The following is a 72,089-nucleotide window of genomic DNA, read 5'->3' on the forward strand; positions in this document are numbered from 1 at the left end:
ATTCTGAAACCGGCACACCCCTACTTTGTTTGTTATTGTTTGAACTGCTCGTCTGTTCACTACCATGTCAACAGCGGGTACCGCCTGTGGGCATGACCGCATTAAAGAAAATGAAGTTAGCCAGGAAAAACGGTACTCTCTTTACTTCAATGCAGATTATATAAACAGGAAATATGTGTTTTTGATTATAATTAGCTTGTTTAAAAGCAGACATTTCAGGCTTTCTTTGGATATGTGTATCATGTTTGTGTGGCGAGTATTTGCGGAGTTTCAACTGATTGTTGTAACGTGTTTTGAGAGGCAGCTGGCGGAGACAGAAATGTCTGGAAGGCACCCTGTTTATTTTCTTTATTTGACAAAAACACAAAGATCTGTTGTTATTGTGAATGTACACATATTAAAGACCCTTTACAGTTTCAAATGATGTAAATCACGCAAGTGTATGATTATTAATGATGGAGTATTTTAAGTTGATTATGCCATGATAAGGACTCTGAGAAAATGCGTCAAAACGCGGCTCCGCGTTTTTGGACCCCAGGGGGTTACTGTTAATCAAACAAGACAAAGACAAAATCACTTTGTAGCTCTAAAATTTAATTATTTAATTCATACAATAAAGACAGTGTTATCATTCACTATTCGTGCAAAAAAGCTGGCTGGTAAAAAGTCACTGTGGCAGGTGGTCAAAAAAGTTAACTTCAGGCCCTGATGGGAGCATAGAGCAGCAGCAGAGAACCCTCTGCAAACTGAATACACACTCATCTTGAATGCGGAAGTGACTAAAGGCCAATTCTCACTGAGTCTGTTGGGTCAGTGTGAAACCTCTGTTGGCAGTTGTTGGATCAAAGTAAATGAGACTTTGGAATGTTGGTTTCTTTTGAAGTCTGTTGGTATCTGTTGGGGTTGGTAGTTGTTGGTCCAGTGTGAATTGGCCTTAATATGGCGGCATTACCGGAAGCTAGTTATTTTGGTTTTAAAGTTAAAATATGGAAGCTTTTTGTTTCTTGGACCACTTCTGATAGGTAATGACCACTGCACACCAGTCAGTACCTATCAAAAATGGTCCAAGGAAGGAAAAGCAGTAAACCGGCAACAGGGTCATGGGTGGCCAAGGCGCGTTGATGCACGTGGAGAGCAAAGGCTGGCTCATGCGGTCCGATCCAACAGATGAGCTACTGTAGCTGAAATTGCTGAAAAGGTAAATGCTGGTTCTGATAGAAAGGTCTAGTGGAGTTCATGCCTCCACGGGTCAGGGCTGTTTTGGTGGCAAAAGGGTTCCTTCACAATATTAGGCAGGTGGTGTTATGGCTGATCATATGTGTATAAATATGTTTGTGTGTGTATGTATATATGAAGAGTTTCGTTGCAAAACGAGATAACTCAGTTTTAACATTTTTGTCAAACATGTTTATTATTATGCTATCATGTTATTTTGTTTTATGGTGCTACAATTTTTTTAAGTGATGAAGGTTTAAATAAAAAAACCAACTGCAGTTAAATTGATATTAATAGGCTTTATGCCCAGCTGCACTACTTCCTGAACTTCAGCCAGCTCCTTGTTTCTTGTCTGCCATTATTGGACAAACTGATTAATCCAGGTGTGTCTGATTATTGTTGTTGTGACTACTGAGGTCAGGCACACCTGGATTAATCAGTTTGGCCAATAATGGCAGACAGGAAACAAGGAGCTGGCTAAAGTTCAGGAAGTAGTGCAGATGGGCATAAATCCAATTGAAATGCACAACCAAAAAAACGAGATTTCTGAAAAATTAAAAAAACGGAGTTATCTTGTTTTGCAACAAAACTTTTCATATGTATGTGTATATAATGTTTTTATTTTTGCCTCTCACAGGTGAGGTTAAGAGGACACCCTGGAACCAGCAGGAAGTTCATGCTGTGGAAAAGCATTTGATGAAATTTATTAAGAACCGGAATGTTCCAAGAAAGACGGACTGTGTAAGGTGCATAGAGGCTGAACCACAGGCTCTTAAAAACAGAGAGTGGTCAGCTCTGAAGTTTTACATCAAAAACCGCATCTCTGCTCTGCAAAGAAAAGATTTAGCGCATAAATTTAGCTGAATCTACCCACCATGTCCTTGGGTTTTGGTCAATTTAAATCGATTTAATTCTGTTTAATCGATTTAATTCCGTTCTTTTAAAGAATGTTTTAAAATGTTTCAGATATTTAATGGAATTAATTATTTTGTTTTACTGATTTGCTGTTTTGTTTTCCTGTTAGGAGGACACTGTTCTTTCTTTTAGAGCAGTTATTAGTATGCCATCCTCGGTTTACAAACTTGGTTATTTCTTTCTTGAAGGAAAACACCAGCGTTTTTCAATATTTTACTATGTTTTTGCCTTAACTTTTAATACATACCTATACATAATACATACCAAATTAATACATACCAAATTAATACATACCTATATTTTTACAATGCGTGCAGATAATCTTTGTACAGCCCGTTGTGAATGTATTGGCATTTAGCTTAGCCCCATTCATTCATTAAGATCCAAACAGGGATGAATTTAGAAGCCACCAAACACTTCCATGTTTTTCCTATTTAAAGACTTTTACATGAGTAGTTACACGAGTAAGAATGGTGGCACAAAATAAATCATGGCGAACGAAAGAGCACTAAGATTGCAGCACCTGGACCTCAGGCGCAGTAATATTGATGGAAGTTTGAGTGAGAGGGAGAGTAGTCAGGAGTGATGATGATGTTACTGCCCGCAGAGGTCAAAGTGCTGCAAACTAAGTGCTCTTCTGCCATATAATATAGTTCTTATTTTTTATCCGCTTAAAAAAATCACAATTTTATTTTGTGCCACCATACTTACTCGTGTAACTACTCATGTAACTTTTAATAGAGAAAACAATGAAGTGTTTGGTGGCTTCTAAATTCATCCCTGTTTGGATCCTAAGGAATGAATGGGGCTAGACTACATCCTAACACATGCACGACACGCTGTACAAAGATTAAGTTTACACATTGAAAAAAGATAGGTATGTATTAATTTCTCTAAGTTGAGGTAAGAACATGGTAAAATATTGAAAAACGCTGGAGTTTTTCTTAACATGTTAACTCTGAACTAGAGATGCGCGGTTGGCGGTTACAGCCGCGGACTCCGCGGATAAACCGCGGATCGGGCGGATGACGTGACGAAAAATAATATTTTAATTAGATTCGGGCGGGTGGCGGATCGACTGCTTGTTAGCTGTGTCCTTCTAAGCATGCAACCTTAAAAGGTGAGCACTCTGTCTTTCAGGGTGGCAGCCTCAGAAGTTCTCAAAGAGAACTGAAATGAGACGGTCTAGCCTTCTGAGGACCCATAATTTGCGTCACCTGTTGCACGCGCCCCCAGTAGCCCCCACCGCGCCTGTCAGCAGAAAACAGCGGAGACATTTCTGACTTATTAAAATAAATATGTAATCAAAAATATTAATTTATTTTAGAAAATATGACACATTGATGTAGATTAAACTATTCAACAGTATATCAAATAATCAACCTTATGTTGCAAATATACGCAACATAAACAGAATAATATTAACACAAAACATAACTTATAATACTAAAACAGTGACAAGAAAAAGTTTTCTAATACACTTTTATTTAATAAAGGTTTTAATTGTTTGGGATAGCCTCGGCATGTTAAGAATCCATTCGTTCTATCATTAACAGCGCAGAGAAATGAGGACGCATTTTGACATAGCTCTTATCAACGCCTCAAAAAATGAGAATTAAAAACAAAGGAAATAGAAGGTCAGAAAAGGTTTGCCTGGAATAGGTTTTACAAAGTGGTAAATCAGGATGACACCAGTGCAGACTATGTAATTTGTGCGTTTAATTTACTTATTTATTTATTTATTTTTGTCCCGTGTGCGCCGATCGGAGACTGAGTTCACTGCTGATATTCTAGAGCTTTCTAGTCTCGCGGCTGTCATCACATCGCCCAGTCAGCGGATGGCGGGCGGGTGCGGTTTTGAAAACTGGTCAGAAACGTTGGTGCGGATGGATGGCGGACGGATGATGAGTTTTGTGATGCGGTTGCGGATGAAATAATAGCCCATCCGCGCATCTCTACTCTGAACACAGGCATGAACGAGTTTTATGCTGAAGTTATTTGTTTTACGATTTACTTAAAAGTTTCAAGCAGCCTTTTAGAATAGAAACAGTTTGTCATGAAGTGTTTTATAAGTGTTTTACACTGAGCTCAGGTTTTAAACATGGGTTTTGGAATTTTGTCCACGAGCTGTTTTTTTAACTAAAGTAATGAGTTAGATTAATTTAGGTGACACATGACGTTTATGTCACAAGTTTTAATTATAAATGTGTTTTTGCTAAATGTGTTTTTTACTAAAGATTTAGCAGTCAAAGCACTTAATGATGTTCCTTTGTCATGAATTGAACATTTGTTGAACGTTTTAATAATAAAGCCTGAACCATTTTCAGTATGGAGCTCCAAATTTGTTAAAAGTAGGTTCTCTTGATAAACAGCTTCAAAAAAATGCACTTGTGATTTTGAAAATGGTGTTAAAGGGCACATATGCAAAATCCACTTTTACAAGGTGTTTGGACATAATTGTGTATTGGCAGTGTCTGAACAGAACCACCCTATAATAAAAAACCTCATCTTTTAATCCCCATTAAACCAAAGCAGTCTCAATAGACGTGCTGCTTTGATTCTCTTGTTAGTGTGACAAGCTTTGCCTACAGCCACCGACTGACTGGTTAATTTTCCCAAAAAGTTTTTCTAAATATGTTTTTAGCACATTGTAACCCTAATGCAGCTAAAGATACTATTGTCTCAGACTGTATTCACAGGAATCAGATCTATTTTTAAATGAATGCTTTCACTTTCTGTTGGTAATGTGTGAGGAGGAGCTGTAGCTCATTTGCTTTTAAAGGTACAGACGAAAACTGCACTTTTTTTTGCTCCTGCCCATATAAGGGCATTTTGGACATGTTATAAATTATCTGTGGAGTATTTTGAGCTGAAATTTCAGACACATACTAGGCACACCTGAGACTCCACATTTTGTAATAATGGGCATAATATTGGCCCTTTAGGTTAAGCTGATCCACATGGGTAAATTGCTACCCGTATTTGTGGATTCTGGTCTCAAAACGCCTGTAAACCACTGCCCATCTGTGTTCTCCCGGGCCCCAGAATGCCTGCAAACCGCTGCCCGTGTGTGTTCATTCGAGCCCCAGAATGCCTATAAACCGTTGCCCGTGTGTGTTCTCCCGGACCCCAGAACGCCTGTAAACCGCTGCCCGTATGTGTTCTCCTGGGCCCCAGAATGCCTGTAAACCGTTGCCCATGTGTGTTAATTCAGTCCTCAGAACGCCTGTAAACCGTTACCCGTGTATATTCTCCTGGGCCTCATAACGCCTGTAAACCGTTGCCCGTGTGTGTTAATTCAGTCCCCAGAACGCCTGTAAACCGCTGCCCATGTGTGTTCTCCCGGGCCCCAGAATGCCTGTAAACCGTTGCCTGTGTGTGTTCATTCGGGCCCCAGAATGCCTGTAAACCGTTGCCCATGTGTGTTCATTCGGGCCCCAGAATGCCTGTGAACCGTTGCCCGTGTGTGTTCTCTCGGGCCCCAGAATGCCTGTAAACCGTTGACTGTGTGTGTTCATTCGGGCCCCAGAATGCCTGTAAACCGTTGCCTGTGTGTGTTCATTCGGGCCCCAGAATGCCTGTAAACCGTTGCCCGTGTGTGTTCATTCGGGCCCCAGAATGCCTGTGAACCGTTGCCCGTGTGTGTTCTCCTGGGCCCCAGAATGCCTATAAACCGTTGCCTGTGTGTGTTCATTCGGGCCCCAGAATGCCTGTAAACCGTTGCCCGTGTGTGTTCATTCGGGCCCCAGAATGCCTGTGAACCGTTGCCCGTGTGTGTTCTCCCGGGCCCCAGAACGCCTGTAAACCGTTGCCCGTGTGTGTTCTCCCGGGCCCCAGAATGCCTGTAAACCGCTGCCCGTGTGTGTTCATTCGGGCCCCAGAATGCCTGTAAACCGCTGCCCGTGTGTGTTCATTCGGGCCCCAGAATGCCTGTAAACCGTTGCCCGTGTGTGTTCTCCTGGGCCCCAGAATGCCTGTAAACCGTTGCCTGTGTGTGTTCATTCGGGCCCCAGAATGCCTGTAAACCGTTGCCCGTGTGTGTTCATTCGGGCCCCAGAATGCCTGTGAACCGTTGCCCGTGTGTGTTCTCCCGGGCCCCAGAACGCCTGTAAACCGTTGCCCGTGTGTGTTCTCCCGGGCCCCAGAATGCCTGTAAACCGCTGCCCGAGTGTGTTCATTCGGGCCCCAGAATGCCTGTAAACCGCTGCCCGTGTGTGTTCATTCGGGCCCCAGAATGCCTGTAAACCGTTGCCCGTGTGTGTTCTCCTGGGCCCCAGAATGCCTGTAAACCGTTGCCTGTGTGTGTTCATTCGGGCCCCAGAATGCCTGTAAACCGTTGCCCGTGTGTGTTCATTCGGGCCCCAGAATGCCTGTGAACCGTTGCCCGTGTGTGTTCTCCCGGGCCCCAGAACGCCTGTAAACCGTTGCCCGTGTGTGTTCTCCCGGGCCCCAGAATGCCTGTAAACCGCTGCCCGTGTGTGTTCATTCGGGCCCCAGAATGCCTGTAAACCGCTGCCCGTGTGTGTTCATCCGGGCCCCAGAATGCCTGTAAACCGTTGCCCGTGTGTGTTCTCTAGGGCCCCAGAACGCCTGTAAACCGCTGCCCGTGTGTGTTCATTCGGGCCCCAGAATGCCTGTAAACCGTTGCCCGTGTGTGTTCATTCGGGCCCCAGAATGCCTGTGAACCGTTGCCCGTGTGTGTTCTCCCGGGCCCCAGAACGCCTGTAAACCGTTGCCCGTGTGTGTTCTCCCGGGCCCCAGAATGCCTGTAAACCGCTGCCCGTGTGTGTTCATTCGGGCCCCAGAATGCCTGTAAACCGCTGCCCGTGTGTGTTCATTCGGGCCCCAGAATGCCTGTAAACCGTTGCCCGTGTGTGTTCATTCGGGCCCCAGAATGCCTGTGAACCGTTGCCCGTGTGTGTTCTCCCGGGCCCCAGAACGCCTGTAAACCGTTGCTTGTGTGTGTTCTCCCGGGCCCCAGAATGCCTGTAAACCGCTGCCCGTGTGTGTTCATTCGGGCCCCAGAATGCCTGTAAACCGCTGCCCGTGTGTGTTCATTCGGGCCCCAGAATGCCTGTAAACCGTTGCCCGTGTGTGTTCTCCTGGGCCCCAGAATGCCTGTAAACCGTTGCCTGTGTGTGTTCATTCGGGCCCCAGAATGCCTGTAAACCGTTGCCCGTGTGTGTTCATTCGGGCCCCAGAATGCCTGTGAACCGTTGCCCGTGTGTGTTCTCCCGGGCCCCAGAACGCCTGTAAACCGTTGCCCGTGTGTGTTCTCCCGGGCCCCAGAATGCCTGTAAACCGCTGCCCGTGTGTGTTCATTCGGGCCCCAGAATGCCTGTAAACCGCTGCCCGTGTGTGTTCATCCGGGCCCCAGAATGCCTGTAAACCGTTGCCCGTGTGTGTTCTCTAGGGCCCCAGAACGCCTGTAAACCGTTGCCTGTGTGTGTTCTCTCGGGCCCCAGAATGCCTGTAAACCGCTGCCCGTGTGTGTTCATTCGGGCCCCAGAATGCCTGTAAACCGCTGCCCGTGTGTGTTCATTCGGGCCCCAGAATGCCTGTAAACCGTTGCCCGTGTGTGTTCTCCCGGGCCCCAGAATGCCTGTAAACCGCTGCCCGTGTGTGTTTATTCGGGCCCCAAAACACCTGTAAACCGGTTGTGTGTATTTTTGGTCCTCAGATTTACCTTAAACCTGAAGTGTCCCCACAAGTGATCTCTGTGTCAGGTTTGAAACTTTTATAGTGAAATACTTGTAATTTGAAGTGATATTCTTAAAAAGATATATTTTTTATTACTCAAAATATTTTTTTTAGTTCTTTAGGACCATGAGAAAGGGTGGTCCTCACAATGTAGCATATGGACAGGTGGTCCCCACAATGCAGAAAAACAAGTATGTGTGTGTGTGTGTGTGTGTGTAGCCTGGCTCCACCTGCTATGTTTCCAGGTGAAAAAATAGTACACTTCCATAGTGTACTTAAAGTGCTCTATTTTCGCACACTAATTTTATACTTAATATACTAAAAATGTATCTTTAGTACTTCTTAAGATGTTTTTAAGATCATCAAGTGTACTTCAATGTGCTATTTTGAGACACCATAAATATGAACTAAAATGTGCTAAAAATATTTTTAAAAATTTATTTAGGTACCAAACTAAACTTGAACCCATCTTTGTATAAAAATTCAGTTCAAGTTTAATACAAGTGTTATCTATATAAATTTTTGAATACAGAGATAGTATGTTAAAAGTGCATTGTAGTTCATTTTAGTTCATATTCTTGGTATAAATAAAAATAGCACAACTAAGTATACTTAGATAATCTTAAGAACATCTTAAGAAGTAGTAAAGATTTTTTTTGTATATGAAGTACAAAATTAGTGTGCGAAAATAAAGCACTTTAAGTACAATATGGAAGTGTACTACTTTTTCACTTGGGTTTCCTTCAGTACTTGCACAAAAATTTAATGAAGTGAAGGGGTCTAATAGGAACAGGCAGGTGTGTGTGCGTGTAGCAGTATTTAATTCATCCATAGAGTAGGTTAAATATACAACCTTATCTTACACCCACCTGTGTTCTCGGTCTATGCCATTGCTGTAAATCACTTGTGCAGGCCAGAGGTGGAGGAACAGTCTTCTCACCAAACTGCAAATAATGTGCTGTCTGATATAGGAGTGCCACAATGTGGTTGCAGAAACCTTTTCCAGCTACACAGCTGCAGGAATAGGCCATCAGATGTCCATTGTCAGCAGCAAGTGATATCTACACACACACATAAAGAAAATACTAAAAGGAACGGCATACATGGCATCACTGTTCATAACAGTACATCACTGTCAGCAGTATACGTAAGTAACAGTTTATTAAAAGAGTTGAAATAGCAGTAGAGATTTATAACTTAGATGGAAGAGAAAGAGTTGAGTAAAAACTCCTGCACATAATTAAGGTAGATTTCCAGACTTATACTGGAAATCACCTTCTGTCACTAATCAAAACAATATAAAACAGCTCTCGAGAGTATGTGAGAGAACGTTTCTATATTTGTAATTGTGCAGAACCTCAGCAGAAAGAGCTGCAACTGCAGCAAGTGAACAGTACTGCAACGGCAGTAAGAAGCGCAGGTTGCCGAACTTGCAACCATACGAACAGGGAACTTTTGCACTCATTGGTCAAACCTCTAGTTTGTGAGGCTCCTCGTTTTTCCTCTGAGATGGGTAGCATCTAGCCCTCACAAAAACCTGCCCATGTACTACATTTGATACTGAAACATACGCACACAGACATTACCAGACAAAAATATTAACTGATGATAATAGCATCCGGCTAACATTATTGTTGCTACACACAAGACGTCCACCTGGACAACCATAGGCAGTAATTGAAGGTTATTGGAACCATAACGCTTCATTCAAAGCAGACTATAATGTAAGGTAGTCTATATCATCTTTACTATTCATACATTATGTCTAAGTGGACACGCTAATAATGTGTCATTTTAGTTAACAGTTCAGTAACAGTTAGCCTCGCTCATCTCTACTTACCTTGATAATTATGGACAAATTCTTTGTGGAAAAATTTGTACCCTTTATTTAGTTGTTTCTTTTTGGTGAGGGAGTTTTCCTCCACGAGTCGTGTCACATCAGCAAATGTAATATTTGGCAAATCTTTTAACAAAGTTGTGTAGACTCTCTGATCCATTTTTAACTGCCCGGGTTTATGTTTTTCTGGTGTGTTGACGCTTGACAGGAACTCCGCTTCCACGACGATTACGTATTTCCGGTTACTGTGAGAAAGGTCTATAGTGTTACTAAACTGCACAGTATGTGCTGCAAACGCTTTATTGAATGCTACCTCTGACTAAGAATGCATTATTTTGCACTTTTTTTATTTTGAAATTTTAAGAACAATAAACATATATTGAACTGTATACATTCAGATATGTAAATCAACATGTATAAATTGCTATTAGTTAATTAATGGGAAGATAATTGAGAATCGAATAGAAGCCGAATCGGACTGATAAAATGAATCGTTAGATTAATCAATGCATCGAAAAAAAATAATCGCTAGATTAATTGTTAAAAAAATAATCGTTTATTCTAGCCCTTATACATACATACATACATACGCACACACACACACACACACACACACGCATACGTGTTTTAGTACATTTGTGAGGACCATGACCCGAGGGTGTGTTGTGAGGACCCAGTGTTCCCCTGACACTAGAACAATGAAAAAAATATTTTGACCACTAGGGGGGAGTAGACAAACAGAATATCACTTAAAATTTCAACAAACACGATACTCGCGAAACTGGTGAAGTTGGTCGGGGTTGTGAGGACACGGCGGTTGCTATGCAGATTTGAGATCACATAATGGCGGTTTTAAAGACTCATTGGCAGCGGTTTTAAAGAGTTATACAGGTGCTAATCTTTATTAGACTAAACAACTGTTCTAATCACTTAATGAACTTATTTTATTTTTATGTAGTATTTCAGTAATTTGATAGTTTCCTATTTAAAATGTTGTATTTAAAAACATGACTAATTTAAACGTGTACTAATGAATATAATTGCACTTCAAGCCACTTTTGTGTTCAAATACATTTTGAATTCATATGTTTATAGTATATAGTCTTAAGGCAAATTGTGCAAGTCACAAAATGTATTGTTTATTGATTAATAGTCACTGACACAAGTTCTTTTTTTTTTACATTTTTTGTTGTGTGTCAGTGAACAAGAATCAATAAAATTGTTAAGTGCTATTAGGAAATTATTAACTAAATTAATCTGTAATTTTTTTTAACAAACTGCTTTTAACATAATAAAACTATGATGAACATTTACATTAACATTGACCAATACCATTCTAATTTTTTTCTCATTTTAAAGCTGTTGCATAAACTTAAGATAAAAGGTTTGACATCCACCACAAATGAGAAATCAGAAGATATTTATTTGAATATTCAACACTTTTGAGTATGAATCCAAAGCCTGTCAAAATCAAGCCTCAATATACAGGGTTTATACAGAAATCCTTAAGTTAAATTTACTACTTTTTACTACCTTTTTTACTACCTTCAGAATATTTTTTAAAACCATCACGACACTGAATTGCAAGTGTTAATCAGCGACTTTTCTATTATTTACACAGATTTTGACATATATAACATACAAAAAAAGAATTAAAGTGAAAAAATTCTTCTGACTGAAATATTTTTCAGGCCAAGTCATATTCCTTTACCTAACACTTTATGTAGGCGAGACCAATAGCATTTTAAGGGGAGATTTTTTTTGCCATAAATTCCACATTGAAGTCTCATGTGGCATATATATAGCTGTAGTTTGCAGGGCATTTCAGATTAAGGCGAAACAGCTAAATAACTCACTATATAAAAAGAAAACATGAATATCACCACCTTTAATGATTGTTTTATTAATTATTTATTAATTGTAAATGTATTTATTTTAGCATTTACTAATAATTTTTTAATCAAAGTTGAAACTGTTAACATTAGTGAATGCACCATGAACCACCGTCAATTACTGTAATGACATAAACAAGAATTAATTAATGCTTATATACTTGCAATATATTTTTCATTGTTTGTTTGTTATATAATGCATTTACTAATGTGAACAAATACAACTTTTTAATATCATATTATTCAGTAAACATAAACAAATAATCCAGGGTCTGTTCTGTTCACACAACAGTTAACAGTCACAGCTCTAATACAGTAACGTTATGTATGAATATAAACCCTGAACGAGTAACTCGAGTCAAACTCGTGTAGAATTCGCACAGGATGTCTGTAACCATAGTGACAGTTGTTAATTGAATGACTGTACATTTATCAACAAATTATTATGTTACAATAGAGGCAGCGCTGATCTGCTAGTTTATGCGCAATGTTTCTGCTGTTTACTTTCTCTTAAGACCTAAATGGTCGTGTTTATATGAGGATATTTGCAAAGACGGGATTTTTGAGGCATATGTGTTATTTAAGGCCAATAAAGCGGCAAAAATACTTACAACACATGCTCAATGAGAATCGAATGCGCGGCTTGCATGCTCTTCTGACACAGAAACTGCGGACGCACTGTTGTTTGTGTTTGAATGGCTTAAAATCACCTGTTTTTAAACTGCTGTGCTTAAATATATGTACAAATATTACGTTTTTGTGACCACACACAAATGCAACTGCAAGAACCGACAGGTGGATGACATCAAAGTCCCGCGAGAGCATTTCGGAAGCAGTCTCCTCTTATGATTCCTCGTCAATCGCTCTCACAGGATTTGGATGTCATCTGCCTCTTGGTTGTTGTGGCGCCACATGAAGTTTACCAACGAGTTAAACAAACCCGTTGTACCAGACACTGGCTATAGCATGTAAAAGCGTGCCGCGGATGATCAGTAACGTGAGAAATCATTTACCCCTAAAATACCGGACCCCTTACGTTAGTCATACTGTGCAAAGACACGCAATTACCTGTTTGGTTTTCTTATCCCACGAACTGAAAGGCTTGCCAATCTTCATTATTTCGCTAAGCCAAGTCAATCGTCTTTTACACCTTTATCGATCTTCAAAACATCGGAGCCTTTCTGCATTATAAGTTTGACCATGCTAGCTGAAAAAGTTTTACCTCAGCTTAACGTGATACAGTCAGAAAACCCGGAGTGGATCCGGTCCGTAGTGATTACAGAACGCTTACAGCGGAGAGAGGAACGTGATTTGGCTCCACTTCAGGCTTTGATCACATCCCAGAGACGAAAGATCTTTGATTATTTTCCCAGATATGCAGGTGATTTGAACTAATTTCCAGGCATCATAACATTACAAAAGGCAATCGAAAATTTACTACCTCGTCAGATGACGCTTACTACTTTTTACTACTTTTTACTGGCCTTAATTTGGCATAATTTAATTTACTACCTTTTACTACTTTTTACAACCCCGCGGAAACCCTGATATATAACAATGGCTTACAAGGCCAACACTTCCTTTATTTGGAAATAAATAGTTATAAGTTAAGTTTAACCTTTTTTTAAATCTATTCAGCCGATCTCCAGGTTATATGTGATGTTAATGGTCTAATTAGATTTAATGATGTATGCTAAAAGTGTTATCGCCAGACCCGGTGATCGACTGAATAGATTCCAAAAAGGTAAAACTCAACTTATTAACAGTGGGGAAGTGGGAGAATAAGCCTATTTCCAAACAAAACAGTAAAATCAGCTCTTAACATAAACAGCTGTATGGTAAGCGTTAAAGAAATATTTCACCCAAAAACTTTTGTTTAATTACTCATACTCATTTTAAATTTTAAAAGAACTATCCCTTTAAGCAGGACAAAACATGTTTTACTAACAAAAAGTTAATCAATCAACTTTTTTTTCTTTTGAGATTGAATGGTATTGTGCACATGATTTTTAATATCTCTCCAGTCCCTGTTTTGTAGCACTGGTTCTTTCTCTAGACACTCTGTACACTTGTCTTTGCCGGGAACTTTCATTAACATGATCATGTTTCCAAGATGCCGCCAAACTGCCTTTTTTTCAGCATCACTCCAGGGCCTTTTCCTACTCTTCTGCCTAGGAGAACCTATAAACAGTAAACAGAAAGACACAAGTTTAATCTCAAAGTCATAAAACCATACAATGAATGCAAACAGTATGTAAATATTTATGGAAAGAAAGTGTGATTGTGGCGTTAACATCAATAAAATCTTTATGTATGCATGTCTTATATTTTTTGTGTAAAATATAGTAATGTTATAGCACTGGCCCGATTCTTGCTTGGAACTGTAGAGTCCGGGTCAGCTCTTAAAATGGGCGTGTTTTATAGATTGTATATAGCTACGTGTTTAACTTCAAATTTACTTAAATATGAAAATAACCAGATTAGAGGTCGATATGCGTTTTTTGTTTAGATGACATTGGCTTTATTAATCACTTTTTGGATATTGTTTGTTTTCAGTAATAGTATGTAAATGCCCACACCAAGAGCTTCACAGAAAAAGAGATGAAAAAATGATCACATGATGGCTGGTTCCTGAAAGGAATGGAGGAAGGAAGTAAATGCAAAAACAACATTTTCAAGTTAATTAAAATATGTTTTAAATATTTGTGCAATTTTATACAAAAAACCTGTTTGCACCTGTTTTATGTTTATTTTAACTATTGTATAATCATAAAAACTATTTTTGATGAAAAATTAAACACAAAGGTTTTCCATCTGATTATATATTTTTTATATAGCGATTTATAATATTTATAATAGTAATTTAAGTACAAAAACCGGACATATCCGGATATATCCCTTTAGATATATCATGTGATCGATGTCTTGAGGTGTGGTAACCATAGTATAAGCGGAATAATTGACTTTGGGCCATGGAATTATTAGAAAAATAATGCACATTTTTCTAATAATTCAACAGTTAAAGCGTTTATTGATGTTCACAGTGTAATTTTTCATTAGACAGGAGAAAATGCCAGTTTTGTCAGTTAATTTCAAATTATGCACTACCCATGAATTAGATGGTTTTAATGCACACCTTTCAGCCAATCAGAATCGAGTAATCTACCACATTTTATAAATTATTTAACATTTAATTTATACTATTATTAATAATAAATATGAACAAAGGGCTATTTCGTTCAAATTGTTCAAACCGAGATGGTGATAGAGAGGATAAAGTTACAGATTGCAGCTTCAGAGTTACTTTTTAACTCTCTGTAAGGGGTTGTGCACACCAAAACTTTTAAACTCACGCTTTGGTAGCTGTGAGCCGGTTGGTTGCTGTGGTAATATCCCGCCCCTCCTCCACTGTGATTGGACGGCCGTGTGAGAACTGACATTGACGAGCGGAGCTTTTCACTTAAAGTAGAATATTTTTTAACTCTCTGCGCTTAGCGCTGACGCGGAAAAAACTGAGTGCCGGTTTTCACCACCGGAGAAAACCGCTAGCTGCTGGCTTTTTTGAAAAACGCTGAGCTTCTATTGGAAACAATTAAAAACATGCGCCGGCCGCTGGCATAAAAGCTTTGGTGTCCACGTCCCATAAGATTGGGACAATATGTACACCCAGCAGAGTTTTTTAAGATTTTGCTTCGTACAGGTGTTAATAGTACTCCCATTGTGTTTTTAATCAAAAGACAGTAAATATACGAAGCACACGACTGAAAGGGAGTAAGATAAAACAATATAAAATTAGTCTGAATATTTTGCCATTTAGAATTTGTTGTTTAGTTTAGTTTAATTTAATTTAAAGTTTGACAAGACAGGATATTGCCACACAAGACCCTGAAATGAGTCAAACATATACATAGTCCAAAACTAACATTAGCTAATATACAATAAAATAATTGTTACACTATTTACAAATTACCTACTACTATAGGTTTTTAATTGCATTATTTTAAAACAGTCAGTTGTCAACTAAAATGGGCTGGCCCGACGCATAAAACTACAGGGCTGAAAATGAGTTCCACTCTGGCCCTGGTAGTCAATTTCATAAACAAACATTTGGGAAACGTATGTGTCTCAGTTAAGACAGGTAGCCTTCAAATTAGTCTTAGCTGTTTGTTAATAAATGTTCTGTTTCAAATATGCAAATTTGTCCGTGTATTTTTTGTTGTTAATTAAAAGTAAATAATTAATTTAATTTGTATCAATCCAAATAAAAAAAGTTTTTACATAAGGAAGTTTGTATAGGCATAACTGCTGTGTGTGACGTCACTTTTTGGAAGAAATTATGAAATGCTTGCAGCAGATGTGTGTTATTTAGTAGCCATTAACAACTTAAACTCGTGCGCCAGTTTCCTAGGAGGCGACATGTTGTGTATTGGTCCATATTTTAATTATTAAATACACATTTTCACTATATTATCAATCACTGATTAATTTGAACAATGCTATGCTTTTTTAATGTAGAAACCTTTTCATTTAGGCGTGGAAGCTGACGTTTTGCCCACCCTCATGCCCCAAAGCAGAGGCATTTTATTAACATTAACGAGTAAATGAAAATCAATAATAGGAATTTGTCTAAATTGACATCCCTAGGCAGCACCAAAATAAATATCCTTTTATAACAAAACACGGGCGCAAAAACACTTACTGATATTAAAGGAATTGTGTTCACTTCATATAAATTGTTTGCAACATATGAAGGAAAAAAGTAGTATACAATAATTTTAGTTTGTTAAAGATTTGCTTTAAAGCTGGGGACACATTTATCGACTAGCTGCAACTTTCTAAGACTGTACACAACACACCTAAATCATTTTTATTTCAACTGGAAGCGATTCTAGTCTTTAACAATAGCAAAAGAGCAAAAACCAAATGACCGAGTCCGTCTACTACACTACACATGTAAAGACTCATGAGACATGACTAATCGCTTACCCTACTCTCACGATAATGCGATTGCTCAAGATCCAAACAAACATGTTGACAGACGGTTGAGGTGGATTTGTCGATGTAGTTTGTGCCAAAAATACAAAAAAAGCAGAAGAAACAGTAGGATATGAGCAAGATCATGGATAGAGCTGCAACGTGGACTTTGTAGTTTGTACTTTACAGAGAGACCTGGAGGTCAGTAAACTTGGTCGACCTTTTTCTGCATCTTTAGCGTGTGCCATATATGGCAGCAGTGACGCCACCAATCGGTGCCGCAAGTCGAAAATATTAAACATCGTTTAACGAAATACAGCAATCATCACAAAAAGTAGTACATAAATTCTAACATTAGATTTAGCGGTTAGGGTCAAATTTCATTCATAATCTTAATAAAATTGTTACATGTGTCCCACGCTTTAATATGTTTAAAGTGTCAAAGACAGTTTTGGTTGTATTAAACACGTTTTGAATGGATGTAGTTTTAGGGGTGGTTTAGGGGTGGACAGGGATTAGTGTAGTCAAAGACTAAAATAAATATAAGAGCTGTCCAAACTGAAAACAACTTGCACTGAGATATCATTAGATACATCAGTGCACTTTGTTTTGCATCAAAATGCACACAAGTTATGTTTTTAGTAAGGCATGTTTGTTAGAACTACTTATATTTCCTAATTAAACTAAGGCCTAGTCCTGGCTTAAGATAATCCCTGTCCGGGAAACTGTCCCTTAGTGTTTAATTTTTCTTGCCATATCCCACAACACTAGTGCTACAAGTTAAATCTGTATTGGTAAACATGAATGATGGCAGTGGAGAAGGCAATCAACTATGGCCACGTACACTGCAAATTTTCAGAAGTGACAACCGCATTTAAATGTGGGAGTGAATTCACTAAATGTTCGTTTTGTGTCTGTACGGAAGAAGACTCACTCCCGAAAATGTGATGATTGACACAGAGATAACCATAGCAACGGTCTGCCGTCTCGTGTGCTTATCACTCACAGCTTTGACCAAAGTAATTTAACAGCATTATGTTTTGCAATAAACCTCCGTCTTGCCGTTGTGTATTGTACGCATTTGTGAGGCTGCTCTACAGCGTGCTGTCTTGCAGTGTTGCCAGGTCCTCATCTTTTTGTCCTTAAATACTGTTTTGGCACTTAACGGTTTATTCGCTTTTGGCTCATGAAGCGATCAAGTTTTTGGTGTTATTAAAGTCTGAAGATGCCGGTCCCAATATTTTGATCTTTGAGGTAAAGCATTTTTCGATTTGTCTGGTTCGCTGTTTTTTTTTTGTGTAAGATCTGGCAACATTAGTCAGCAAACGCTCGTGCCTCTGCCATTTTCTGCACCGTGCATACAGAAGAGTTCTTCCCTTCTAGGTAGGGGTGTGCCGGTTTTAGAATTGGTGATGACGGTTATGACGTGATTCAAATGTGACGGTTCGTAACATAACCATCCAAAGGGAAAAAACGCCCGGGGGTGTTTGCACATTGCGACGTTCATCTGTTATAGGACAACTGACAAACGAGCAGACACTGATTAGCTACTTGCTCTACGTTTATTTAAAATTAACAGCAAGACAACTAGCGGTAAATGTGCTTTCACCGCTATCACCCAACGGCCCCCTTCTTTAGACTAGGAAGCATCTGCCTCTAGCCCGCCGTTTAAAACAATTGATTGATTGACAGGTGATCTGACCAATCATATACTTCTTCACCATCCAAAGCAGTCAGGAGAGTTAGATTAACATTGGAGGATTTAAACTTGAAAAGCAGGGTGTATGGATGGACACCTTTCGGCAGTTAAAACAACATTCCACTTTATGATAAATCATGTTTATTTGATGCTATAAATTAACTAGAAGGACGAGATTATTTAAAAGGTGAGACTTTGTTTAATATGTTTAATATCAAAAGTAACCTGGTCCGTCCTGTGTGTCAGCTCATTGTCAGTGTCCTCTCTGCTCCGCGATGTATTTTTCAATGCGTGAGAACATGGTGGGGCGTGACAGCGGCATATCTTGTTGGACATAGCGACAGTAACTAAGGGGGTCCTGTCTTTGCGAACGGTCAGTTGACCTGATATATTCGCATGTTCATGAGTTATCTGCACATCTCACTTATGCTGTTTTCCAAAGAATCAAATACAGTTGGAAACGACGTAGACCATTAATAACACAGACTGTTAACAACTGTTTTTAATCAGTATTTAAACATTCTCTATGATAATAAATGTTTTAAAAAATACATTTTAATAACACGGTTTTGGCGGTTAAAGAGTTCTAATGATGGTGTTCAACTATAACCGTCGGTCTCATGGTTATATAATAACCGTCACACCTCTACTTCAAGGCATTTATTATTTTGAAAGAGAGACCTGTCATGTCCATGATGCACATTTAAATACTTTATTAACTACTAGTTGTTCAGTTCGGTTATGTACACACTATTCAGAGTTTCTGTAAATGTGGTTGTCAGAACCTGCATTTTGCGGGAGTTAATTCTGTTTAGAATGCGGTTGTCAGTCCTGTAAATTACTGAACTGTGTGTGTACAGAACAGGATAAAGCATTTAAGGAATAGTTTACTTTAAAATGAAAATTCTGTCATCATTTACGCATCCTCATGTTGTTCTAAACCTGTATAAATTTTTTTCTGATCAACACAAAAAAATGATATTTTGAGAAATGATGGTAAACACACAGCAGTAAGTGACCATAGACTTCCATTGTAGGAAAAAATATTTCGGAAGTATTGTGATAAATGATGAAGAAAATATTTTGATAAATGATTGTAAGCACACAGGTGACGGTACCCATTAAATTCCATTATAATTTTTTATTCCTACTATGGAAGTCTATGGTCACTATCTGCTGTGTATTTACCATCATTTCTCAAAATATCTTCTTTGGTGTTCATCAGAAAAAAGAAATTCATACAGGTTTAGAACAACACGAGGATGAGTAAATGATGACAGAATTTTCATTTTAAAGTGAACTATCCCTTTAATAGGTGAAGTGACAACCAAATTTATATGCGGGACCTATATGAATTAACTTTACATCAAAACAATCTTACCATTTCTCTTAGTCTTTGATGATCTCTTATTTTTTGTCTTTATGTGTGAGTCAGGGCCTTCTGGGTGAAGAACATAGACAGTTCATGATATATGCACAAACCAAATCAAAACCTACTTTGCACTTCATGTCTGAAAGTCTAGGATGTATACGGTATGATACAATACATACCATCTGAGTTGGAATCATAAGGCTCGTCTGGCTCAGGTCTTTCTTTCTGGGTTCTGCACAATTCTGGAAAAGAGGAAAGAGAACATCACACATTACAAGTTACATCTGTATTGGTAAACGTGAATAATGTGAGTGGAGAAGTTAATCAACTATATGAATTAACTTTACATCAAACAATCTTACCATTTCTCTTAGTCTTTGATGATCTCTTGTTTTTGGTCTTTATGTGTGAGTCAGGGCCTTCTGGGTGAAGAACAGAGACAACTCTAGATTTGTGCATAGCATATATCATGTCAAAAATTACTTTGCTCTACATGTCTGAAAGTCTAAGCTGTATACTTTTTAAACTACATACCATCTGAGTTGGAATCATAAGGCTCGTCTGGCTCAGGTCTTTCTTTCTGGGTTCTGCACAATTCTGGAAAAGAGGAAAGAGAACATCACACATTACAAGTTACATCTGTATTGGTAAACGTGAATAATGTGAGTGGAGAAGTTAATCAACTAGTCAAGTCAAAACCTACTTTGCTCTACATGTCTGAAAGTCTAAGCCAGGGGTCACCAAACTTTTTTCTCTGGGGGCCACATTATCGTTCCTGACTGTGATGGGGGGCCGGGTCAGCTATATAACATAGAATTGTATGGCCCAGACCAAAAGTGCACTCATCCAAAAATTATGAAGCACCAAAACTACGATGTATAAGTTAATAGATATATTTTATTAAAAATTAAACACCACAACTGGGCTTTACACAGGTCAGGATTTGAAATTTGGTCCTTTTTTGCTGCATAGATTCCTAAAATAATACCCAAATCCTGTTTAAATAGTATAGCAGCTATAAATAATTTAACAATACAGGTAACATAATTATGATTACAATAGAAAATCTAGCAAACACGTAAAACACTGATTAATTGTGACATTACAAAAGTGACCTTAATATAGAATGCTAATATATATTGGTATTAATAACTGCATTACCAGGATGCTATTACTACCAAGAGTTAAATAGGGAATGTTTTCAGTGGTGTCAAAAGTATTCATATTCATTACTCAAGTAGAAGTATAGATACTAGGCTTAAAAAAGACTTTTGTAGAAGTTGAAGTATCAACTCAAGCTTTTTACTCAAGTAAAAGTGAAAAAGTACTGGTTTCAAAACTACTTAAAGTATAAAAGTAAAAGTAATGTAAGGAAAAAATTTCATTACGGAAAAAAGCCTAGGCCGCACCACAGGGGCCTTTTGTGCACTACCCTATCTCCTCTAAAACATGTTTCTAAAGGCCATAATAACTATAGTGCTATATTAAAAATGTTAATGTTAAACAATTTGGGATGCACTAGGGCCAGGGGTAGGCAACATCAGTCATGGAGTGCCGATGTCCTGCAGATTTTAGCTCCAACCCTTATAAACCTTGGCTACCTGTAGTTTCAGGTGACTTTATAGACCTTTATTAGACCTAAATAAGGCTACTAAACAAAAGCTATACATTGTATAATTTAATATGTTTTGTTTAATTCAAATTGTAAGTTTTAGAATGTTTATGTCATACATTTTCTTTGGGGGGTCGTGAAGGAATCCACTGTACACAAGGGAGGTGCGAAAAAAAAAAGGTTTGATAACCACTGCATTAAAGAACCACATATGTGTACTACTGAGCATTAACATGCGTTCCATAGAGAGGAAGATATGATGACTAGTTGCCTATAAATATTGTAATGGTGCAAAAAGTCAAACTTCAGAGCAGGGCCGCTGCTGGCAAAACTTCTACAGTGGTGCCCTCTTTAGTTAAAAAACAACAAAATCTCAATAGAAATATGCTATTATTGTTTTCATTTAAAATTTTATTTTGACAGCAACACAAACTACAATTATACAAATATTCAATTATATATTATAGCCTATATTCCTGTATCTGTACTTGTGTAGCTAATGGACTTTAGTATACTTTACTTTAGTCAGTATAAATCCAAGCAATTAAGGAGAATTACTAAATGTCTTTCTTGTAAGTAAATTCAAAAAGTCAGGTTTAAGGAAACAGCTGATGTCTATTAACAAAAGCAAAAGTTGGTATGTATGGTTATGTGTTTGATTGATTTAACACTCAAGCATTCAGCTAAGTAGGTTTTGCTAATGCAAATAAAATTTAGGGTAGTTATAAGCATATACAAAACAACAATGTCTTTAGCATAGATATCTTTGCCATGCTTCAAAACGCAACGAAGCACAATGTCATTTAAGTTGAACAACTGACGTTATATGATATAAATTGGTATTGTTACACTATTTAAATCACACAGATGAGTTGGTGTCAGCAGACAGCTATACATTTACACAGGCTTGTGAATGTGAACTGACCTGAAAGTGATGCGCGAGTTGTTTTATTTCATACTTTTCCTTTTGAAGACAGAATGCCGCGTTCTGTTACTGTACAAACGGATGGCGGATGATATCAAAGCATCGCGAGAGCAAACTGCTCCGCATGCTTTCTAATCGCTCTCGCGGTTCTTTTATGTTTCTCTGTGCAGCAGCATCGAACAAACTTTTGATCATCTGCAGTCAGCTGGGGGGCGGGGATTGCGTACAAACCAATAGGGTGTCGGAATGGTGTATGTTTATATTTCTCATCCAACCACAATCGCATTTATCTGGATGATGCAATTTATCAAGATAGGTTGTTTTAACGATGACAAGCCGGAATGAAAAAAGCAAACAAGCCGAAATAATAGAAGTAACGAGGCGATTTTTAAAATGTAAGGAGTAGAAAGTACAGATAATTGCGTGAAAATGTAAGGAGTAGAAGTAAAAAGTCGTCTGAAAAATAATTACTCCAGTAAAGTATAGATACCCAAAATAGCTACTTAAGTAAGGTAACGAAGTATTTGTACTTCGTTACTTGACACCTCTGAATGTTTTAAAAACATACCATCAGCATTTTCGTGTTCCACCTCAACATGGAATACAAGGATGTTTGTCGGATGTCCCTCAAGCAGGATGCGCACATATACACTATCAAACACTATTTGATAGACAGGTCGGTGTCTCCATCAATAATGAACACATTTGTCACGACACTTTTGCCATGTTTAAGCAAGGTCTGGCGGTTAAAATGTGTGGATTCTGCCACCAACGCCGTTTTACCTGTAACCTCCTCTTCACAGGATTTACAGTAAACACAGTAAGTTACATTGAGCCATTTTCATAGAGGAGCCACTCGTAATCTTTAAGCCACTCTCTCCTAAAGGTTAAACGTTAAGCCTTATTTTCCCATGGTGAAGCTGCATTTAAATCCGGACCGTCGTTATGAATTAATACAGTAGTAACATTGGCTGTAGTCGGCTCGTTCTCTTCATGTTCGCGGACGCGGTTTGTCTTTCACATTTCCGCTTTACGCACCAACGACAACATAGCACAGCAACAAGGAATGATTGACATTCATATTAGCCAATCTGCGGTCTTCATTAAACGCAAGAACATAATGGTGAAATTAGATTGGTTATGTAATGTTGGGGAGAACACTGAACCTGAAACAGCACACAGCAAACACAATCTAAATCAAGTCACACCACAACAAAATAGGCAGTCGCAAAAATGCTCCCAAATATATTTTAAGGTCGCACAGATTAAATTTCTGTCGCAATTTCGAGCCCTGCTCATAGGGCCGGTTCAAGTAGTGGGCGGCAGAGGGGCTGGGGGGCCGGTCAAATGGGGGTGGAGGGCCTGAGTCGGCCCGTGGGCCTTAGTTTGGTGACCCATGGTCTAAGCTGTATACTTTTTAAACTACATACCATCTGAGTTGGAATCATAAGGCTCGTCTGGCTCAGGTCTTTCTTTCTGTGTTCTGCACAATTCTGGAAAAGAGGAAAGAGAACATCACACATTACAAGTTACATCTGTATTGGAAAACGTGAATAATGTGAGTGGAGAAGTCAATCAACTATATGAATTAACTTTACATCAAACAATCTTACCATTTCTCTCAGTCTTTGATGATCTCTTGTTTTTGGTCTTTATACATGAGTCAGGGCCTTCTGGGTGAAGAACATAGACAGTTCATGATATATGCACAAATCAAGTCAAAACCTACTTTGCTCTTTACTTTAAACTACATACCATCTGAGTTGGAATCATAAGGCTCGTCTGGCTCAGGTCTTTCTTTCTGGGTTCTGCACAATTCTGGAAAAGAGGAAAGAGAACATCACACATTACAAGTTACATCTGTATTGGTAAACGTGAATAATGTGAGTGGAGAAGTCAATCAACTATATGAATTAACTTTACATCAAACAATCTTACCATTTCTCTCAGTCTTTGATGATCTCTTGTTTTTGGTCTTTATACGTGAGTCAGGGCCTTCTGGGTGAAGAATATAGACAGTTCATGATATATGCACAAATCAAGTCAAAACCTACTTTGCTCTTTACTTTAAACTACATACCATCTGAGTTGGAATCATAAGGCTCGTCTGGCTCAGGTCTTTCTTTCTGGGTTCTGCACAATTCTGGAAAAGAGGAAAGAGAACATCACACATTACAAGTTACATCTGTATTGGTAAACGTGAATAATGTGAGTGGAGAAGTTAATCAACTATATGAATTAACTTTACATCAAACAATCTTACCATTTCTCTTAGTCTTTGATGATCTCTTGTTTTTGGTCTTTATGTGTGAGTCAGGGCCTTCTGGGTGAAGAACAGAGACAACTCTAGATTTGTGCATAGCATATATCATGTCAAAAATTACTTTGCTCTACATGTCTGAAAGTCTAAGCTGTATACTTTTTAAACTACATACCATCTGAGTTGGAATCATAAGGCTCGTCTGGCTCAGGTCTTTCTTTCTGGGTTCTGCACAGTTCTGGAAAAGAGAAAAGAGAACATCACACATTACAAGTTACATCTGTATTGGAAAAGGCAATCAATTATCACAGCAATACTAATTGAACTTCCTGAACAACCTTTCAAGGCAATCTTAACAAACCATTCTGATAAACCACCCTTATAGTATTAAAAACACATACACTTACCCTTACAATTCATTTTCTGCATTTAACCCACCCCTCTAAACAAATTCACTCCTTACTATCAACTTGCCAAGAAATCTGGTTTCATATCAGTATACTGAGATATTCATCAAATGGAACTAGAATTCATAATAGGCCGCTCCACTGTGCATCACAACTTAAAATATCCTGTAAATTAGATTTTTAATATATGAAAAGTGGATTTTAATATTTTTAATTTTATAATATGTTTGTACTGTATTACTCTATATATTTTAAACAATATATAAATATTTAATAAACTGACAGAAAAGTATGTTTTTTTTGCCTAGATGACTTCCATACCATCATGCTCTTGTCTAGAAGACGTCCCCTCTGAAGTGCACCCTTCCTTGAGTTTATTAGACAAAGCAACTGTAAAGACAAGTCAAGAGAGACACGTTTTAAATCGCATAAGTCACATGTTCTTTATAAATTCACTTTTAGTATATATTGCTTCTACTTTTCAATAAATAAAACATTTTTACATACCCTCTAGTTCAAGGTCAATCTCATCGAGAGATTTTCCTTTGTATACAGCTGTTCCACATTCTATGGCCATAAGCAGTTTGCTCATTTTTGCCAGCTGTATTGTGTTTTCTGTTAAGCGATAGTATTCCCTATGAACGCGGATGTCATGTCCCATGAATTTTGCCACCTGATCCAACTCGTTATCCTTCAGGTTCATTATTTGACAAAGAGTTGCTATGTGCTTTCTCAGTTGAGTGGAGGTGAGGGTCTCAGGATGTTTCGCATTACACAGATTTGCAAATTTTCTCAGACAGTCTGAGCCTCTGATATGACTATCTGATTTTGCTTTTGCAAAGACATACTTATTGGTGTAAAGAATGCCATTTTCCTGCGTCCTGTGCTCAATGAGAAAATCCAGAGCTTTTTTCATATCTCCAGTAAGCAGCACTGGAACTTTTCGCCCTCTTTTCCCTCTTATCACAATTCTTGTGAAATCATTACTTAGGTCACGTTCCAATTTTGAGAGGCACTGCATAACATCATCATTTAGGGCCTCTGTGTTTTTCTTCTCATATGTCTCAAGTAGCATTTTAGCTGCCTCACCTTGCCGTCTCCGATTAAACAGAATAATTTGTGATAGTATGCTTTCACTTAGCATGATGAATGCTTTGGTATCAGGACCTTCTATCAGTTTCTCATGTGCACTTTCTTCAATGGACTTTAAGTATTTTTGAAGAAGTATTACGTCTTCAGTGAGAGGGATCATTTCCTTTTTGTTCCACTTATTTTCTTCCAGATTTGTCCTTGCACGTTGTGAGACATAGTGGTTCCATTCTGTGCTCACTAACCCTAGGAAGCTCCTCACCCTGTTTGCAGCTACCTCATCTTCTGCTTTGACAAAACGGCCAATCAAGATATCACCAACTGTCTTTAGAGAGTGTCCTAGTTTTACAGCAAGAGATGGTCGATCATAGTGGAATTTTGATTAAGCGAAGCCAGATGCCTTTTTAGCTGCATCCACAGCCAACTGGAACATTGGCGGAATCAAGATATCCTGAAGGTTTTTCACCTTTGCATCTAATGTCTTTGCAGCAATCACAAATCTCCCCAACTCCCTCATTTTCTGACTAACATAACCATCTTTGGATGGATCGCTCCCATGCTTCTCCAACAATCTGTCACCATACTCACAAATAAGTGAATCTGATTTTACTTGAAGAGATATTTCATCATGCAACATCCTACCAATAATTTTACAACATCTCTCTGTTGTATTTCCCTGTATTGGAAGAAGACAGGAAGCTGCTGCTTGCACCCTTTTTTTCTTCCTGAATCCTTCCTGTGGGAGACACATTCGCTTTTTGCAGGAAACCTCGTGCTTCCAGAGCTCTTGTTTTTTGAAGAAACCATAACAATAGTTGCAGGGCAAAAATTCATGTGGACTAATCTCTTCTGATGGTTGTCTATAAGTTACCAATACCCCTTTTCCTGATCCCAAGACAGTGGTATTGTGAATGTAATCATCTTTACAGCGGAGCTGATCCAAAAACAGACGACGCTTCTTAGAATTTTTGGGTTGGCATATTGCCTTAGCCACATCTTCCTCCTTATAATGCTTTCGCTCTAAGTGACGTGAAATTTTACTCTGAGGCTTTTTGCAGTAAATACAGTAATGCTTTTTGTCCCACTTTCTTTGCTTTCCCTTCTCACATGTCTTCACTGTAATTTTTGGAATGACCTCTTCCTTATCATCATCTCCACAGTCTCTTGCATTTTCCAGGTCACCAGTATTGCCTTCAAACCCATGAAATTTTTTATCTTTAGTTTTTATCTGAGCTTCATCAGCACTGCAGTCTTCACTGTCAGAGGATGTGGAAGGCACATATTCACTGTCTGAAAGATCAGTATGACCAAGACTCTGTCAAAAAAAAAAGAAAGTGAAATTGCACCCCCACACAACTACAACCTTAATAATAAAAATAAAGTTAAATTAAAGTTAAAAATGAATAGCTTCATGCTGCAGTTCATGCTGGGTATCAACAAATAACAAATCTCATCCAGGACTCCCAGAATGCACTGCAGCATGAATAAACAATGAACATTTTAAAAAAATTTCTTGTCACCATTTTTGAGATTCATACTCTGATTCTTGATGTTTGTTTGTCTTATTTTGCACAGCAGTTATTTCTTTATGTGCACAGTCTTTCAAAATCCTTCAGAATGATAAACTACTATGAGAGTTTTAAACCTTACACTGTAGTATCACATTATCAACAAAAAAAGGATGCTTTTTAGCAAACACTAAATTAACAAATCTGTTTTCTAGATGATTTTGTTTGACATTATATATTAAACATCACCATTGAATTGCACTATTGTCTTTTCTTATAGCAGTTAGTTATAGCAGTTAGAAAAAAACTAATGAGCTAATAGTCAAGTCCAACCAAAACAAACACTGATCACAACAATGGTGACTTTAAATGAAAGAGCCAACATCTAAAACCTAAGTTAAGAAAATAATTCTACAATTAAGATGTAAATGCAATTTTAGGTTTCAAACAAAGATGGTGACAGGGGATAAAGTTACAAATTGCAGCTTTTAACTCTGCTTAAGAGTTACTTTTTAACTCTCTGTAAGATTGGGACAATATGTACACCCAGCAGAGTTGATTTAAAGAAAACACCACCTTTTTTCAATATTTTACTATGTTCTTACCTCAACTTAGACAAATTAATTCATAATTATCTTTTTTCAATGCGTGCACTTTTAATCTTTGTACACCGCCTCGTGAATGTGTTAGCATTTAGCCTGGCCTCATTCATTCCTTAAGATCCAAGCAAACGCTTTATTTTGTGCGACCATACTTACTGGTGTAAATACTCATGTAACAGTTTTCATTAAGCTTTGTATCGTTAGAACCCCAGTCATGTTTTTGAATGGTCGTGCATCATTCCCTCAGTTTCACCTGAGACGGGAAAAATACTGATTTCAGTAAAGGGCACTTCCTTCTTTCAATGATGTAAAAATCGTCATTTTGCGTCAATGAAAGAAGGAACTGCTGTATCTTTGTTGATGGTGAAAGACTGCAGACACTCACTCCTCATTTTTCCAAGTTGGGGCTATGGGTGGGACCCACTCACGCTAAAGACCTATTACAGATCAGTGGGTGGGACTTATGAAAATATACAAACACAGACGAAAAAACGATCAGCCACCATCTTTATGCTAAGCTAAGCTAAACAGACGTTGTGGAGCGAGCCAGACTTCATGTTACAATAACAGCGGAAGGTAAGGGATATGATATGGAAGAGGGTGATTTCGCAAGCGTGATGCTTTAATCCGCTGTTCATTGCACCTCTATGAGCTACAATACAGCAAAGAGGTCAGGCAGATGGAGGAACAGAAGCCCAAGGACTAGGCCGGAGCCTGGGCTTCGACTGCGTAGAGGAGCCCGGGGAAGACGCCGCAACCATTGGCCTCTACTGCGTAAAGAAGCCCGGACTGGCTAGAACTTGGACAACTAGTAGTGCCTGTACTCTCACTGTGTGCTTGCTTTATAACATTTCTACATCAGATAAGGATATGGACGTTTGTTTAGTGAATGTTTCCAGGCAAGAGAGTTACTTTGTGCATTTTTGTATGTTTATTTCACAGACGTGTTTCGGCTTATGAGCAGACGCGCTGAGCAGCACGTCTGTGGAGTATATGAGCATGGACGGACTAGTAAGCCTATACTCTCGCTGTGTGCTCTCTGTATAACATTACTGCATCAGATCAGGATATGAACGTTTATTTTGTGAATGTTTCCGGACACTTTTCGCGTGTTTATTTCAAAGACGTGTTTTTCGGCTTACGAGCACAGGCTGAGATAGCGTGTCTGTGGAGATATTGTGCGGACAACGACTTTGTCTGCTAAATTTTTGTTACATTTCTACTACAAATATGACCCCCTTTCCATAAAGATTAATGTTTCTATCAATGAAATGGCCCTTTATATAGGGAAAACATAGAAGTGTTTGGTGGCTTCTAAATTCATCCCTGTTTGGATCCTAAGAAATGAATGGGGCTAGGCTAAATGCTAAGGCATTCACAAGGCGCTGTACAAAGATTAAGTGCAAGCATTGAAAAAGATAGGTATTAATTCATCTAAGTTGAGGTAAGAACAAAGTAAAATATTGAAAAAGGGTGGTGTTTTCCTTTAAAACATACATTTAAAATGCTTACCTGGTCATCTTCTTCACTTCTCTCTGCCTGTCCAGGGCTATGATGCTCTCTTGATCGCTTCCTGCCTCTTTTTTCTGATACCTGTGTAAATACATATATGTTATATACTTATACATATATGTTATTTGTCAACATTGATCAGCACGTTGATCTTGTGCGTATTATTGAACCTAAGAGACAAACATTAAAAGAGATGTGGTGCATACAAATTAATCATATTTTGCTTTAATTAATGAAACTGAACTTTTATCTTGAAATTGTAAAACATTAATGGTGGTATAAGCACATAGTAATGCTATAGTTTATCAGGATATTTAAAACCAAACTCTTATGAAGATTTTATTGTGTATTAAAGACGATTTTCCTCTTGTTCATAACACATGCTAGTGTAATGTCAAATAAAACTTATAAAGACGTACCTGCTCATTTTCTTGATTCTGTCTTTCCATTATCTGTTAAATAAAAAAATATATTTTATCAAGATCACAATAAAGTAAATCATCACAACATTTTAATTACAATGGGTTAAATTATTAATTCACAGGAATGTAGTAAATATGACCAAGTACCACTCAGTCAATAAATGTGACTTAATTTATGCGTTTTTGTTTCATCACAGATATTTTTTGCTTATTATTCCTACAACCCTTACAGAAAAACCACATGAATTTCAAATTTTTTACACATGTGAAAAAACACATGGGATCACGTGTGAACAACATCAATATCACATGTGAAAAAACACATGTGATGTGTGCTTGTGGAACATTTTTGTGTTAAACACATGTGATCACATGTGCATAATGTGGTGACACTGTGTTTACATGTGATCACATGTGGACAACATGTTACCACATGTGCTTCACATATTTCACGTGTTTCACACAAAAATGTTCATGTAACTTTCCTGTAAGGGAAATTTGCCTTTACAAGTGTAAAAACAGAATAAAACGTTAAATCCTCAAACTGGAGACATTTTAAAAGTTTGATTTCACCTAATGTTATCAATTTCTTTATGACTTCAATATTTGAGACGATCTTACTCAATAAATATTAAAGATATCAATGTTTTCACAAAATGTTCATTAAATTACATTATGAAGGATGATTTCATGAAGAAAATCAACTGTATTAAAAAGTTAAACAAGACTTTCGCAAGATTTTCACAGCCAGTTTAGGTTCTAATTGACAAGACTAATTATGTTAATTGAAAAACACAATTGCTACCAAGTGTAAGAACTTTATGTAAGTTAATTAAACTAATGCAAACCTTAAACAGTTTAAAATCAATTCTGAAGACTATGTCAGACTATAAAAACAGCTTAAAGTTAATTAAAATGAAGCAGGTCTTACCTGAATTCGTTCTGTCACTCAGTCTCTCTGCACAGTGAAGTGAGTGAAGCTGCCAAAATGTCCTCACCTCCCCCACACAGCAACGTGCTCTACCCTCCCCCATGCGGCCTCTTCTCCCCTCCCCCACTCAGCTTCAGCTGTGCTTCACCAATTTCACAATCTGAATTGCAGCAATAACTCAACATGCATTTACACTTTATTTTACACTTTCTATATTATTAATTGGGGATAGTGTTGCTTTAGATTTTAATTTTAGTTTATTATATTAGTTTTACACCATTAGTACGAAATCACTTTCCACATAAATGCATGCAAGCTCAATTAAATTTAAGGTGTAGGCCTATAGATGAAATAGATTAGATGTTAGGGGATAAGATAAAAGGGTAATATTAATTAAAAGTGAAAAACATTAGTAAAAAAAACTGATAATGTGGTTTTGACTTTTTTCACTTTATTTATGCAGATTAAGTAGCCTAACACACATCCACACCAACATGGACAACTTTTACATTTTTTATTCTGGAGTGGAATAAGGGAGCTGGGTAACCCTGATGTTTTGGTGCTGGTTTGCTGGTGACAACCAGCAGAGACCAGCCTCATTCTCTGCTGGTTTGGTGCTGGTTTAGCTGGTGGTCATAAGCATACCAGCACCAGCATATGTTGTGTTTTGGTGTTGGTGTTCTGGTGACCATCAGCTAAACCAGCACCAAACCAGCATGGGAATCTTGTATAAGGATGTATAGGTTGATGGAAATGTGTAAAAATGCTGATTGTCAAATCTTCATTTAAAGCAATTGCATTTGTAATGTTAGGTGAATTGAACCTTACATTTAAGCACAGACCAGATATAAACTTATCTTATTAAGGTTGTAGACATGTGGAAGATCTAAAGTTGTTAAAAAATACCTCTAGTATATAGGTTTACCACAATCTTTACATATATACATATAAAGTTTACCATGTTTTAGTGAAGGTATGTTTACCCACCCAGCACAAGACGTCATTTAGACGTTGTTTTTTGGGCTAAATCACGTCGGCCCGTCATGACCTTCATTTAGTCCAAAAAAGACGTTGAAAACTGGTCTTTGTTTGGTCCGTCTAATTCAGTCCAAATTTAGCCTAAAATTAGACGTCTTTTTCGGACCACTTTTCAACGTGTCTCCATTCAATAATAATCCTGACAAAATATGCATGAATGTATACGTAGAAACAATAAATACTGAGCACATTGAACGATAATGAAACACATGCTTTGTTTAAAGTCTATTAATATTTCTGTTTATTTTAATTAAATAAATATGTTAAATGTGCTCTAAACAGGTCATTTTGGTCCTGTACAGCACTGATAGAAGCACTTCATTTTCATCTTTAAACAAATATCTTTATTTTCTTTTAATATGATATTATTGGCAGAGGCGCGCGTCCGTCTCTCTCCGCATGCTTTGTGATCACGTGATTATTCAACCGGAGACGCGCGTTGGGTATTTACAGATTTTCTCCTCAGACAAGTGTTTCTGTTTTGTGGTCGATTCTGGGTAAGTTTCCTTAAATTCGTTGTTACTTTATTGAAATTAGTTCACAGGGATGTTAATTCAGTTGTCAGTATATGTCGATACGACTAATAAATGATCAATTTGAATGTTTATCGTTTGTTAGTAATGTTAGCTCGAGCGCTGTCAGCTTGACTGAGCTCGTCGCGCAGGTGTGAGCTAATGGAAATCTTTTATTTGTCTTTATATCTTCTATATAATCGTGTTATGCTTGTTTTTAAATGTATTTTAAATTGTTTAGTTAATTATAATGCAAGTTTACTCCAAGTATTGTAGTGTGGGCTTTTTTCAGTTTACGGCTAGCCTGATTGAGCCCGTGGCACAGCTGTGAGCTAACAGTTAACGTTAGTGGATATTTGTTTTATATCTTTTATAAAAACGTGTTGTGAAACGTTTTTTCTTAAGTGTATTAAACAAATTACGTTATATCGCAAGTTTACTCCATGCATTGCAATATATGTGTGCTTTGTTCAGCTCCCTATCAAAATTACATTAACTACTCTACTTTAAAATGTTAAAGGCCATTCTGAATAAATAACTGTTGTATATTTATTGTTACTTCTTTCAGATCCTTTTCTTGGTGTGTCTTGATGTTTTCTATTGGCTAAAGAGTAAGTATTACTTTGTTCATATTTTCACAGCCACCAGAATCAGACTCAAGTCAAGTGCTCAAAAGTGAAATAGCATGTTGGTCTCTTCAATGCAATGATAAATAAAATAGTTATAACTAATTAAATGGTCATATCTCACTTTGACTTTATGTACAGTTTGCTCGAGGTCAAAACACAGCTCATTCATACAAATCAAACAGTGACACTGGCTATATGTCTGCTTTCTTTTTTTATAGCAATAAAAGCATAGAGATATATAAAGCAAAGACAACTATAAGATAATCCTTTAGGAGCCAGTAAAACATCTACAGTTACAGCAGTAAACATACTTGTTATGGGGTAAGAAAAACTAGTACAGTGTAGATATGAACTATGGTATCCTAAGCACTTCTCTTATTATTGCTTCTGTCTTGTTCTCAATTTTTTGTTGTGCAAATTAGGAGACTTAGAGTAAGTACAAATTGAGCTTTTAGTACTGACGGGAATATTACATCGCCATTCGTTTGAAAGAAATAACAGACACTTTGAATGAAAGTGGTATGAATACTTAAAGGAATAGTCTATCCATTTTCCATATTAAACTATGTTATTACCTTAACTAAGAAGAGTTGATACATCCCTGTATCATCTTAGTGCGTGCACGTAATCGCTGGGGCGCGCTGCGACACTTCGATGGCATTTAGCTTAGCCTCATTCATTCAATGGTACCAAACAGAGATAAAGTTAGAAGTGACCAAACACATCAACGGTTTTCCTATTTAAGACGAGTAGTTATACGAGCCAGTTTGGTGGCACAAAATAAAACGTAGCGCTTTTCTAAGAGGATTTAAAAGAGGAACTATTTTATGGCGGAATAGCACTTTTGGGAGTACTTGGACTCGCCTGAAAAATCTGCTCCCCTTCTCTCTCTCATAATGGGAGAGGGAGGGTGTTACTGCGCCGAGTCAAAGTACTCCCAAAAGTGCTGTTCCGCCATAAAATATAGTTCCTCTTTTAAATCTGCTTAGAAAAGCGCTACGTTTTATTTTGTACCACCAAACTTGCGCGTATAACTACGATAATAATACTAGGGATGCACCGATACCACTTTTTTTGGAATACGAGTACTTGCATTTCAGTACTTGCCGATACCGAGTACTTAATAAAAAACATGATTTAAATTTACAGGTAACAGCTTTAGTCGTATAATTTAACAAAAAACAAAGGACTAGTTTTCCAGTTAGTTGTAAACTCTGCCTCTTTGGACAACACAAGAGGCGTTAACCCCTTACACACCGCTCAAACATAGACATTTCTCAGACCGTGGTATCGATTCCAGGGATCGGGGGACTTTTAACGAGTACGAGTACTTTAGAAAATGTGGTATCGAGGCCGATACCAGTATCGGTGCATCCCTAAATAATAATTTTTCTGATGCTGCTGTTTACTCCATTGTAGAATGTCTCTGTGAAACTGACAATCTCAGGTAGGAGCTGCTGGTTTGTGGTTGGCAGTATGGATCACAGTCTGCGACTCATGAGGAGCTGGGCTGGAGACATGAAGAGGTTGTCAACAGGTGTGTTCCTATACTCTATCAAAATGAGATAGGGATCAGTCATGTGGGCCAATGTGTGTGAAACTTAATGTTTTTGCAAAGTCTTCAAACTCTTTGTGTTGATATTGTGGACGTTTTAATTTCACTGGTATGCCATGTCTCGCGAAAGTGACTAAGCTTGCTGATGACAGTGGCAGCCATAGTAGTGTTGAGTTTGTCTAATTGGAAGAAATGGTTATAGTAATCTACATTAACCATTTATTCATTGTTCGAGGTGAAGAGGTCTGAAGCTAATACCTGCCACGGTCTGATTTTCATTAGGAATCATGGGTTCCTTGGTATTTGAATTATGTTGAACCAGGCAAGTACTCCATCTTTCGATCATGTGTTCTATCTGCTTACACATTTCTAGCCAGAATAACATTTCGTGCTCTTAGCTTAGACTTCTCAGCGTGTGCGCATATCTCAGGTCAGATATGACTATTTTCTTATCTTCACTGGTCAATGAAAGTTTGTCTTAAAAGTCAATAATGTATGTGGCAAATTGTCTCCTATTTGCATGCCATCCATCCAAGATCATCTATCTGAGCTGCTGAAAACTGCCTCGGTACGGATCTGTTGGAGCTTTGTGTCACTGACTGGTACGTTTTTATAATTAAGTGAATCTACATGTCCATATCTTTGATGAGATTGTCATGTTTTGTTGCTATGGTCTTTCTGGAGAGGATGTCTGCCACAGGAATCTCCTTTCCTGTTTTCGTGTTAGATGTCATATTTCTAGGGCTGTAGAATCATTCTTTAAAGCCGTGGAGGAGCGGCATCTAGCAGGACCCTATGAAATCCATTAAATTTTTGTCCCGAATTCAGTTTTATTTTTCTCAAATAATCACACCAAACGCTTTTTAAAAAAAGAGCAGTGTGACGCGAGTTTTCATATTGCTAGCAACCAACGAGTCAGCTGTCTTGTCAATCAAATATTGAAGCGTGATATTATTTTGCTCTAAACTGTCATATAAGCAGAAACTTTATAAAGAGGACGCTTGCTCTGACCTTGTTTGAGGGTGAGAGGTGCACAAACACATAGGAGAGTGAGCGAGTGGAGTCCGGTTCTTCAAAGCAACTGTAAACTTCCCTCACCACACCGTAAGGCCCGCCTCTCCCCCCATTCGATTGGACAATAGAAAGATGCGAATGACGTCGGCTGCTTTTCCGCTCTCATCGCTCCTTCAAAAGTGTGTGCTGCGGCTGGTGACAAAAAACGCAAGCCGTTCGGCGCGCATAAACAGTGCGCAAATACTCTCTGCCCATAGAATATAATTAAAAAAGGCGCCTGCAACTGCCATAAATGCGTTTGGTGTGATTGGCCCCTAAGAGTGATTCTTAGCTTTAAGAAATTTGACAACTTGCTTTTATATTTAAGATTGAAAGTAGGAGTATATTTCATGAATTCTTAGTACTTAAGACAAAAATGGCACTCTCAGAAGCTTGATAAATATGGGAACAGTAGTCCAACTTAAAACTAAATTCAGTTTCTTTCCTTTCCTATCAGTATTTCTGCAAATTCCTGTTCCGTGTCACATGGCTTATGCAAGACTGAATCCATAAAGGTGAGTCGTCATAATCATGAGAAACGTCTTTGCTCACTGCATGCACATTTCTTTTATAAGCAGAATGACACACTTTGGTGAAGTGATTGTGTTTTTGGGGCTGTTTAAACTTGGTATTAAAGCCGCTCTATGCATTTCGGCGTTTTTGTCAAACAGCGACCCCTAGAGTCGCTGGAGAATACTTGCAACTGTCGTAATTTTCCACTCTAGTACTAGTGTTTCACAATTTCATACAAATATTTGGCTACTGCATAGTCTACTAAACTACAGATGATGGTAATAGGATAATAAGAAGTTTATTCCAAGTGTAGAGTGCATATAATAATAAAGTACCGCGTTTGCTAGCTTGTAACGTTTTTACATGATTGCAGCTAAATCACAAGTAAACATTACAAAATGCCATGACAACGTTTATTGTGTACGTTGCATTATTTCATAACATTGTTCGCTATAATGTCACTATACATGATTATTGCTATCTATCATAATAGTTTGCAAATTGTGCATGTTTACACTATTTACAACCTCTAGGCTTATTTATGTCCTGATAATTATGTGAGATATTGACAACTGTTGTCATGATAATCGCATGACATACTACAAGCAAGCGCAACAACATACAACATAGACCGCAATCAAGTTTACAAATAAGAGATTTACTTACTAGTCCATCAACAAGATCGCCAAATCAGCATCCCATACAGTGCTGTCTTTTAGCTCACGCCAACGAGTAAAAACCTGATTCCGGTCAGATTCTCTTTTCCTTTTCCAACTCTCTTCCGAACGCGCTTTCTTAACTTTTAAATCGTTTAGCCTCACGTCTGAAATTCGCGCGTGCAGTTGTTGTCATAGGCTTGATCAACTTTATGCGGCGCTGCAAGAACCGACAGCCGGATTACGTCAAAGTGCCATCTCGGATCATTCTCGCGGTACTTTGACATCATCCAGCGGTCGGTTCTTGCAGCGCCACACAAAGTCGAACAAGCCTAACGTGTGTGACGTCGTTGCAGTAAAGCAAGTCGTGATTCTCGCGAGATTTGTCAGGGGCGGTTCTCTCAAGCTTGCATTGCTGGTTTTGGTAGCGGCGTCCTCCCCGAGCTTCAACGGGAGGATGATTCGCCCTACTATGACTTTGTTTACCACCGAAATAACTTTGAAGTTGTTACATTAAGGTAAAATAACTGCATAGTGTGTCTTTAAGATGTGTGTGGTTTTTTGTCGATCGGCTCATAAGCGGATGAGAAGGACACATTCTGTTTACACCTGGTATTTAAATCCGTCAGTTTTGTCCCCTTTCAACCTCTTCTGTTCTGAATACTTTTAGGGGATGGTCTGTGGAGACTGTGGGCGATTCCTTCTGCTGTCATTTAAACATGAGCAGGAGTAATGACGGGATTTAAATGGACGCAGCTAATATTATGCCAGAGTCCGCTGCTTGTAAGTAAACATGCGGCACAGTGTTTTGTACATTTATATGTAAAAGCTTTCTTTGATATTTCTTTGATATTCTCTTGTGGGTGTTGGAACACATTCTACCACATGCACGCTTAACCTACATAAGCAATCCGATTAAAAGTGTTTTCAACTACCTCTGAATGTGGTCAAAAGTGGACAACCTCAAGATGTTTTGAACATCATTTACACATGTCTTTAGCATCGTCCACTTGTGGTCCGATCGACAACAGCACATCTTAATACCAAGTGAAAATAGCCCCTTTTTTACTTGCGCTTCCAAGCTTTATAATGCAGGGCTCCAGACTAACTTTTTTCGCTAGGAGCACAGTGGCCCCCAACTGAACATTTTAGGAGCGCAACCAGAAAATTTAGGGGCACACACCAAAAATCAACATGCTTACCAAATACTGTATTACTAATAAATACTTTAATGAAAGATTCAGAAAGTACAATTTGCTGTTTCAAATTCAGTGTCACATCACAAAAAAAGGTAAAATTTACTGGTCACACATGTGCGACTGGATGTAAAATTAAGTGGCACACTCTCAAATTTTGGTGGCAAAATGCGACCAATCGGGGGCAGTCTGGAGCCCTGTAATGGTAGAAAACAACAATTAGGGAACAACTTCTGACTTTAAACCTCAATAAAGTGCATTCATCCTTCACAGAGGTAATCCATATTCAAATGTTTACCGCAAACTAGTTATTATAGTTTATAAAGTTTAAAACATTATCTTTTCTTACTATATAGCATCGATGACCCACAGAAGAGCTTTATTAACCCCTTGGAGCTGTGTGGATTACTTCTTTAAAGGCTGCACTTCTTTGGGAAAATGTACCCTGATCCATGTTTTTTCACATATTAAGCTCGGAAAAGCAAGGACATTTACTAAAATAACTCCAAATGTGTACGTCTGAACATGTGTATGTCGAGTTACTGAGTGTGAGTACATCATTGGGTAATTTTAAAATCTGTCTAAAGCATTGCTTTAAATATTTAAATGGTGTATAGCAATACATAAATTCCTTTTAATATTAGTGTACCTAATTGGATTGATCATGCTTTACTTTTTGTTAAGACAACCCCTGTTTTTAATGTTAACATTTAATTTTTTTTATGTTCTCAATTAGATGCTGTAACCATAAAGCAACCAGGACAACACACCTGGAGTGACCGAGAGCATGATGAAGAAAGAATCGGACGAGAAAATATCAACTGGTGCCCATGATGAGACATGTTGTTCTTGGACCTGCTTTTTCTGTTTAGTAATAAGTGGTTTTATGTGGTTACATAAAAGTAATTTAATATTCAATCCACAAGCTAAATTTCCTACATTTTCTTAAAAGGGTAGTTGACCCAAAAATGAAAATTCTGTCATTTACACAAACAGTTTGGTTACAAACATTTCTCACAATATCTGCCTTCCTGTTTATCAGAACAAAGAAATTTATGTGGGTTTGTAACAACATGAGAGTGTGTAAATGATGACATAATTTTCATTTTTGGGTGAAGTACCCCTTTAACATTTTTATACCCAGGGGTAGGGGTGTGCAGCGGAGTCAGTATTTGTATCTGTAACAGTCTCAAAATTATTTGTATCTGTATTTGTATTATAACTTAAATAACTGTAAATATTTATTATTAAATTAAATTATTAAAAATAATAATACAAAATTTTAATCAAAAAGACAAATAACTTGATTCTCGTTAGTAATACTCATGGAAAGCAAACAACTCATTTTTAAAGCCTCATACAGCTTGTGCTATGCATCATTGTATTGTAGCATTAAAATAACAAACTTGAAAGCACGTTGACAAAACTGTAGGCTAGATCACCCTTAAATGTTTATTGTGCCTGTCAGCACAATTCCATGAGACCCATTCTTTCTAAATGAGTGCGATGTTTTCAGAAAAAAATAAGTAGCCTACATTAATCCCTAGTCTAGCGATTTAAAAATAGTAATTAAACATCTAAAATGATCGTTATTTGTAAGTTTTCTAAAAGAGTGAAATATAACCTAATACTACTCATATATCCATGTCTGACATCTTGGTTTCAGTTTAAAAACATGCAGGAATTTGAAAATAAAATGCAGGACTTGCTTGATGCTTAAAGAGTTATTAAAAAGTTCGGGAACTGATTTATGTTAAAAAGTTATTAAGATCGACAAACTCGCGCTGACTGACAGATCCGAAATGCAACGCAGGGACACGCAAGTGGCGCAGTATATGCACAGAATAGTTCAAAAACATCTGTTTTGATAAGAATTTACGAAAGCATAATAAGCATTAGAACAAACTTGCTGAACTCATTTTTATCTATGTCCATATAGCGTTTGCGCGAATATAACGAATTGTTTTAAAAAAAACTTTCTTATTAATCTTCATCTAAATAAATAAATAATCAGATATTTGTTCAAATTTTTAAATAACAGTATGCTCTATTAAAAATCAGTTTTGACTTATTTCAAAACCAGCAACATGATTTAAAACAATAATGTAATTAGAAATATTTAATTCAAATGTTTCAGTTGTTATTTGCTTACTTTATTTTTATGTTAATTGCAATTCATGTCATAGTATTCTTCAGTTTAAATTTTGCTTTTAAAATGTTACATTTTCATATTTTTATCTATTTACTTATTTATTTTATATTCACCTAGATTGACAATAAAGCTTGCTTCGACTAGAAGTAATTAAAATATCATCTACCGGTGCCACAGAGATACAGAGTTATTAACGAATATTTTATTATCAGAGTGCAGCATTTTATCAAGGTTTTCTGGTCTAATTAAATAAAACGGAATTTTTTTTTACAGTTGGGTTAAAAGAAGTTTGATATTAGCAGCGTTTTTAAGATTTTAAACTAATTCCAAAACAGCTCGCGTTTCTAAATAAGGGTTGCGCCGAAAATGTCATTTTATAGATTGCACTCATTCACTTCACACACATATTATTCGTGCTTTAAGGGGTTTATAATTTAGAGCTGTTCCAGTAAACATGTGATTATGTCTGGCAGAATATTTTCTCTGTTATTCGGATGAATTCGTTGTTCGTTTTGAAGCTATTATCCGTGCCCTTCCGAATAACGTATTCAGCTTCGGTCACATCCCTACCCAGGGGTAAAAGAAATGTATGTTAAACATTTTTAGTTTGTCTTTTTTGTTGCTGCTACTTTCAACAAGACTAATTATTCAGCCAAGCTTATTTTGTAGTTTAAGAAATGAACAGCTTTTATGGGTTTTAAGACACAGATATGTGCTCACAGTTTGCCCATAGAATGCCCAGTGGTCCCACAATTTTCCCGCAGTATGTCCACATTTTTCCCACGTATTTGTGTTTAAATAAATTTTTCCACACAGTATTTTGTATTTGTGATATCTGAATTTGTGATAGTAATTTGAATTTTAAAACAATTCCATGTATGTATGGCTATCTCAGATCATATGCATGTGAAAGGCAGTTTCTGGTATAAATAGCAGAACACAAAAGGCTTTCTGTGTCAGAAATGCAGTCAAAAAGTGGGACAACAAGGATACTGTAACTGATCATGAAGGTAGGAACCTTAACCATGCCAGGTGAGGGATATATAATGGCTGAAAAAACAATAAACCAATTAATGAAATATTCATGTCATATGTGTGTTTGACATATAAATTCGTATTACCTTTTTGTTAGCTGTCCTATTTTGAGATAATTATTAGCCTAATAATAATAATAGTATAATTAATATTATATAATACATTCTTGAAACGAGGTTAAACCCTTGGAAAGACATAGGAAATAATATAGAAATTTAGCCCATTTATAGACGTCTTTTCAACGACCATGAAAAGACGTCTTTTAGCCTTTCACTTTTCAACCAAATTTAGCCTTTTTCTAGACGTCGATTTATAGACGTCTTTTCAACGACCATGAAAAGACGTCTTTTAGCCTTTCACTTTTCAACCAAATTTAGCCTTTTTCTAGACGTCGATTTATAGACGTCTTTTCAACGACATGAAAAACACGTCTTTTCACCTTTCACTTTTCAACCAGAATTTCACGTCATTAAGACGTCTGGAGAAGTCGTCGTTTCGACGTCTTTTCAACCAGATTTTGCTGGGTGGGTATGGAGTGAATTTACTTGGTGACCATTTGTAAAAAAAAAAAAAATGCACACATTTTATTATTGTTATTTACACCTGGTCACTTCATGCATTTTCTCTGATCAGATCACAAAAAGACCAGGTGTAAATGCCCTCGAGACTGATTTAAATCTGATCGTGCAAACCACTTTAGGAGGTGGCCTGGGACGCATTTCAGTTAAAACTGAACAGATGTAAATGCATCTGGTTGTTGAAACTACATACGTCAGCACTTTACTATAGTGATGTATGTCACTCCCTTAAAGGTAGGGTATCTAATTTTGAAAAATGCTAACGGAAGCAACACATGAACACGCACAGATCAGACGGTCACATCTCATGTCTCATTCACCAGTGAGAAAACTTTACAGTACAAAGTGAATAACATTTCCAAAATAACCAACATAAACAACTGGTTTAACATCAGAATTAGTTAAAGCACACTTTTGGTTGTGTAGACGTAGTAACTATATCGTTACGCTTATCCGTAAACGAACACAAATTTCATAAGCAACACAATGTTTCATCAAAGTAGAATATCTGAATCCATCTCAATACAAACATATCACGTACCTACCTTACCAAAATAAACAGTGCAACGACTCTTTCAGACCCTTTGCCTCCTGCAGCTGTTTGCATCTCGTGGTCAAGCAGTAAAGTTACCAATGTTAATTTGGGTTTTTGTTCTTTGCTGATCCAGGCAGATTTTGCTGTTGTTGTTTTAAAACATGTGTTTAGTTTTGTGGCTCCTGTGCAGGTTGTCAATTCAGCAGAAAAGTTTGCCATTCTCCCTCTGTATACAGATGTCTGCTGAAAAAAACAGCATCAAACCAGCATGGGAATTATGCTGGTCTATGCTGGTGGTCACAGCATACCAGCACCAAAACACAACATATGCTGGTATGACCAGCATGGGATGCCGTTGCTAATGCTGGTTTAGCTGGTGCTGATGCTGGTGCTGATGCTGGTTTGATGCTGGTTTAGCTGGTGTTCACTAGCAAACCAGCACCAAAACACAACATATGCTGGTCTTGCTGGTATGCTGTTTTTTTCAGCAGGGACAGGAGGTGAGCGCACGTGAACGTGTCGATGACGTATGGTGTCTTCGTGAACAAGCTGCGTGGTTGCATTCAAATTACGCTTACGGACGAGGGACAAAAAAGCAACATCCATTCGGACCGAGATCTATGATTGGTTGAAAATTTTTTGGTCCTACATGTTTCACAGATGACATAAATGTCTACAAATACATTTAAACAACTTAACATAGTGATTGCTATCAGGATGTGAGGAGACTTTTAACCAGCATAACTAAAAATGTTTTTGAACCAAATCAGATACCCTGCCACTTGAAGAAGCAAACATGGATGAAAAAGTTGCCGCTGCAGAAAGCGTTTCTTTTTTTTACCACATTCACAAATTGAAGTTAGAGGACAACAGTGGCTGCCATTTTTAGTTCAGCGAGTCATTTTGTATTTGCATTTTGCACGGGAACAGAAGATCGGATTCATATCCATTCAGCTGAGACACATTTGTGGGGCCAAGTGTAAATGCATCTGTTTAAACAAATCAGATAGCTATCCAATCTACGAAAACACATGAAGTGACCAGGTGTAAATAGGCCCTAAATGTCATCCCTTATATGTCAAACGCTGTGCACAGAATCCGGAAAACATGTCTCATCGCATCCGGTTAGTCTTCAATACAAAAAAGGGCTTTTCACACTGCACTTAACCAACCTGGGTTATCTTTGTTCTAAACCATGCTTTTAACCCTGGGTTAAGGATCGTTTCACATTTGTAATTTAAAAGTGGGGTTATCCCTAAAATTAACCCAGGGTTATGAAACCCTGCTCTGAAGCAGGGTTAGCATTGCTTTTGTGGGGTTAACACCACATTGTGGTGCCAAACGCATGCAGTGTGAAAGGAAGCAGGGTTATAATGTTATGACCCCAATTAAACACAGCTGAAACAGCTCATCAAGGTGTTCAGGGTTGCTTGATAATTACAGACAGGTGTGTAGGGTTGGAGACTCCTGACACAGGGTTTAGAAATGCACACTGTGAAACGTCACATTTTGAATACCCAGGGTTATCTCTTAATTCCTGGTTAACTACGAATAGTGTGAAACATACAACAGATAACCCAGGATTCTAATAACCCAGGGTTTAGAATAACCTGGGGTTAACTATATCAAGTGTGAAAAGCCCTAAAGTGATGTTTTACTCAAAAACCTTTAAATTTGCAACAAAAGATAATCAAATGCTCAAATCAATGCTTATCACATTAACAGATTAAAAAAAAAATAAAATAAAAATTCTTCACACAACCATGATTAAAGGCAGGGTATCTGATTTGATCCAGAAACATTTTTAGTTATGCTGTTTAAAAGTCAACTGACATCCTGATTGCAATCACTATGTTAAGTTGTTTAAAAGTATTTGTAGAAATGTATGTCATCTGTGAAAGGCGTAGGACCAAAAAATGTTCAACCAATTATAGATCTCGGACCGAACGGACGTTGTCTTTTTTGTCCCTCATACGTAAGCGTAATTTGAATGCCACCGGGCAGCCTGTTCTTGCAGACCCCATACGTCCTTGGCGCGTTTATATGTCCTCATCCCCCGTCTGTAAACAAAGGATAATGGCAAACTTTTCTACTGAATTGACAACCTGCACAGGAGCCACGCAACAAAATAAATCTTTTATAACAACAACAGCAAAAACTGCCTGGATCAGCAAAGAGCAAAAACCCAAATTAACATTGGTAACTTTACTGCTTTACCACGAGATGCAAACAGCTGCAGGAGGCAAAGGGTCTGAAAGGGTCGTTGCACTGTTTATTTTAGTAAGGTAGGTACGCGATATGTTTGTATTCAGATGGATTCAGATATTCTACTTTGATGAAACATTGTGTTGCTTATGAAATTTGTGTTCGTTTACGGATTAGCTAAACAATATAGTTACTATGTCTACACAACCAAAGTGTGCTTTAACTAATTCTGATGTTAAACCAGTTGTTTATGTTGGTTATTTTGGTAATGTTATTCACTTTGTACTGCAAAGTTTTCTCACTGGTGAATGAGACATGAGATGTGACCGTCTGATCTGTGCGTGTTCATGTGTTTTGAAAGAGGCGTGACTTTGGATGGCTATTTGAATGGATGGTGGGATTGTGATTTCATTGCTAGTCAGCTACCGTTAGCATTCTTCAAAATTAGATACCCTACCTTTAATGAAATAGCTTAATACACATAAAAAAAGAATAAAGCTAGCAAGGTTAGCTAATAACCATAAAATATATATTGCTGAAAGTTAATACTGTTAATACATTTTTTCAAACAAGCGGATTTAATGAGACCAATTTTCAGAATTTGATCACATGACGTCCAACATATACATGGGTGATTCTCACAAAATCTTGCTTTCAAGATATCCAACATGATTTTCTTAAAAACACTTAGTAACAAATCTTCTGAATATGCATTTAATACTATGTTTGATATGTTTAAACAAATTAAAGGGATAATTGACCCAAAAATGAAAATCCTGTCATCATTTACTCACTTTTATGTTGTTACAAACCCTTATAAATGTCTTTGTTCTGATGAACACAAAGGAAGATATTTTGAAAAATGTTTGTAACCAAACTGTTTGTGGACCCCATTTACTTTATTCTTTTTCCCTACTATGGAAGTGAAGGGGTCAACCAAGTGTTTGGTTACAAACATTCCTCAAAATATCTTCCTTCATGTTCATCAAAACAAAGAAATTTATATGGGTATTTTTAAATTATAACATATAATGCACTCAGACAAATCAGGATATGTTTCAGTGATGAGAATTTCAGCTTAAATCAGCTTGTCATTTTTGCTTAAGTGAAAGAGACGACAGGAAGCAAACTAGGAGAAAGGACCATGAGACAGAAATCAAGCCCAGGTCACCCAATGCACAACTGTGCCATGTTTCAAGGCTATTGTCTCTGACATTTAAAGCCCTTGCACACAGAGTCCGAAACTTGCATATGAATCTTTTGCACATTTAAAATAAATACGACCTCATGTTGTTTTTAATCACATTTACACACTACACATTTAGGGTTATACAATGCACTGCAACCCACTGTTTCTTGGGGTTATTGTTTTTATAAAACAGTAACCTCATATGTGTAGCAAGATTTCATAAAATTAATAAAGTGATAATCAGGTTATGTAATGCAGTCAGCCCTTAAAAATGGGGTATTTTGTAACGGCTAAGAACTTGGCTTACCCATTAGAATCAAGGACCAGAACTGAATGTTTTTTAATATATAAATACTGTTTTATTTTTGTATGTTTACTTTGTAAAGCATTTTTGGTCAACATTGGTTGTTTTAAAACAAAGCTGGAATTGACATTAAAGGGATAGGTCACCCAAATATGAAAATAATTTCCTGAGACTGTAGCAAGCGTCGTACGTTAGCAGCGGCTAGTCTCGTGTACGCGGTTCACAACAGATCCGGAACAGAATACAATGCTGATACAATACAAGTCTTAATTTTTGTTATTTTTGGACCAAATTGTATTTTGGATGCTTCAAGAAATTCTAATTGACCCACTAATGTCACACTTTGATGATGTTTTTGTTAGGGCTGAGCTGATACAACGTCATACCAATGTCGATACCACAACCTTGAGTATCTGTCAATACTGATCTAATACCATCTCTATTGCCCTTTTAATCAATTAAGCTGCAAATAACCCATTTGTTAGCTGTACAAAAAGCTTAAACAGGGCTACAGAACTCAAAAGTTTTGCTGTGCAACAAATGACTGTGCAACTTGGCTTTATGCCCAGCTGCACTACTTCCTGAACTTCAGCCAGCTCCTTGTTTCCTGTCTGCCATTATTGGACAAACTGATTAATCCAGGTGTGCCTGACCTCAGTAGTCACAAACAAACTGATTAATCCAGGTGTGTCTGACCTCAGTAGTCACAACAACAATAATCAGACACAACTGGATTAATCAGTTTGTCCAATAATGGCAGACAGGAAACAATGAGCTGGCTGAAGTTCAGGAAGTAGTGCAGCTGGGCATAAAGCCTATTCAAGACTCAATGAAACATTGTGCAATACTGCTGCTTCATTTATATTTTAATGTTTCAAACTGACTAGTAGCAACACTTTTAGTTAGTCATTCAGGTTGCTCAGCAAGCCGCGCTTTACATCTTTAACTTTGTTCTGAAGAAGAACGGAGGACTTATGAGTTTGGAACGACATGAGGGTGAGTTAATAATGACATTATTCAGATTTTTGAGTGATCTATCACTTTAAAGGCTGACTGAAGGATCAAGCCTGAGGAGTGTTTCAATCTTTCAAGAACCTTTTTTACCTGGCATTACGAGCCTCTTTTATATTTTCTTATAACCCTACTTTTACATCTTTTGCAAAACTAAGGCTGCTGCAAAAGGAATTAGGCCGTGGATAGGGAACAGATGGGCTAGGGTGGAAAAACATTTGATAAGTGGCAAATATATGACCTGAGAGACCTTAAACATACAAACAATTTAATAATGCTATCGGATATAACCATAAAACATAAAAATTATGATCACTGCAAAACATGCTGAGTATTGTAAAATGTATGATACCAATACCAGCGCCATACACTTCACTTTTTAGGAGTAGACTAAGATTCAGGAGCACCTTCTGATTAGTAATCAAATATTATGCTTAAATGTCATATTGTATGTCAGATTAAAAATTTATATTTTAAATTTTGTAAAACTTCCAATTAAAACAATATAAAATAAGATACCAATCATTTGAAATCAGTATTTGCAAAACTAATTTGAACAGAACACAAAAGTGTCTTGTAAGTGTATTTTCAGACATTTAAATGAGGCTCAAATGAGATATAAATGCAATTCAACTAATATATTCAAGATTAGACGTTTTAAATAAAGTTTTATATTTTTAAAAAATAAAACTTAAAACTTCCAATAAGTGGTGGCAAGTTACTGATTTGATCACAGAATCGTTAGTTTAACTGATTCTTTCGAACGACCGATTCATTGAGGAATGAAGTGTCTTTATGAATGCGTAATAGAATCACTGACTCGCTAAATTTATTGATTCAGTAGAGTCATTTAAGACGTTCATTCAGATTCGTGTCGGCTTAGCAGTGAAACTACGGAGACGATCGTGTTATATTCAGACAAGATAAACCACTTTATTGTTTATTGAAATGTTGAGATCACGCGTTTTCATGACGATCATACATGCGTTTTATTGCGGATGATGCTCATACTTTTAAACAAAACTGATCGACTTTGCTTTAAAACTTCTTTTTACTTACTGTCATTATAACCTTTTCAGAGTAATCAAAGATCATATTTAAACTTGCATCTTAAAACGAACCCTTTCTAATCATGTATAGTTTGTTAATCGAATTAGTTTTTGTTATGTGTATTTTCATGGTTTAAATTTAGCGGAGCACATGATTGACGTATCCCCCTCCCTTCCCCCTCTACAGTGTAGCAATATGACTAAACTGACCAATCACAAAAAATATCCCCAGCAGGAAGCAGCCATCCAATCAAAAAAATCGCTGTCTCTCAGGCCCCTCCTCACAATATGTGACCAGTCACGGAAAGTAGGGACACAAGTCGGATCTGGGCATTTTGAGTTATTCACAGATTCTGAAAGTGCAGTTTCTAAGCTTTCCAACGATGTGAAACACATGGAAATCTGATAAGATTTGGAGAAGTTGTGGCCATTTGAATATAGGAACTCAGAAATACTCAAACCGAGAAAATCGAGACGAAAGGGACTCTTCTTTTCAGCTGGGGGAGACAATAGGGCTCATTTACATCTCATTTAGCTAAGCCATGCCCCCTGTAAAACCCTTTTTGAGATGTTCTAGCATCATATGTAGTATTTTATGACCAAATGACAACCCGCAAAAATAAACATGACTCTTTTTACCTTTGTGGGGATCACAAGTCGAATCCAGTCTGTTTCAGATTATCCAATGACCATATTTGTCCACAAATGCGTATAATCCGTGAAATATAGATTGTTTACATCAGATTTCGCATGAATGTCTGGTAATACAATATAATATACAATCTGAAGACTATTTAAATCGTAACATGTAAGGGTATATGAGCTTACACTCCGTTAAACACATGAACCCGCCTTCAAAGTTTGTATTTAAAATAGGGAAGTAGTATAATAGATCATCCAAACAGCGCCGTCGAAAACGTGACATCCTTTAGAGAGGTAACCAATGGCTCGCTCGTTCCTCCATCAGCCAATGACTTCATGGAAAATATTGATAGACAAAACATGTAGCCAATTATATGAAGAATACAACGATATCTGTGTAACTTCTGTGTGTTTGGACTCATGCTGCGCTGCAAGAACTGACATACAGATGACGTCAAAGTACCGCGAGAGCGAGTCGAAATTAAACTACTCCGTAAGATTTCTTGAAGAGCTCTCGCGGTACTTTGACGTCATCCGACTGCGGAGCCGCATAAATTGAGTGACGCGGCTGACGTACGATACGGCTGACTGTTATTTGTTCCGCCCCAGCTTCTTTTATTTTTCTTTTGTTTTGTGCGCCCGAGCTTTACAGTCTGGGGAGACGCAGGCTATAAGTTTGAAAAAAAAAAAAAAAACTTAGCAAACATGTCTAAGGGACAGGGTAGCGCGTCACTACAGTCACGTGACTTCACGCTCGAGCCGGAAGAGAAGACAATGCTGAATAAAGTCGTAATTCTGCTATTTTTGGACCAAACTGTATTTTCGATGCATCAACACAATCTTACTGACCCACTGATGTCACATGGACTACTTTGATGATGTTTTTATTAACTTTCTGGACATGGAAACCATACATAGATTTTCAATGAAGGGGAAAGCTCTCGGACTAAATCTAACGATAAAACATCTTAAACTGTGTTCCGAAGATGAACGGAGGTCTTCCGAGTTTAGAACGACATAAGGGTGAGTCATTACTTACATTATTTTCATTTTTGGGCGAACTATCCTTATTTAGTAGTCACGCTGTTCCCTTTGGGGGCGGAGGCGAAAACACAAGCTTATACAGTATGTAAATATACACACAGACAATGACGCCCCCCGCTGCACGCTAGAATCTCCGGAAAAACAAGCCTATTTCAACCGCAAAATGTACGCTTTTAAATATACAAAAACTGCTATCTCAAACATGGAGAGGCTTCTTCGTGATCTCAACTAACAGATTCTGCAATAAAACGAAAATCACAAATTTCGAAAAAAAAACTTTGTTTCTCATTTTCTCGAAACTTGTGCTGCCGACTTGAGTCCCTGGTTTCCGTGACGGGTCACATATGTATGATGCAGTACACGAGTGTGTCCTATAGGGGAGCTCGCGGTCACAGTGGATAACACCAATTTCCATGTTTACTATTGCTGTGAGGACATCTGCTGAAATTTGCACAGCATGACATATAGGCCCTTAGGAGACCATACAACCATTATTTTTGTGAGGACCACCTAAAATGTCCTCACAAAGAAAAATGTCCTCACAAAACGAGTGGTTTCTCAATACTTGGTCCTCACAAGTATAGCAAAACCAACCAACACACACACACACACACACACACACACACACACACACACTCTTGTTTCCATGTTTTGTGGGGACATTCCATAGACGTAATGCATTTTATACCATACAAACTGTATATTCTATTCCCCTTACCTGCCCCATTCCCTAACCCCAACCATCACAAAAACTTTTCTTGTACCTTAGATTTTCAATAAACATCATCTTGTTTGATTTATAAGCTTGTTTCCTCATGGGGACATCATAATGTCCCCACAAGGTCACAAAAACACTAGTATTCCTATCTTTGTGGGGACAATTGGTTCGGGTACCCGCGGGTCACTGTGTGTATGTATGTATGTATGTATGTATGTATAAGGGCTAGAATAAACGATTATTTTGGCTGAAACAGGTGAAAAATATCCTACTGTGTCGGTTACGGGTGCGGGTCGGGTCGGACACCGGGGAAACACGGGTCTAAACGCGGGTTCAAAACAGTCACGTGCAAAAATAAATGCATATTTTTAAGAACACATCTACAAAACTATGACTGTATTTAAAGTTAGAAAAATATATTTTTTTGTTTATTTGAGCCGGCGCCCTCCCAGAAGTCTCTAGGCCAACGTTCCACTTTTTAAAAAATCACAACCGTGCGAACTGCTATGCGAGTCGTCGAGATGGATCCTGAGGAGTTGAAAAAAAATAGCTAGAGGAGAATGTAAAGTTGTCGACAATACTTCATCGAAACTCAAGTCCAGTGTGTGGGAGAAATTTGTAGTCATCTCAGATGAAGAAAGCAATATTGTGAAAGGCTTTGCTGCATGCAAAACCTGCCTTAAAGTTTTCGTGTTCGATAGCCGCAAATGTGGAACTTCGTCACTGAGGAAGCACGCAGATACCTGTGGCGGTAACAAACTAAACCCCAGTTGTATTGAACAGTATCTTTCGAAGGGGACAGAACTGAAGGTGCCTCGTAGAGATGATAAGGACACCATAACCAGGCTGTCTGTGAACTTTGTATGCAATGATATTAGACCCTTTGATGCAGTACACGGCGAGGGATTTTTTTCATTAGCACAAGGGTTGATAGACGTTGGTGCTTGGGCTGGTCGTGTGGATGTTAAACAACTACTGCCTGACCCTACGACCGTTTCTCGAGGTGTTAACAAATATGCAGAGGAGATTCGCCAAAAACTAATCCCAGAACTTAAATTGCAGTTGGAGGGGAGTAATGGAGCTGTTACATTGGACATGTGGACTGACGATTACAGAAAAACTGGCTACCTTTGTGTTACTCTGCACTACATTGACAATAAGTGGAAGCTTATCGAACGAGTGCTGTGTACCTCTGAGTGGGAAATATAAAAATATAGTTGCGGCTCTGCTTACAGTGACCAGATTGAGCTGCGCTGCCCATATTTTCAATACTGTCCTGTACACTACATTCAAACCATCCCAGGAGGATGTGTATGGAGAAGAAGTAACTGCAATGATTGACTCAGCCAAGTCAATGGTAACATGTTTCAAGTAGACCAACCTCCAGGTTCGCCTGAAAAAGACACTTAAAAACTCTGTAGAGACATGTTGGAATTCCCTGCATACAATGCTAGAGTCTATCAGCAGTCAATATGAAGACATCTGCGCACTTCTAGAAGAGTGAGGGGAAGGTGACCGCCTCACAAACTTGGATGAAAAGGCCCTCTCCGACTTTGTTGCATTCCTGGAGCGATTTAAGGAAGCCACTAAAGCGTTAGAGGCATCTAAAACCCCAACCCTTCATCTAACCATTGTTTGGTATGAGCGCATCAGACGCCACCTTTTAGTTTCTCCAAATGATAGCATGACCATTTCCTCACTGAAGGAGAAATGCCTCAGAATTCTCCAGGACAAGTTCAAAATTCATCGTTTACATAGACTTGCAATGTTCCTGCATCCTAAACTAAAAAGTATGAAGCTACTTGCGGACAGTAGTGAAGTGGCAAGCGTACACAGTGAGATGCGGCGCCTTGTGAAAGGTCAGTATTAATGCAAACACAGCCACAGAAAAGAAAAGAGATTTTAAAAAATAATAATATTATAATTTATTTATTAAATTATAAACTGAACACCAAAGAACAATATAAACTATTGAGCGATGGTGACGCGTTCATGAAAAGTGTCACAAAGAACCGGCAAAAGTAGCTTAAAGATTATGAATATGTCAAAAATTGCCAGGAGACATTTAAATTGTTTATTAATAAACCAGCGTTTTCTGTGTTGGCTGCAAAGATGAAGTTGACGATGCTGACTCGATCTTCGCAGTAGTGAACACGCGAGAGATAAATGCACATTTCATACAGCTTGTATAAACAGAGAGCAGTCTGTTTTATTTAGTTTTGTTTAAAAGTACACATTTCAAGCTTTCTATATATTTCTCAGGTCTGTGAGGCATGTAGCTTATGAGTGTCGGTTAATTTATGAGACTAGCTCCAGTTCATGCGAAGGCGCCTCCGCTCTGTGTCCTTATTATATTGCTTATTATATTCTTATTTATTAAATCCAGGCAATTGCTTGATAAAATATTGATTAAAATTAAGATAAAATTAATACAAAACGAAATTCACCTTAAGGAAAGGCTTTATACAATTGCGTAACTTATTTTTATATTCCATCTATGTTGATTATGTGAGAAGTGAAAAGAGTAAGATCATAAGTTACGCAATTGTATAAAGCCTTTCTTTAAAGTGAATTTCGTTTTGTATTAATTTTATCTTAATTTTAATCAATGTTTTATCAAGCAATTATAATATATATATATTATATATAATTCTACCACATGTAGGCATTGCCTAAAGTAAAGAAAAATGTAATGTCGCGGAATTTGAAGATGTTTTGCCTTTTTGTGTCTCGTAGGTGTGTGTAATGTGTATTTCCTTCATATTAAATATAAAACACATATGAATAGTTTACTGATATTTTTCTAATGTCTGGACTCCTTTATTAAGGGAGTATATAAACATACGTTTCAATGTATTGGTATTAAATGCATTTTCTGATAATTAAAATTTCGAGTTTTGACCGCAAATGCCACGTCCATAAAATTATTGAACTACAATGTTTGTTTACATTTATTATAGAACTTAATGATAAGCATGGAAGTCCTGAGGAGCAGTGCCGCAAACCCCCACCGGAGAAGCGAGTTAGAGTGTCGGCGGACACTTTATCAGACGTGGAAGATTCCAGCGATGAGGCTCCGCAGTATCAGGACGAAGTGGCTGCTTACATCGATCACAAAACGCCAAAAGATGACAATTTTGACATTTTGTCATGATGGCAAGACCATGCTCACCTTTTCCCTAATATAGACCAGATTGCGAGGTCTATTCTCGCCATCCCCGCATCCAGCGCTGCAAGTGAGCGAGACTTCTCTTGTGATGGATACGTTATCCAAGAACGGATGAGACAGCTGAAGCCGTCAACAGTGGATGATGTGCTTTTTTTAATTTAAAACACCATGTGAGGGACCTGAGCGGTCAGGAAAGAAAACCACCAAGTCTTTTAGCAAAATAAATGGGTCTTTATTTGAACCCAACCAAAACAGCATACAAAATCAAAAACTTGTTGCAACAAAGAACTAAGGGCAAACAAAAAGGAAACTAATCAGCTAAACCAGACCAACCAAATGAACAAAGCAAACGACTTATAAAGGGAAAGATGGGCCCATTACAATACAAAAGGGGAAACAAATACACATTACACTTAACATATAGCATTAACCAAAATCCAAATATAATCAAGCAAATACAATTTGAATTAAAGATCAAAAGATACAAATGTAACTGAATCATAAACACACAACTAAAGAAATTAATTAAAAGACTTCCATAATCACAAGCCCTCCCCCATGCATCCTTAACACATGGTTCATCCAGTAGGAACCATCCCTTTAAATCTTGGTTTCCAACAGAACTCCAATCTTTGTCACTCCCAGGACATAATGGCTGAAGGCTTCGGTAGATCAACACCACTCATTACGGTAAACTTAAACTCAAATAGAAACAAGTATAAATAACAGATACAACATAACTAATTTGTGTGCACTCCAAATCAGAAATGATGTAAATGAACATGTAACATTAACCAAAGAAATAAAGAATAAATGACTTAACTGTTGTGTGTGATTATTGTACATATATTGAAATAAACTGTTTTAATGATTAAATCAAAATAAACATGTGTATGCAAAGGTGTGGTGTGGTCTACATTACCACTAATGTGTGGCCACTTCTTGGGCCCTCACATCTCACGTCAGCTGTAACATTAACTTGACCGAGTACATGTTGAATCTTGAATCTAAAGGGTTGCATGGCAAGGTACCATCTTGTAATCCTTCCATTAGAGTCCTTCATTTTCTGCAACCACTGCAATGCCTTATGATCGGTCTCCAAAGTAAATTCACGGCCTAGCAGGTAATACCTTAAGGAGTCCAGGGCCCACTTTACGGCCAAGCATTTTTTTTTCCACAGTTGAGTACCGCACCTCTCTTGGGAACAATTTGCGACTAATAAAAGCCACTGGCCGTCGACTCTGTGGTGGTCCCTGCAACAGGACTGCTCCTATACCCCTCTCAGAAGCATCTGTCTGGACAATGAAAGACTGACTAAAGTCAGGATTATAGAGAACAGTATCAGTTGTCAATGCTTGCCGAATGTCCCGAAAGGCTTTTAACCTCTCCTCAGTCCAATTCAGTTGGTTTGGGCAACGTGCCCCTACCATATCCGTAAGTGGAGCAGCTATACTGGAAAAATTTGGAATAAAGCGATGATAAAATCCTGCCATACCTAGGAAGGACCGCAAGTCCTTGCGTGTTTGAGGCACAGAGCATTTCTCCAAGGCCTGAATTTTTCCCACCTGTGGTCGCACAACACCTTGGCCAATGACATATCCTAAGTATTCGGTCTCCTGCTTCGCAAAAGCACACTTGTTAGGGTTGACAGTTAATCCGGCTCTCTCTAGACGTTGCAAAACTACTCCAAGATGCTGCACATGCTCCTCCCAGGTATTACTGTAAACAACAATATCGTCAAGATATGCAGAAGCAAAAGTTAGTCCACGCAACACCTGATCAATTAACCTCTGAAAGGTTGCCACAGCCCCATGTAGGCCAAAGGGTAAAACTTTAAAATGGAAAAGGCCACCTGGTGTCCTAAAAGCAGTTAGTGGTCGAGATGATGGAGTTAATGGAATCTGCCAATACCCCTTAGACAAGTCCATTGTCGTTAAATACTTGGACTGCCAATTAGATCGCTGATACGTGGTGTAGGGTAAGAATCAAACTTAGACACTGAATTCAAGTATGGAAAGCCAATACAGAATCGCATACTCCCATCTTTCTTTGGTACAAGGACTATTGGATGGCACCACTCACTGTTTGACGGTTCAATGATCCCTAGGCGAAGCATTAGGTCTACTTCCTCCTTCAAGGTCTCCTGTAGTCGCTCGGGTATCCTATAACTCTGACGTTTCACAACTGCATCAGGTTTAAGTACCACATCGTGTTCAAGCAACGTAGTAAAGCCAGGGTATTCAGAAAATACTTTTGAAGTAAAAAGAGCTCGTACCTGCAATTTCTGGGAGTCTGTTAGATGGTCTAGGCTGATAGAACCAGAAACTGGCTGAGGCAGGTACTGATCATCTGACTCTTCCTCTTCAACACAACGAATCATTAAAGACTGTGCGGTCTCAGGTCGGGGGAACCCACTCCTTTAACAGATTAACATGCAACACTCGGCTGGAACGCTTTTGACCGGGCATACTGATCTCATAAGTGGTAGGACCCAGTTGCTTCTTGACATCATAAGGACCCTGCCATTTTGCTAGGAGCTTACTTTCTCGACTAGGCAGCATAACAAGTACCTTTTGACCTACTTCCAGATTCCTCTGTCGAGCTCGTGGATCATACCAGGTCTTTTGCTGCTGTCTGGCTTCCCCCAAGTGCTCCCGTGCCAAAGAGGTCATTTCCTGCAGACGTTCCCTCATTTGCAAAACATAGGAGACAACATTCGTGGGCTCTGACACTCCATTACTTCCTTCCCACATTCCTTGCAACAGGGCCAGTGGCCCCTTGACCTCATACCCATATAACAGCTCAAAGGGTGAAAACCCCGTAGAGGCCTGAGGAACTTCCCTATAGGCAAAGAGAAGATATGGCAGCCATTGGTCCCAATCACGACCAGACTCACTGACAAACTTACGTAGCATTTGCTTTAAAGTCTGGTTGAATCGCTCAGTTAGCCCATCTGTTTGGGGATGGTAAGGAGTAGTACGAATGCTCTTAATTCCCAAGAGCCTGTAGACCTGTTTTAACAGAGTAGACATAAAATTAGTGCCCTGATCGGTTAAGATCTCTGCAGGGAACCCAACTCTTGAAAACAGTTGAACTAAAGCAGCAGCTATTGGTTTAGCCTTCACAGATCGTAATGGAAATACCTCTGGATACCTTGTAGCATAGTCAGTTATCACCAGCATGAATCTATTTCCTGATCGACTTCGCTCCACCGGACCAACGATATCCATCCCAAGCCTCTCAAATGGAGTGCCAATCACCGGGAGGGGTTGTAGTGGGGCTCGACGTGGACGTTTGAGAGAAACCTTTTGACAAACAGGACAGCTCTTACAGAATTGTGTCACATCTGCTTTCAAACCGGGCCAATAAAAATATTTCTTGATCCTTGCAGTGGTCTTATTTTTCCCAAGGTGGCCAGCCCAAGGAATTGAGTGGCTCAGATGTAAAACCACTTCTCGAACACACTGTGGAACCACCAGCTGTTTCAATGGCCCAATCTAACGGTAGAGTATTCCCTCAATTACTACAAAGGTTATGGTCTTGCCATGTATAAGCTCCTCTCTTACCTCTTCAGCTTTGGTAAAGCACTCCTTGAGACTGGTATCTTCCTGTTGCATCTGAATGATGTTTGTAGGCAACTGAAAGTTTACAGGCAAATTGCTGTTAGTGAGTTCTGACATTTTAGAAGCAGCATATTTTACCTTCTCCTGTCTCTTTTCCCATCGAGTCTTTTTCCTCTTTGGCATCCCAGGCTCAATTTCTGCATTAAAGAAAGGTAGAGTACTCAGTGTGGGTCCAGACTCTTCTGACTGCCTTGATTTCGCTCTAGTTACCACCATATGACATGTCTGCACTGGGTACAACAACTCCAGCAGCACAGGTACATCTCGACCCAAGATCACAGGAAAGGACAAATTATCAGACACTCCCACTTTCAACAGGTAGGTTTGATCCTTTATCTTAACATAAACATTGGCAGTAGGCAACAGTCTCTCATCACCATGTACACAACAAATATGTCGGTTTGCTGAACTGATCAAAGATGGTAAAACAAATTTCCTATTTACAAGGGTCTGATCACTGCCAGTGTCAATTAAAGCCATCAACTTCTCACCGTTAATCTCTACATTTGTAGTCTTGGAGGAAACTGAATTTTTGATGGCGTTTTCGCATATGTACACCCCAGAGTTTGTTATGCGTTTAACATTGAGTAAAGCAGGCCTACTGGATGTACCATGTGTTAAGGATGCATGGGGGAGGGCTTGTGATTATGGAAGTCTTTTAATTAATTTCTTTAGTTGTGTGTTTATGATTCAGTTACATTTGTATCTTTTGATCTTTAATTCAAATTGTATTTGCTTGATTATATTTGGATTTTGGTTATTTTTTTGCTATATGTTAAGTGTAATGTGTATTTGTTTCCCCTTTTGTATTGTAATGGGCCCATCTTTCCCTTTATAAGTCGTTTGCTTTGTTCATTTGGTTGGTCTGGTTTAGCTGATTAGTTTCCTTTTTGTTTGCCCGTAGTTCTTTGTTGCAACAAGTTTTTGATTTTGTATGCTGTTTTGGTTGGGTTCAAATAAAGACCCATTTATTTTGCTAAAAGACTTGGTGGTTTTCTTTCCTGACCGCTCAGGTCCCTCACACACCACATCACAAATAGGATCTGATCCCAAGGTTAACTAGAACAATTCACAGGCCGGTGTATGTAGCGTTTGTTAGGATTCGCATACAACTGGACTTTTCTTTGATTTACAAGTAGCCTATCACATAGCCTACTGTTGTTATTGTTTAATTTAACACTGTTATAGCCTATGTGCGTCCCCCGGGGCGTGTTTGAACCCGAAATTGTCTGATTTATGCTAGACGAAATTGCCTTAGTTTATAACGTTAGCCATGCCCTTTATGTACGGGGTTTTTGACAGCTTCGGCTGAGGTTGTCCTTAGTCCAAAGCCCATGTAATAACTTCTGTATGATCTGGCAATAAAATTTGAAAAAAGTGTGTCTATAATGTGATTGGCTAACTGATTTGATTTCGGGTGCGGGTCGGGTGTCGGTTCTATTTTAAAGGTGCCATTTGTAATAATTGAGGTAAAATATTTTAAAAAATGAGCTACACGCATCAAAAGAATGAGAAGAAATAAGGGCAAAGATGTCATTAAAAAATGACAAGGTATAGTGCTGCAGAAATATCAATCTGAATTAGCATGCTAAATTACTAGCTACAGCCCGGCAGGTGTCGTAATACCAGTTTCGACCATGGGAGGCGGTATGCGGGCCACGTACATAACCGCCAGCCGAACTGCAATACACGAATAAGTCGCATGTGTTTGAGTACAGCCCTCTACTACCGCTGCGTCTGAAAACTAAGGCAGCTGACTTGTTGACTTAAGAGGCATGAAGGCAGCTCAGAGAAATGCAATTCGGACAGCCATGGGTTCGGACATGCCTTGATGCCTTCCTGCCTTGCAATAGGGTTTTCGGACACATTTCAGTTCAGGGAAGAGAGCGGAAGAATGGCTGAAGCAAGAGACATTTACCACTACCAAAACCATTCGCTGCAGGGAAAAAACGCGCTCAGAATCACAAATGAAATCTGATAAATAAAGGAACCGAACCAGAGTAAATACTGGCACTGCTTTTCATCGCTGGAGACAACTAATGGACATGAAAGAAATGAGGTTCGACTCCGAAATGACAACATTTCTTTTCGATTGGTAAGTAAGATGCTGTTAGTATTTTGCTAGAAGTTCACTTATAATAGGCCTTGTGATAACCTATGCTCAGCTTGTACATGAACTACGGCTTTGTGCAGTAAATGTGGCTCCATCTGAAAGCAGCTGATGGCGATTCACTTTTAATCAAGAAACCGGCTTCACTGACGAGAAGCGCAATGACTATCGCATGCAAATCATCGCGCATCCTTAGCTGTTAGTGTTTAATAGTTAGCTCTACCCACGGATCTGATCCGGTTTTCACCCGTTATCTACCAAGCTGATGCTAAAATGTAACATTAGCTAAGAAGCTTGAAATGACTTCGATGATAATGAACACCAAATGGACGCACGAAACGTAGCGGAAAACATTGCAATTTTAATGAGACCGAATGGTTTTTTTGTGACTAATGATAACTTAGTTGCTAATGTAAATCAAACTTGATATATGCTGCTAAATTAGCAGCTGCTAAATTAAAATAGACCAACTCACTTTCTGGAGGTATACTGCCCCCATCTGTTTGGAGTGTGGAGTATGAATTGATTTTTTTTTGGCGGACATTTTAAATGGTCCCTTTAAGCGGGTCGGGTGTGGATTTTAATTAGTGCTGCTATCAGAAAACGGGTCGGATGCGGTTTAAAGCACTGCGGGTACGGGCGGGTGCGGATTTACAAAATCAGACCCGTGCAGCTCTCTGACACACAGTAAAACTCTAGCCGGGGCTTTTATTTTGCCAGATCATTAAATTTGACCTGATAATGTTTCCTCTTAATGACCAGAATGTGGTGGCCTGCCATCCCATGGCTGGTGTAAATTGTATGTGGGAATTTACATCATCACATCATTATTTTAAAAGGACTGATAAGTAGTGTGATGTTTTCAACAGTGTGTCTCACTAATACATTAATGGGATAAATGTAGAGACTCAATTTTCCTTACAAGATCAAAAGAGTATACTTCTATTCTTATACTTATTGGCTACAGTTTTTCACCTCCATTTTTTCTTTTGATGCAAAGATACCTCAGATTAAAGAAATGCTCAATAGAAGCTTCATGCACCTCAGCAGTCCAGGGTCTCTCCCCAGCCCTTTAAACCCTGTTCAAGTAGTGAATACTTTTTTGTGCAGTGCTGTTGAAGTGCTTGCAATCACCTTGTCTTCTATATTATTTTGTCATAATCAAATACAATTTACTGTAAATTTGTCCTAGTCTAATTTCCCGAATTTCCTGGTACCTTGTGGCAATGGCTCTTTTTGACACTACTTATTGGTAAAATGAAATCTACAACATTGCCAGTAGGGACCAGGAATGTTTGACATTGTAATATTGGGACCAATTTCAACAGTCAATTGTAGTTAAATCTGGAATGCTAGACATTTTTTTTACTATACTAATTTGAAACTTTTCAGCCTATCAATTTTATTTCTACAACAGGAAGAAATTGTCCCGGGTTCAGGTGTTTATGTACTGCGAAGTGTGTGGCGCTCTGCTTGCCAGTGGGACTTCAATGGCGAGGAATTTGCTGCTTGGGGTGTTTGACATCGAAACGCCCAAGGTTCAACGTATTCTTTATTATCCCCGAGGGGCAATTTTTTTGCAGCCAGCAGATAAGAGTAAATAGACAAATACATAGACATAACAACTTAAAACCACACCAAACAGTAAACATAAGAACAAAAAAACATAATAAAAACAACATAGTAAGAGTACAATAATAGTAAGTCAATCAAACATTCAAGTAGAAGTGTTTAAAAAAACTGGTCACGACGGGTATAAAAGAGCTCTTGTATCTATTTGTCTTATATCTCTTCGACACAAATCTACGGCCAGATGGAAGCAGTGCAAACTCTGAATACAAGGGATGACTAGAATCATCTAAGATCGACCCGGGCTTTTTTGATTGCTCTATTCCTGTGCAGGGAAGGAATTTTTGCTAGAGTACCCCCAGCAATCTTACTACATTTATTAACTATGCGTTGGAGACGGTTTTTGCAGTGTTGTGCCTGAACGAGTTCATTGAACGAAAGTTTATTTTGGGCGAACGTGAACTGAACGTACTTGTATTACTGGCTGATGAACATTACTGTGAACTCGTTCATTCTGGGGCTTGTGAACAACATGCTCTTTCAGTTTAACGTCTTTCAAGAGGGTGCCAGATTTCTATAGAGTCTTCCAGGCGAAAACCCGACTAAAACACACCGTAAACAGGCCTTAATGTGTAACGGAAAAAACACCCAATCTGGCAACACCCGCGTTTCATGGCTGCATGCGTCATCAAAACAAAGAGCAGTATGGAGGTGACACACTGGACGCTGCTCACATAGTTTAACATTAAATAACATCATATTTGTCCTAAACGGTTAAGGATTAACATAGGCTGCTAACGCATATTCTGGATCTTGATAGACTCTGCCTAACCTCACGCTATTTAACATGCACATGCGACTTGTCCTACACGCGATGCCTCGCAGCGCTTCTCGCCCGGAAAACCCCCTTGAAGCACCCTGCAAAACTTAAAAGACAGTCAATGCTAATGTAAACCCTGGTTGGATAAGGATTTAAAGTTGGATATGAAGATGAAATCTGACGCATTTAGCTTCAGTGTTAAAACTGATAAAATTATTGCTGTCTGTGGTTCTATATGGGCTATAATGGCAATAATAAAAAAAATAATATGGGGAAAAAGAACTATAAATTAGTTCATTTTTGGAACTGTGAACTAGTTCAAAATTTTGATATATGAACTATGAACTGAATTAGTTTATTTTAAAATCTGTGAACTGAACTAGTTCATGTAGAAAGTGAACTTTCCCAACACTGGGTTTTTGTTCTTCAGAGATAAAGACCCATACCAGCAAAAAGTAACAACAGATTCAATAAAACAACTATAAAACATCTTTAAAAAAGTGCTGTCCACATTAAAATGTCTAAGTTTACGGAAAAAGTACATACGTTGGTGGGCTTTCTTACACACATTATCGACCTGAAGCTCAAATGTAAGTTTGTTATCAATCACATTCCCAAGATATTTGTAATTCTGAACAGTCTCCACAGCCTGACCATTTATAAAAACAGGGGAAATAACATCATGTCCCTTCCTAAAATCAATGATCATTTCTTTGGTTTTACAGACATTGATATCTAAAAAAGATGAATTGCACCAGCTAATAAAATCTGACACCACAGGGCAGTGGTCCTGATCATCTGAATTTAAAAGAGACACAATGACGGAGTCGTCAGCAAACTTAACCACATGTCATCTTGGATGTTGACTTTGGCACATATTTGTATATAAAACAAATAAAAAAGGTGAAAGGACACAGCCCTGTGGTGAGCCAGTGGAAGAGATAAGAGCATCAGATAAAACATCATTGACCTTCACACGTTGGGATCTGACAGTTAAAAAGTCCATCAACAAGCATAAGATTCCTAGGTCAATGTAACGTGTGCTTTTTAACCTTTCTGCTAAAATGTGTGGCTAGATACAATTAAAAGCAGAAAAAAGTCCAGATCTGCTCTTACAGTATTTAACAGAGCGTTTTTCATAATCCTTTCAAAAGACTTCATAACTAACGAAGTAAGTGCAACAGTTATATAGTCATTTAACTGTTTGGGAGCATTTAGCTTTGGCACTGGTACAATTATGGAGTCTTTCCATAGGCAAGGGACCTTGTGGAGATTAAGTGAACAATTAAAATAAAAGAGAAAATCTCTGCCAACTGGTTGGCACAGTTAAAGATGCGACCACCAATGCCATCGGGCCAGGGCTTTTCCTACCCTTTGTGGCCCTGAAAACCCTCTGAACCATGATCTCGTTAATATGTATAGTGCTCTTCTCCGGTGTCTCAACCTTGAAAAAAGCCTGTTCTTTACTAAAATCATGAATATTATGTTAAATGTTATAAAAACGATTTAATTCATTAAAAAGTTCATGGTCAGACTTGTTGCCAAGGGAGATTGGGGTCCTCCTGGACTGAATTCCCTTCATTTTTTACCCCATCCCATGCTGTACAGGAGTTGTTGGAACAAAGCATTGACTGCACTTTCTCTTTATAGCTACATTTAGCAAGCTTAAGTTCCTTCTTAACTTGTTTCTGTAGCTCTCTATACCTAAGAATATTGCCTTGATTATAACAGATATTACGCTGGTTTATTGGTTTTTTAGTGATTTAGGGTGTTTTCACATATACACTGTTTAGGTCGGCTCAAATGACGTGTCGCTCCGAGTACGGTGCGTTTGGGTCAGTGTGAACACAACAGCCGCACTCGGGTGCGCACTAAACGACCGCTCCGAGACCGCTCTAAACAGCTGGTCTCGGAGCGGCTGTTGCCGAACTCTGGGGCGACCCACCTGTGGTGTGAACACTGCTGGACCTCGGGCCGAACCAAATACAGGAAGTTCTCCACATGTTTGAGCCACTGGGCTTTCGTTGTGACTAGGCATGGGCCGGTTACCGGTTTCAAGGTATACCGAGGTTTAAAACAGTCAAGGTTTCAAAACCACTAAAATGTTCTGTGATACCGTCTCCAAGGTATGAGCTGTGCTTATACAAAATTCATTAAATCATGAAGTCATGTGATTGATTTGATCTTTACATTTAATATACATTACGAAAATATTATATGTGTTGAAAGCATATTATAATTTAAAGGCTTTATTGTACCTGGCATTTGAAAATAACACATTTTAATGTTGCAATGGCAAAACCGCAACACCGTGAAACCGTGGTATTTTTGCTAAAGGTTATCATACCGCCAGAATCTTATACCGGCCCATGCCTAGTTGTGACGTGAGCCGGGTGTTATATTGTGGGTTAACAACAAACAAGCCAATCCTGGTCCGTTGCATAGAGATTCGCTGTCTCCTTTACGTTTGAGCTGATGATTTTATAAATGCATAGCTGTCCTCCACACACAAATAGTGACATTACGGGCTTTTAGCAAACGGCTCCGTGAGAAAGGCTTTAATAGAACAGCTACGCAATTTCGCGTTAAAGCAAAGAAACTTCGCAAAGACGTGCATCGTTTATCTCCACATCTTGATAGCTGCGCTCTCTTTGTCAGGCTGGTTGTCGTGGAAACGTGGGGGTGGTCATGAGACGGTAAGAGCTGTCAGAGACCAATGACAGCGCTGACCGTTGTCACATGGTGTACGGTGCGGCATTTCGAGTACAGTAAAAAATATATATATGTGAACACGGACCGCACTAACTGAAAAATGATACAATGTATTTTGGTGCACTCCGAGGCCGCACCACGGTGCGCACCAATATATGTGAAAACAACCTTAGACACCCAAGGTTTATTATTGGGATAGATAGAGATAAGTTTTCAGGGGATGACCAAGTCCTCACAGAAAGAGATGTACCCTGAAACTGACTCTGTTAGATCATCTAGGTTAACTTCCTTAAATAAATCCCAATCCGTCCCGCTATGTCTGACCCCATCAAGCATGATACTGAACCCCAAACTTCTTTCAGTGGCAGGTTGGCACCTTGCATAGCAGCCTCCACCACTGGTGTGTAAATGGGTGAATGTGATGCATACATTGTAAAGCACTTTCAGTGCTCGTAGGAGTAGAAAAGGGCAATTTAAGTGCAGTCCGTTTACCATTTAAGCTGTGCATGTTAATGGACCGACTGTGTGTATTAGGGGTGTGCAAAAAAATCGATTCACATTTTTATCGCGATTCAAGCTTTGCCGATTCAGAATTGATTCATAGCATTACAAAAATTGATTCATACATTTTTTTTGTAATGCCGTGTTACTATTGTCCTGAAATGAGTTTATCTCAGTATTCCCATGGATGGCGCTGCGTCGTATTCACTCTGACGCCTGCACACTCTTGTCACAGTGTTTCCCACACATTGACTTTACTTGGGTGCGCTGCCCAGTTATATTAACAAGTGCCCAAGTATATCTGGCATCAAATTTTATCTTTTTTGTTTTTCTGTGATGATGACACTCTTTAATAATGACATTTTGTGTGCGACATGATGAGTTCGGTGTATGCGTTCACGTGCTCTCTGTTTCTCAATGAATTGGGATGCGACGCGAACAAGCTCGTGTCACATTGTATCCTTCTAGTTTCTGAACTTGAGCAGAGTTTTAACATTAGAGGACTTCACGGAGCACCCGCGGACCGTATGGTTCCGGTTTTGTATTTGAAATGGTCAGTCGGGTCCGGGTCAGTCATAGTTCAATTACTTCGGGTCCCAAGTCTGATTAATATTGTGTGTAAAACCCGAGTCGAACGGAGAATGGCCATGAGCGCTACCGCGCTAAAGCTCGCGTGCAGTTTCAGCGTGCCGACGGTTTCTATGACGATAAAAACTGGCTCTTTTCAATTATTATTAATAAACCTTATATTTTCTAAAATCTATTGCACTGAACGAGCAAAGTTCAAGCTGACTCAAGATTTACAAAGTTCAAAGCTGTAATGTAAAGTCCCCTGTCACTGGGACAGCAAGTAGACTTTTGAATCTGAAATAATGAGTGGATTTAGCTTTTTTTGGCAAGAGAGAAATAAAAAGAGAGGCAGTTTTCCTGCTTCTGCTCTATCTAATAGAAATAATAACCATTATAATACCAGTCACATTTATAATCTATAGACCTGCACTGTCTATCATTAATATACTATATTATTGTATTTAATAGAGTTTGATAAAAGGGGTCATCTAATTGCTTCATAACAGTTTTTATTTTTGCATAAAGACATAAAGTAATATCAAACTACATTTAATTTGTTGTGTTTCTTTTCTTTAAAATTGCATATCTACTACAATCAGTCACATAGGAAAAAGTAAACTACATTTACATTCTGTGAATCGTTTTTTTAAAATCGAGAATCGTTTTGAATCGAAAATCGATTTTGAATCGAATCTTGAGCCTAAAAAGCGGAATCGGATCGAATCGTGAAATTTTCTGAATCGTGCACCCCTAGTGTGTATGTGTCTGTTTTCAAACATTTTGATTGTCAAGTTGCTGATAATGAAAACGTAAACTATATATACTGGTCATTTTTCATTGTGAAAAACAACTTTTTTCCCTCAGGAGGGGAATCCAAGGTTACAAATGGGGTAGATGGGGAAAGAAGCGCCCTGGATGAAATAAAACTAAAAGCTATAATGGGTAAGTTATGATTTTGCTATTTGACATCATCTGCCTCAGGTCTCTATTTAAAGGACAATTCTGGTGAAAAATGAACCTAGGGGTTAATAACACATGGTTACCGGGTTGATTGTTCTCTGGGATGCGTTTTCATGATAATCAAATATAACCCAGATAGCAAATGACATCTGGCCCAGATGTGGCTGACATCTCTAAAAATCTTCTGGCTCACATACCGCGTGGAATGATGGCGATGACTCAACCTGAGTTCGCTACCAGAAGTCAGCCATAACCAGGCCAGACATGGGCCATATTTCAGAAATGGCATGGGCCACATCAGGCCCAGGGGTCAAGTCACTTCTCAGCCATCAGGGCCAAATGTGGCCCATGCCATGTCTAAAATGTGGCCCAAATCTGGCCCGGTGATGGCTGACTTCTGGCAGCTGTACTCAGGTGAAGTCATTGCCCTCATTACATGCAGTAATGTCTTCTAAGCTAGGGGTGCCCCACATCTACTCTTACTATATGCTAATGATCCTATGTTAAAGAAATGAATCTAGAACTCAGTGTTTTCAAAATATATTTTTTATTAAAAGTTTACTGTAATAATAATAATTTATAAATACATGTATATTATATTTATCATGAATAGAGTTCCAGAATATATCTTAACATGTAATATATATACATACATATATATATATATATATATATATATATATACTGTCATCATTTGGAACAACTTGAGGGTGACATATGGCTTCAAATCCTCTCTCTTGCTCGACGACCACCATCTCGGTCTTTGGCAAGCTGCAACCATCTCTTGGTCCAGTGCTCTAGTTCCTGGTCTGTAGCAGTTGCAGTTAATTTGTTTTTTTCTGACTGCAGCTATAATGACACAAGTGAACACTGAGGTAAAAAATAATTATTTCTTAAAAATCTAACATTTATAGGGTAATCATTTTAGCTAGGCTTGGGCGGTATCCAAATTTTGATACCATCAAACCGCCTCCCTATTTTACCCCGGTATACGGTATTACCGTGAATAATTATAAATTATGACGTAATCAGACGGCGTCACTATAATGTTGGCTTGTGCCTAAACCCTTGAGAAACTGAATACCAAACACTAATACTGAAACAATAACAAAATAACATGCACAACAATATTAACAACTTTTATTAGCAACAACTAGCAGTTTATAAAAAAGTTAAATACAAAGGTCAAACAGAATTAACCAGTTTTTGGTTAAAAAAGTGATCTCTAAATTAGGCCATTATAGACAGTGGACTAAATGCGACTACAGTTAGCCATCTCATTCCAATTTCCAGGATATTTTTGTGTGAAGTGAACAAATCCCTCACACTCAATTTTTCATAATTCGCCTGTTTGTACTTATAAACCAATAAAAACATTTGGCGCAAGGTCAAGGCATTTGGGTTCTGGCACAAGGTCACGACGTTTGGTTTCGTGCACTCACATTGCATCAAGCTAAAATTTAATCAAAGCAACAGTCTCAGACTTGAAGAAAATTGCTGAACATTTAAACCTATTTTCTGCACATTCCACCATATTTTAATGAAATTAAGAAAGTCCTCTTTCTGTTAACTTATATTTCTGCATATTCCAGCATATAAAATAATTTTTTTTTGTAAAATCCAGCAATAAAATAATTAAAACGAAAGTCTTTCCTGGTTGTATTCCAAATTATTAACATTCACGTCTTTTAACAGTAAAGTTTTGCTTTTGTAAATCATTAGACATTTTTACCACTTAATTATGTTTTGCCTTGTAGAAAGCCTTTCTTTAAAGTGAATTTCGTTTTGTATAAATTGTGTCTTAATTTTAATAAATGTTTCATCAACCAATTGCACGTATTTGATAAATTAAAAGCAAATATAGTAGACAATATAATAACCGTGACATGGAGGCGCCGGCACGGCGCGTTCGCTTGCATTGCATTGTTAATTAGAACGCACGGACCTCATCATAAATGAATGAAACTCATACATTAGCATTAAATATCTTTGCTGCATTCTTTCTAACAGACAAGGGCTTACTCGCGGCTCGCATCAGCAAAGCATTGCATCGTCCATGTTGCACTTAACAGAAGTTGACACTTGTCTTTTTGAAAAATAAAAAAGTAATAATAATTATACAAAAGAGTTGTTCTAGTCACACAGTGAGTTAGACCTGCCTTGGCGGTGCGTCTTTTATGCATTCTGAAGGTGCCTGTTTTATCTTGTTGCAGTCTATTAGGCAACATTCCGCATAAGATGGGTTAAGATTTGAAATCTACATTTTAGTGCTAACCTATAAGGTGATGATGATCATCATCTTTCTTTATTATTTTTAGCACTACCTCAAACTCAAGCGCCTTCTCTTCAGAGCTGTCTTTTTTTTTTAAATAAGCCGCAGCAAAGTTTCAAATGAGTTTCTAATAAGACAAACGACTTTATTTTACACGCGATTACCTTACCAAAACCATTTTGAAACTAAGGAGTCATTTGTCCTCTGATTACATACAATCAGCTTACAAGCTCCTCGGCGACGCGTTTGCGGGAATCATGTTTCGCATGAGCCGGAGGCAGAGCAGCAGAGATGCGAGAGAGATGCGACAGAGTTGCGAAATTGCAGGCGCTGCTCGAAATGGCTGTTATTTCAAACAGCGTAACTTGTTTTAAACCAATCAGTTAATGGCTCGGTGGTCGGTGAAGAAAATGTTTAGTTTTCGCCATCCCTAATTTAATATTTAATCCTTGGCTGCTATATTAGTTCATTGTTATTTTTTAAATGCCGGTATGGCGGTATAGAAACTGATACCTTTGCTATTTTTAGATCCCACGGTATACCATTTTACCGTATTATTGCCCAAGCCTAATTTTAGCTGACACCAAACATGAATAAATCACAAAGACTTTCATAAAGACTTACCATTAATCACAGTTTTTAGAGTGGTGTCCTTAAAGGCCGCCTTCCCATTGATACCCCTCCAGCAGACCTGCCAACCTTGGAGTACAGTAGCATCGGCCGAAAGGACAGAACACAGGTTTTTAACATATAATTTAACACATGCATGCGCACATGCACGCACACACACCTCTTGGTAACTTTCAAGGTAACATGCTGCACATTGCACTCACTTTTTCCCCATCATGCCATAATCTGCTTTAAAAATAATTATAATAAATGTGAATAAAATCATGTTTAACTAAATTTGCCTTACATGGTGATTAATAACATTATTAATGTTAAAAACTGTATTCTCCAAAGTTTAGCATGTCTGCACAAACACAAACTGTTAAAAGTGATATTACTCTTAAATAGTGGGAGATGGTTAACCCACAAATTACATTCTGTTATCATTTACTCAACCTCATATTGTGTCTAACCTTCATGATTTCTTTCTTGAGTGAAACACACACAAAACAAATTGAGAGAAAAAATTGTTGTTTTTCCCTGGACCCTGACTAGCAAAAAATACAATGGAGTGGGGACCAGACACTGTGGTTATCAACACTCTTTAAAATAACTTGTGTATCACACAATAAAGAAACTCATAAATGTTAGAATGGTCTGTTCTGTTATGTAAACTATGGCTGAATTACATGTTTTAAGTTAACTATACCTTTAAGACAGTATTTTAGAGTTAACACTGCTTTAAATTCAACCATAACTGTGACAGTAGTGCTGTTATTTTTTTTTTGTTTTTTTTTCAGTAGTGCTGTTAACTGTATGTCTGTCTGTAATTTATTGTAGCTTTGTACAGTGCAGTACAGTATGGCATAGGCACCTATCACGTGGGCGCTCGAGACACGAGATATTCTCCATTTATAAAACTTTATTTGATGTGGTGTGTATATGACGTTTTATTTTATTGACAATTATCAAGAGCGCGTTATTTCAGAACGCATTTAATCCGCTTCACTCGGATGTCAGGTGGATTTCGTTTTTCTGTTGCTTCTTTTGAGTACTTTGCGCGGCAAAGGGCGTCATCAGGTTTTTGCGTAGTTTAGAGTGACAAATCGTACCACCGTACTTTGAGGTCAAAATGAGTACCTGCTACGCAAAATGCGTACAGGTTGGCAAGTCTTCTCCAGTTAATTTGACGAGCTATGTCATTTGTTAGTAGGAAGTTCATTATCCTCCAAACACTGTCTTTGACAGTGGTGCCTCCTCTCAAAGATAAAGTATTTATCTGTTAAATTGAAGTTGTGCACAAATAAAGAAACAAATCAAATCTCATCTTTGAGCAGAATATAGACAAACTGTGTGGGCATTTTATGTAAAAATGACAGAGTTCATTTAAGTCATTCCCCACCATCTTTTTTCACAAAATGCAAAAGTTTCACAAAATGCCTTAAAGTAAAAACTTCTATAAAATTATTATTAACAAATATATCAAATGAAAGAACAGACCCTCTGCCTTCAAACAAACATACAAATAAACTAACTAGGAAAAAAAGTTTCATCCTATCTTCATTTGTTCTCTATTTAGAACCTCTCAAATATGGTTAGGTTTCTTAAAAAACAACAACATTCTGAGCAAAAAATGAAATAATTGCATTTTTGTAAAGGAATTTTGTTAGAGATTAGATTCAGAATGATTGTGAAAACATACGCAGAGTTTCAAAATTGGGCCATGTAGTGGATAAAATTGTAATTACAAATTACCGTAAAAAGCGTCATTGGCAGGGAAATGTTTTCTCATAATTGAGGAGATAACTCGTCAATTGCAGGTAAAGAGTTTAAATACTTTGACTACTTGCACTGAGGTTCGTGACACAGCTCGGTTCTGAAATATTAGGGGACCCAGGTAAAAAAGTAGTATACTTTAGTGTATTAGAAATATGATTGAAGTACATGAAGTATAAAACAAGTATGCTTCTACTTGTTGTACTTAATTTAAAGAGTATTTAATATGTACTTTTTAAAAGTATACTTCCAAAAAGATGTAATTAAGTTCAACTTTACAGTCCAAAAAGTAAGTATACTAATTTACCAGTAATTCAATTATCTTTTAAATTAAGTTTTAAAAGTATACTTCCAAAAAATATGTAATTAAGTTCAACTTAACAGTCCAAAAAATAAGTATACTAATTTACCAGTAATTCAATTATCTTTTAAATGTACTTTTTGAAAGTATACTTCCAAAAAAAGATGTAATTAAGTTCAACTTAAGAGTCCAAAAAATAAGTATACTAATTTACCAGTAATTCAATTATTTTTGATTTTATGTACTTTTTGAAAGTGTACTTTGTTGTCAATGTATTTTAAATTGTATAGAAGTTTATTTTTTTTAAGTGTATTAAATTTGACATACTTAGAGTGACAATTCAATATACTTATGGGAAGTATATTTTTTGGAAATTAATTGTTAATTTACTTTTTTAAAGTGTACTATGATCTCACTTCATTAGAAGTGTGACTTCTGTACACTTTATACAGAACACTTTAAAATAAGTGTATTTTTAGTTGCATATCAGAGTACTTTCATAAAATACGTTAGAATAATAAAATACACTGCATGAAAAGAGCTGTATCCAGACAAATACGGATGGGAAATCCCTGCTAAACTTTAGGTTTGCCAGATAAATGAGGCAGAGT

The 72,089-nt window shown here is 38.0% G+C and overlaps 2 protein-coding genes and 2 long non-coding RNA genes across 4 annotated transcripts; 1 reads left to right on the forward strand and 3 right to left on the reverse strand.

The window, feature by feature from the left end:
* Positions 1-13,429: 13,429 nt before the first annotated feature.
* LOC135718421 (uncharacterized) lies at positions 13,430-24,575 on the reverse strand. The gene is made up of 10 exons (XM_073816125.1): positions 24,405-24,575; positions 24,222-24,284; positions 24,080-24,139; positions 23,897-23,959; positions 23,755-23,814; positions 20,139-20,201; positions 19,967-20,026; positions 19,784-19,846; positions 19,614-19,673; positions 13,430-13,740 (listed from the first exon to the last, which is right to left on the reverse strand). Exons 1-10 carry the CDS (start codon positions 24,511-24,513, stop codon positions 13,514-13,516), a joined length of 828 nt encoding a protein of 275 aa, XP_073672226.1. The 5' UTR covers positions 24,514-24,575; the 3' UTR covers positions 13,430-13,513.
* LOC141282936 (uncharacterized) lies at positions 24,569-26,060 on the reverse strand. The gene is made up of 3 exons (XM_073816126.1): positions 25,316-26,060; positions 25,130-25,198; positions 24,569-24,639 (listed from the first exon to the last, which is right to left on the reverse strand). Exons 1-3 carry the CDS (start codon positions 26,058-26,060, stop codon positions 24,569-24,571), a joined length of 885 nt encoding a protein of 294 aa, XP_073672227.1.
* Positions 26,061-27,129: 1,069 nt separating this feature from the next.
* Positions 27,130-29,974, reverse strand: LOC135718420 (uncharacterized). The gene is made up of 3 exons (XR_010520776.2): positions 29,939-29,974; positions 29,520-29,600; positions 27,130-27,212 (listed from the first exon to the last, which is right to left on the reverse strand). It is a non-coding gene; the product is annotated as an uncharacterized lncRNA (long non-coding RNA).
* A 1,983-nt stretch (positions 29,975-31,957) lies between these two features.
* On the forward strand, positions 31,958-40,439 carry LOC135718169 (uncharacterized). Its single transcript, XR_010520627.2, has 7 exons — positions 31,958-32,407; positions 32,991-33,033; positions 34,471-34,588; positions 34,889-35,208; positions 36,117-36,174; positions 37,499-37,611; positions 38,761-40,439. It is a non-coding gene; the product is annotated as an uncharacterized lncRNA (long non-coding RNA).
* The last annotated feature ends 31,650 nt before the right edge of the window (positions 40,440-72,089 follow it).

The sequence above is a fragment of the Paramisgurnus dabryanus genome, chromosome 10 (assembly GCF_030506205.2).
Source record: "Paramisgurnus dabryanus chromosome 10, PD_genome_1.1, whole genome shotgun sequence".
NCBI lineage: Eukaryota > Metazoa > Chordata > Actinopteri > Cypriniformes > Cobitidae > Paramisgurnus > Paramisgurnus dabryanus.

Bases quoted from the DNA above. Each gene is read 5' to 3' on its own strand.
- LOC135718421 (XM_073816125.1), bottom strand. From the start codon at position 24,513: ATGATATATGCTATGCACAAATCTAGAGTTGTCTCTGTTCTTCACCCA. The intron at 23,960-24,079 runs GTAAGATTGTTT...CCTCTTTTCCAG, and splicing joins ATCAAAGACTGAGAGAAATG to AATTGTGCAGAACCCAGAAA. The intron at 20,027-20,138 runs GTATGTAGTTTA...TTCTTCACCCAG, and splicing joins TTATGATTCCAACTCAGATG to AAGGCCCTGACTCACACATA.
- LOC141282936 (XM_073816126.1), bottom strand. From the start codon at position 26,060: ATGATCCCTCTCACTGAAGACGTAATACTTCTTCAAAAATACTTAAAG. The intron at 25,199-25,315 runs GTATGTAAAAAT...TTGTCTTTACAG, and splicing joins GATTGACCTTGAACTAGAGG to TTGCTTTGTCTAATAAACTC. The intron at 24,640-25,129 runs GTATGGAAGTCA...TCTCTTTTCCAG, and splicing joins TTCTAGACAAGAGCATGATG to AACTGTGCAGAACCCAGAAA.